Here is a 71,469-nt window from a genome sequence, read left to right on the forward strand (position 1 = left end):
AGACACATGAAAAGATGCTTGACATCACTAATCATCAGGGAAATACAAATCGAAACCACAACGAGAGATCACTTTACATCAGTTAAAATGCTACAATAAAAAGGCAAGAAATAACATGTTGGCAAAGATGTGGAGAAAAAGGAACCCTTGTGAAAAGTTGGTAGGAACATAAATTGGTACGGTCACTGTGGAAAACAGTATGGAGGTTCTTGAAAAAATTAAAAATAGAAATACCATATGATCCAGGAATTCCATTATTGGGTATTTACCCAGGGAAAACAAAAACACTAACTTGAAAAGATAATATGCACCCCTGTGTTTATTGCAGCATCATTTACAATAGCCAAGACGTGGAAGAGTCTATGAACAGATGAATGGACAGGGAAAATGTGATACACACACACACGCACACACACAATGTAATATTACACAGCCATACAGAGGATGAGAGCATCCCATCTGAGACAATATGGAGGGACCTAGTGGGTATTATAGAAAGTAAAATAAGTAAGACGGAGAAAGACAAATATCATATGATTCCACTCATAAGTGGAATGTAAAAAAGAAAGCCTAATGAATAAACAAACAAAAAGCAGGATCATAACAAACTAATGGTTCCTAGAGGGTAGGGTTTGGGGGGGTTGGGCCAAATGGGTAAAGGGGAGAGGGAGATACAGGCCTCCATTTACCGAATGACTAAGTCTTAGGAATAAAAGCACAGCATAAGGAATATGGTCAGTGATCTTGTAATAGTGACGTAATGGGACAGATGGTAGCTATACTTGGGGTGAACATAGCATCATGTATATATTTGTCAAATCACTAAGCTGTACATGTGAAACTAATGTAACATTATGTGTCAATTATTCTCATATTAGAAGAGAGAGAGAGAGAGAGAGATCAGATTTGTGGTCACCAGAGGTGGAAGAAGGAGAGAGACAATAGGATGGTGGTCAGAAGGTCCAAACTCCCAGTAATCGGATAAGCAAGTACGAGAGACGTAACGTACAAAACGATGACTAGAGCTAACAGTGCTGTATGATGTACAGGAAAGTTGTTAAGAGAATAAAGCCTAAGAGTTCTTGTCACAAGGGGGAAATTTTTTCCTTTCGTCTTTTTTTTTTTTTTTTCAACGTTTATTTATTTTTTGGACAGAGAGAGACAGAGCATGAACGGGGGAGGGGCAGAGAGAGAGGGAGACACAGAATCGGAAACAGGCTCCAGGCTCTGAGCCATCAGCCCAGAGCCTGACGCGGGGCTCGAACTCAGGGACCACGAGATCGTGACCTGGCTGAAGTCGGACGCTTAACCGACTGCGCCACCCAGGCGCCCCTCCTTTCGTCTTTTTTTCTTATTGTATTGATATGAGAAGATGGACGCTAGCTGAACCTACTATGGTGATTTCACAATATATGTGAATCAAATCAACATGCTATACACCTTAGACTTACACGGTGACGTATGTCAATTATTTCTCAATAAAAGTGGAAAATAAAAAAATAATAAAATGGCGCACACACACACACACACACACACACACATTCAATGAGTTTACATGATGTCAGCATTTTAAGAGCCTTGAAAGTTTCCTGAGACAGAAATTCTGGTTCTAGAATCATGTTGTGTGCACTTCTGCTCCAAATCCATGCTGATGGCCTTGGTTGGTTGCTCAGCATCCACCAGTGTTTCCCGGTGGTTCAGGGTAGAAGCCCACACACTGTGGGCTTGGAGTCAGAGGAACCAGGTTCCGACCTCATTCGGCTCACCCACAGCCAGCCCCAGAACACTGGCCAGCCAGCTCATCCTTGAACTGTTTCCTCATCTGTAAAACGGGCATAGTTCTGAAGCCTGCACCCTTCCCTTGTTCCTGGCATCACTGTCAAAATCAAATGAAATATTTAAGTGTTCTCTGGGAGCAGGGAAGTGCTAGATGGATGTGAGTTCATTATTGTGAAGCAATTAGACCTCAGGGTCCAAAGTGCACTGGTGTGGTGAGGAAGGGGTAGGATCTTCCTGGGGAAGGAGGGCCTGGCCTGCTCTCTCCTTTGCTCTTTGGCCTTGCCCTTCTGGTCACTGACACCCGGGACAGAGAGACGCATAGACCTATTAAACTGCCCCCCACAGGTCACCTGCCTGTGAAGAGCAGACAAACAGCAGCGGCCTCATAACCAGCGCCTCTCCCCTGGACACTTCAGGCTGAGGTTGTCTGTGCAGAGCCACTGCAGGAGGGGTGAGGAGAGCAGCCTGGCCTCTCCCACAGTCACTCCTGGGCCCGCAAGGGCTGCTGATGCCCCCCTGGTCTGGCCTTTCCCTCTCACCACAGCGCTGAAGCCAGCCTGTCAGTGTTCCGAGCTAATGTCCACCGGCCACCTTTGCTGACTCACAGAAAGAAACCTGCAGTCAAGGACACCTCACTGGGGAGGGCCGAGGAAGGGACAGAACACAGCTGGGTGTGCCAAGAGAGCCTGGGAACACCAAAGACAAAAGAATGGTAGTGGAGGGGTGTGGGGGGAGAAGTCTAGAAAGCACTGTTTTCTTGTCTCCTCCCTTTTCTCAAGTGTAAGAGTGAAAAAGGAGAGGAAGGGCATTCTTCAAAGGGAAAAAGCAACCAGGGTCGGCTTTCAATGCTTGCATGGGTGACAGTACACAGGCACTGCTATCAGGAGACCTACCATCGCTCAGTGAGGCTGCGGGGTGGCCGGTTCAGGCCAGAGGCCCCCCAGCAGCTTCTCGCCTCACAGCCGGTCGGGCTGACCTGCGCAGGCCTCTTGCCAGCAGCCAACCAGTAACGTATCACCCACTCATTCTGGTTTACTTTCTCTTTCCTGACTTGTATCAGCCCTAGCATAGGCTCAATGTAGCAGTTCACTATATGTGTAAGGTACTTCTTTCCAGAAAGCGTCACACCCACCATCTGAAAGCTCGTACACTGGAGGTCACAGGGTTTAAAGCACTTTGATACAGATGGACTGTGAACTGAAAGGTTCTGAGGTTACTCACTGCAGTGATTATCTCTTATCAGCTGGGACCTCCATCTTACCCCTTGGAGATCCGGTTCAACTTGTCCTGAACCCCAGTTCCAAGGCCTGTGACCAGCGTGAGTTTTCGACTATAACAGGCCCCAGGCCCTTTCAATTAATTTTGGAATTCACATTCCACATCATAGCAAACACGCTAGAATATATCCATATTTCACATTAAATACAAAATGTTTGCTAGGCAAAAAAAAAAAAAAAAAATCAAAATGAATTTTGTTTTCGAAATTATTTAGCTACTAGTCATTCATTTACTATATGATTATGATATCTAGGCTGTCATCAGACATGCACAGGAAATTTTACAGGGTGAGACTATCAAACCATAGTATTACTTTCAAATACAAAGGATTTATAAATACGAAATTTAAAACTGCAGTTGACATAATTACATGTTTTATAGATGTTTAAATAAAATGCTTTACTTTCAATTTTATACTTTTCTCCTGTGTTTAGACCCGTTCATTGTTTTTCTCATATGTTTTCACGGGCCTTTGAAAACCGTACATCTGCCAGAGGCCCTGTACCAATGGGGGCTGCAGACCAGGTGGCCTTGCTGGAGGTTGCTAAAAGCCTTCCCAAGATTTTGGCCTGCCCCTCACCTCATTTCTAGCATCCTTCTGATTCCTTTCTCCTGTATCGCTGCTCATGCTTTGGTTTCAGCTGGTACCAAAACTGGTCACAAAGCTCCTTCAGTGTCTCCTATAAAATACCTCTTGGCATTTTTTGGTATTCGGTATTCACCTCTTGGTGGAATCCTGGATCAGGGCTGGTCACCAGCAAGACTGAGGATAATCAGAAGCTTGGATCGTTCAGCCTCAAAGCCCTTTCTCTGAAGAGGGCAGGGGGCTGGAAATGGAGTTAATAATCAACCATGCCTACATGATGAAGCCTCCATAAAAATTCCTATAATACCAGGTTTGGGGTTTGGGGGACTTCTGTGTTGTTGAACACACCTACATGCTGAGATGGTGCCTTACTCCACCTCCTTCCTCCTCAGGAGCCCTCTGGATCTTGTCTTATGCATCTCTTCATCTGCCTCTGCACTCCTTACCTTTACTATGTCGTTTATCATAAACTGGTAAAACCTAACTCCTTCCCTGATTTCTGTGAGCTCTTCATGGGAGCTCTTTCATGGGAGGGTCTTTCATGGGAGCCCTGATTTCTGTGAGCTCTTCGTGGGAGCTCTTTCATGGGAGGGTCTTTCATGGGAGCTCTATTTCTAGCCAGTTGGTCAGAAGTACAGGTAACAGCCTAGGACTTAGGATTGGCACTTTAAGTGGGCTCAGTCTCGCGGGATTGAGCCCTTCACCTATGGGAGCTGATGCCAACTCCAGGTAGATAGTGTCAGAACTGAACTGAAATGTAGGACACCCGGCTAGCGTCGGAGAATTGCCTGAAGTGTGGAAAACCCACACGTCTGGTGTCAGAAGTGTTGCAAGCATGGTAGTGCGTTGATTTGATCATTTTGGGCAGATTCAAAGTTTCTTCACATCAGGAAAAGATTGGGGATTCTTTGTGTAAGGGTATTTCACGACATATAACACATTACACTATGAAAACAGGGAGATGGAAAAGTTTACCGAGGCAGGCAGAATGAAAACAAGCCGTTTCCCATTAAGTCTCTTCAGTTCGCATCCTGAAGGTGGAGCTGACTTTTAAACTTGCCCACCAGCAATGCGGAGTGTGGCTGGAAGGCGCCCATGCTGCTACCGCCCTGTGGGTTCTCATACAGTACTCGGCTGTGACACTCTAAGGTAAGAAGGGAGAATGGAGCTTCAGGGCTCATACTGGTGAGACCAACGAAATCCCTCTGGCAAATCCAGGAAAATCTAGAATTCCAGAGGGCCAGGGGGAAATCACAACTTTCAGACTGGGATCAAACTTCAACTTTCATAACTGGGAGATGATGTCTAACTTGCAAATCCCTGTGCTGCCAAATGAAGCCAAGTTCACTTTCCTTGAGGCTGACCAACTGCAAAATAGAAGTATGGGGAGAGAATACATGTGGGGATGTGGGGGCCAGAATAACAATCCCATCTTTTCTGGTAAGCTTGAAGGGGGGGTGGTTGGGAGACGATGAGAGAAATACCCATTCTAGAATTCCTATTCTTGTTTGTTCTTGTCCTGTCCTCCCCACCTCCCTCTTCCTTCCCAACACACACACACACACACACACACACACACACACACACACACTCCTTGCAGCATGGAAACCATTTAGCCGCAGACAGATGGCTTCCCAGGCATACTGTTGGGAGTACCTGGAGTAAATCACTTCCTTCTCTATCCCCGGGAAAGGTCTCTCTCTTGCTTGAATCATAATTCAAACAGTCCGCCTCCAGTGAGCTGAGACTGAGATAAAGTGCACCAGCACCAACTGCCTGAGCTCCAAGAATTAGGAACAAGACAAGATAAAGAGAAGGTGCCTTTGGGGTAATGCAGTGCCTGCTTCAGACAAACCTGACCATCAAAACTGAGAGAGAGAACGTTTTCACTTCTCTAAACCTAAATAATTATTTTAAGTAGAAATATAAAAAAATATTTTAAAATATGATTTTATGGGGCACCTGGGTGGCTCAGTTGGTTAAGTGTCCGGCTCTGGATTTTGGCTCAGGTCATGATCTCATGATTCGTGGGATCGAGCCCCGGATCGGGCTTTGCATTGAAAGCACAGAGCCTGCTTGCGATTCTCTCTCTCTCTGCCCCTTCCCTGCTTGCTCTCTCTCAAAAAAATATAAACTTTAAAAATATGATTTTATTTATAAGATTTCTATTTACACAAAACTTTCTTTCTTTTTTTTTTTAAATTTTTTTTTCAACGTTTATTTATTTTTTTGGGGACAGAGAGAGACAGAGCATGAACAGGGGAGGGGCAGAGAGAGAGGGAGACACAGAATTGGAAACAGGCTCCAGGCTCTGAGCTGTCAGCACAGAGCCCGACGCGGGGCTCGAACTCACGGACCGTGAGATCGTGACCTGGCTGAAGTTGGACGCTTAACCGACTGCGCCACCCAGGCGCCCCTACACAAAACTTTCTAGGAATCTACGTATCACATGAGTGTCATTTCCTCACTAAAATTAGGTTATATCTAGTGATTTTTATAAAAACTATTGGAACAAGCTGATGGGATAAGGATAAGAGCCTTCCTTTAGAGCAGACAGGCAGCAAACTTGTCCTGTAAAAAGCCAGATAGTAAATATTTTAGACTTTTGGAACATACGTCTCTGTTACAACTACTCAACTCCATAGCTGTAGCACAAAAGCGGCCCTAGACATCACATCAATGAAGGGATGTGAGTGTTCCAGTAAAACTATAAACACCGACATGTGAATCTCATATACTTTTCACATATCATGAACTATCATTCTTCCTGTGAATTTTTTTCAGCCATTAAAAAATTTAAAAATCATTCTCAGTTCTCAGGTTGTACACAAATAGGTGGTGGGTTGAATTTGGCCCATAGGTGATACTATGCCTTGTTTATAAAATTTCCAGGACACAAATATAATGCAGGTAATGTTTTGTTTTTGGTTAATGTAATCCGTTCCCTATGGTTCTGGTATTTTATTTAAAAAAAAAAAATTTTTTTTTTCAACGTTTATTTATTTTTGGGACAGAGAGAGACAGAGCATGAACGGGGGAGGGGCAGAGAGAGAGGGAGACACAGAATCGGAAACAGGCTCCAGGCTCTGAGCCATCAGCCCAGAGCCTGACGCGGGGCTCGAACTCATGGACCGCGAGATCGTGACCTGGCTGAAGTCGGACGCTTAACCGACTGCGCCACCCAGGCGCCCCTGGTTCTGGTATTTTAAAATAAGACAAGTGGTAAGCAAAAAGAAAGTTAAAGGAATAAATTATTAATACAGGAATTTCAAGAAGAAAAGTATTTTCAAGAAGGTTCCTCATTTGACACTTTGTAAAACAAGTATTGACCTTTCCTTCAGACAGGATGGATTTCACCTCTATCAAGTTAAATAGACTTTTATTGACCTCTATTATATTTCAGATAAAGACAATGAAAAAAACAGTTCCTGCCTTTTGACAAGGGGCAGCTGCTAGTAAATAATCAAAGGTCCTTTCTATTTAGTAATAGTATCCGACCATTCATTGAACAAAGCATGTGTTGAACACCTACTTCGTGCTAGGTCTTGGGTTAGGTGCCAGAAATTCCAAGATAAATAAATTCCAAAGATGTTTATTGCAAGTGACTTTCTTCCTCACTTCACTTAGTTCCTATCTTATTTTCTTGAGGAAAACCAGAGGCAGGAGGCATGGAGGGTCTAGCTGGCTGTCCCAGACAGAATATCAAAGTGGGAAACCAGAGGGTGACTAGTACCTGCCTTAGCAGGGCTGGGACTAGCGTGAGGTGAGTGAGACCTCGAGGGTATAAAGGTCAAGGCAGCCTCACACTCAAGTGCTGCATGACCTTGAGAATGAGCACCTCCTTATATCTTGCACCCAGGGCCTCTCAGTTGCCTCACCCTAGTCCCGGCTTGTGCTTTAGCTCCCTCAAAGCCCTGCTGTGGTCCTGGGAGGGCTGGAATATAGGCCTTGGTGGGTTTGGGCTACCTCATGTTCACGTCCCTTTCCTAAGATGTCCCAATCTCCTCATGAGGAAATCCTTCTTTCCTAAGGTAGTCTTGTGGAAGCCTCCCCCCCGCCACCCCGCGCCCCAGCCTCACCTTCGGGGCCTAGGCTGGTGTGAGGGTCTGAGCATGGTGTGGGCATCGCGTCCTCCCTTCCTGGACTGTGACTTCTGAGCTGAATGAGTTGTTTTCTGTTTTCTTCTCACCACCCACATGACATCTACAGCCTTTCTGAGTGATGCCAATGTCACATTCCAAGCCACACCTTGGAGCCCTGCTGTTCCAACTGTGGTCCACAGACCAGCCGTGCTGGCATCACCTGGAGCTGGTGAGAAATACAGATCCTCTAGCCTGCCCCAGACCACAGTCAGAATCAGCACTTTGACAAGATTCCAGGTGATTCCTGTGCTCATTTAAAAGTGGGAAATCTATTGTATAACTTTCCCCCACCTTCCTCCCCTTGGGTTTCACAGCCACAAGGGCCTGGGAAAGGGCCTTCCTGGGAAGTGCACAGCTTGCTGAAACTCAAGAAGGCTCAGCGCTGGCTCTCCCCTTCCTAGATGGGCTTGCTCTCTGAAGAATCCTCAGGCTAGGGCTCCTTAGACCCACTCATCCGGTCTCCACTGGATGGTTGACACTAAAATAAAAATATAGGCATTGACTTCAGAAAATGGTGACAGTACCACCCTTTGAATCAGCCTCTCTCCAGAGATGCTCCTCCCCTTTAAAAGTTTGGGGTGGTGAGGGGCACTTGGGTGGCTCAGTTGGTTAAGCGTCCAACTTCGGCTCAGGTCATGATCTCACGGTTCATGAGTTCGAGACCCGCATTGGGTTCTGTACTGACAGAGTCTGGAGCCTGCTTTGGATTCTGTGTCTCCCTCTCTCTCTGCCCCTACCCGATCCACACTCTGTCTCTCTCTCAAAAATAAATAAACATTAAAAAAAAAAAGGTTTGGGGTGGTGGGTGCAGGAGACTCAGGAAGCTACTTCAAAGGGTGAAGTTTCCCTATAAAGTCCCTGAGAATGACACAGGACGGTGGATGGTGTTGGTTCTCTTAGAGAAGGGGCCTGCTCTGTCTTCCTTTCAGAATGGGCCAGGGGTGAAGAAAGGGCATTAACAACCCTACTATTTCCTGATAGCCTACCATGTACCAGGCCTGGACAAATTTGACCTTTCATTCTTTAACACAACCACAAAGGACAGGCTTCCACAGAAGAGGAAAGTGAAATTCACAGAGCCCAAGTAACTTGCCTCAAATTTCCCAGTTGTTAGCTGGGGAGAACTCCAGGGATAGAACAGGTTTTATCAGTGGTGCAGACTCACAAAAACACATGAAACATAACACATAAGATGTAACTGTGGTTGGCATTTGCCCCATGTGGGTAGTGATGATGGCTCTGGGTATGGGCGTGTGTGAATGTGCATTGGGGGAAGGTGGGATGGGGTCCTCAGGAGAGTCAAAGGCACAGGTGAGAAGCTTGGAGAGGAACCCAGCTCCTTGTGATGGTGGGCCATGGCATTGGTGAGATACGTAGTTGGCTTCAGATACCGTTCACACATTTATAATTCAAAATAAAATATCACGGGGTGCCTGGGTGGCGTAGTCGGTTAAGCGTCCGACTTCAGCCAGGTCACGATCTCGCGGTCTGTGAGTTCGAGCCCCGCGTCAGGCTCTGGGCTGATGGCTCGGAGCCTGGAGTCTGTTTCCGATTCTGTGTCTCCCTCTCTCTCTGCACCTCCCCCGTTCATGCTCTGTCTCTCTCTGTCCCAAAAATAAATAAACGTTGAAAAAAAAAATTAAAATAAAATATCACTATAAAATAAGTGGCAATAGACCAAGGATATTCAAATTTTTCCAATGATGACTGCATCAATGCTTTTTTGGGAGAGATATAAAATATTAAATTCTACCTTTTTTTTTTCCTTTCTTTTGGGTGCTCTTCTTTTGCTGATGCCCTCAGTGCCCATGCTTATAGGACCCATCTTAACACCAGCTCTGAAGCCAAGAGACACTCCCCCAGCTATTTGGAAGTGGTGGTAACACCCTTCACTTGGAAGACCAGTGGTATGCCTCATTGTTAGGGAGGTGGGGAGGCCGAAAACTTTAGTGAGTCACTGCTCTAAGGATTTTGGAGTGCTTGTTCTCCCCATTCCTGGGCTCTGAGTCAAGAATGTAACTGAAGCCCCAGACAATGGAGTGTGAAAGAAAAGATGTTCCCTAGTGTCAGATACCCTAGCCAACCGGACCCAAAAGCACAGAACAGGTGCTTGGCTTTAGTTCCTGGTGCTGGCTGGGTCCCTGCACCCTGCCCCACACCCCACACCTCTCTAGACAAAAGTCACAGTTAAGAAGCATGGGCTCCTGCCTCCTCCAGCATATCTAGGATCTGCTCCAACTGAGAATAGCCTGTTCCTCCTGCCAACCCATTCTTTCAAGGCTAAAGATACAGAAGACAGGAGCCACAACCCAACAGAGGACACCAAGAAGCAGGACCTTACATGTAAGGATTTCACCAGAGGAGGATGAGGGTACTTTATGGTCTGAAGAAAACTTTCGTGTGGCCTAGGTAACCTTCCAGTGTTCGGGGGAATAAGATCAGCAACGAGGCAAGCTGGGTTTTCACAGTGTTATTGGGAAGTCCCCAGGAAACCAAACCCTGCAGGCAAACCCCCATCATGCTCTGGTGAAGACAGAGGAACCGGGTACACAATTTTGGATGCCATGGAAGAGGTGACTCCCTGGAAAGCTGGCGATGGTTGGTGATTCCCTTGGTCACTGAGGGTCTACTCAGGCCCTTCTCCTCCTCACTGGAGAGGGGCTGTTTACACTATTTACCAACCCTGGCTTTGAGTCTTGAAGGGACGTGAATCCTTGCCTCCTTGTGATTTCCGAGGGAAGATCCCACTGAACTATCTGGCCCTGTACCATCCCGATGAACATCAGAGGCGCCTCATAGGTAAGTATGGAAGGGACAAGGGCAGCCTTTTCTTTGAAGCCTGAGGAGGATGGCTATAAGGGCTGACCACAAGGACACAAGACTCAGGTGTATTTAAGAGATAATAATACAACAAAAGAAGTTGTCCATCATGGAGTTTTTTGGTATCAGGCACTGAACTGAAAACTTGACATGCATTATCGTATTTAGTCATGACCTTAATGCAGTTACTGTTAGTGTCACCCCCATTTTGCAGATAGAGACGTTAAGTAGCTTACTCAAAGTCACACAACCCGAGATGGCTTTCAAATTCTGCTCTAACTCCAAAGCCTGAGAGTGTAACTGCTGTCCTCGGCTGGGTTCTCCGTAGTGTAGCTTAAGTTAACTTATTGCTGCTGCTACCCTCTGTCACTGTTCACTACCAGTGATGAAGGGTCTTCCTAAAACTGAGGCAAGAATGGCCCTGGACAGGGCCTCTGGGCCCACACACCCATTATTCACTTTTATCAATTCTGGGTCTAGACCGGGGTGTAGGAGAGAGGGTAAGTGCTGTAAAAGCACTGCTTAAAATCCAAGTTTCTGTGTTTTTGTTGGTCTGTGGAGATTGGGGAGAAACAGAGATAACATGTCGAGCTGGATTTCTTAAAAACCTCTATTTTAACCAGTTTGGGAAGCGTTTGTTTTGTTTCTTTGTTAAGAACCCAAAGGCTGGAACTCAAATGGGCTGTCTAGTCCTGGCTAGAGCAGGAATCACTACACAGTTAAAAAAACAAACAGCTTAACATTATATTTAGGGTATGCCTGCACTTAAAAAGAAATAGCTTTGTTTGTTGTTGTTTTTTTCAAGTGTCTGTTTCCATGTCCTATATATGGGAAATATCCTATCACAATGGGATAATGGGAAATATCCAAATCACAATGAATCTCTACCAGTTCTAGTTATGAAAGCAAAAAAAAAAAAAAAATCAGAAACATTCCAAATGATCAAAAATAGGAGAATAGTACATCATGGCACACTAACCAGATGGAAAATCATATTAGTAATATCATAAAGGCTAGCTAGCTTAGCAACATAGAAAGATACCTATGCAACATTTTTTGAATAAATAATATAAAGTTTTGAAGAAAAAGCCCTAAATATATACACAGGTAAAACATACGAAAATATTATTTTAAAAAATGGAGGTGAGATTATGAGTGACTTTTCCTTTGCTGATTTTTTCTATAGTTTTAATAACATGTAACAAATGAAAAACTCACAGGGTATACAATTATATTGTGGTTTGGACCTTATGTATACATTTTGGCTTATTTACTTCACAACCTGGTCTCCAAATCCGGCAGAGCTTTTCATTTGAACTTGCAAATTGCTGCATGAAATTTACATATTCCTTTAACTACATAATAAGTATCTATCCCTGTTATACAAGTTGGGGCTAATTCTTCAGGTTAGAGTCTTTGTCATCCAAATTTAATTATGCCATATTTATCCATAGTGCTTATCGTTTGGGGGTAGGAACCAAAACTAGAAAAGCTTGAAGAGTTCCTATCAATACACAGTGAAACTCAATTTTCTCACATGCACCACCTCACTTTTCATCTTTGCATGAAAGCTGGAAAATGAATTATCCGGAGACCCCCAGGGCCCCTAACCTGTTAGAAAGGCTGAAGTCTGGCAACCCCAGCAGGTCAGGTTGCTATCTTCTCTAAAGGCCACAAGAAAGAGCACTGGGGAATGGTCCCAGGGGAGAATGGAGTGTTCATGGCATCTCCCATTCATTTGCTTATCCACAAATCAAAGGCTCCCTGCAAATTTCCTTACTGGCATAGAAAGCTGAGTTTATAGTCTCTAAGAGTCTATGCAAAGATTGAGAGATGCTCTAGGATAAAAGCAAAGGTGTGGTAAGACCCCAAAAATGTAATAATTTAAAACAAGTTAAAATAGCCTAAGACAAAGAATAAGAAGGTGGGTAGAAAGGGAGAATTTTTCAGTTAAAATCTGGCAGAACAAAACTACAATGAAAAAAAACTTGGTGGCCTGAGTAAAGAGCAAAACCAAAGCATTTTATAAAGGAGCAGAGGTCTCGTTTCTAAGGTTTGAAAGGTAAGGGTGAATCGTGAACTGCCTGTAACTGGAGTACTTCTGAGAAAACGATGCAGCACGCCCAGGAGGGCCTTTTCCATCGGTTTCAGGTGGTTAGCAATCTTTCAGGAAGGAGGCATGATGCCTGTGTTTTCAATGCACTCCTGTAACATTTACTCTCAATTTTCCATGCAACCAAATCCTACTGTTTTTATTTATTTTTTAATGTTTATTTATTTTTGAGAGAGAGAGAGAGCGAGAGAGCGTGTGGGCATGTGGGGGACGGGCAGAGAAAGAGGGAGGGAGATGAGCAGGTTCTGCACTGACAGGGCTCGAACTCACAAACTGTACAAATCATGACATCATGACCCGAGCTGAAGTTGGATGCTTAATTGAGCCACCCAGGTGCCCATTATTTATTTTTAAATGTTTGTTTGCGTGTGTGTGTGTGTGTGTGTGTGTGTGTGTGTGAGAGAGAGAGAGAGAGAGAGAGAGAGAGAGAGAGAGATCGAATGGGGCTCTATCTCAGGAACTGGGAGACCATGACCTGAGCTGAAATCAAGAGTCGGACACTTAACCAACTGAGCCACCCAGGTGCCCCCATATCCTCTCATTTTTCTTTTTTTTTTTTTTTTTAATTTTTTTTTTTTTTTTCAACGTTTATCCACTTCTGGGACAGAGAGAGACAGAGCATGAACGGGGGAGGGGCAGAGAGAGAGGGAGACACAGAATTGGAAACAGGCTCCAGGCTCTGAGCCATCAGCCCAGAGCCTGACGCGGGGCTCGAACTCACGGGCTGCGAGATCGTGACCTGGCTGAAGTCGGACGCTCAACCGACTGCGCCACCCAGGCGCCCCACCTCTCATTTTTCCAAGTCTGTGTACCTCTTCTGTAGACACTGAGGGCAAGAAGTCTATTTTATGCTTTTTCCTTATCGTCCTATAAACCCCAACCTATATAGTTCCTAAAATAATGTGCATGCTTCTTAGGTGAAAATGGAATTTCTTAGTCCTATAGGCTAAATCATGTATAATCTTAATTTCCATATATTCTCTAGTTACTAGAGGACAATATGGAAGTCCTTTCTGTGTTTAAGGGAAAGTGAACAAAACAAGAGATTGGAGTAGTAAAAAATTGTAACCGGAGAGGGAAGAGAGATCACAAGCCAGAAACAGACAGAAGCTTTCAAGTATAGAATTAGTAACTGAAGAGATGTTTTGCCTGAACAGTTTTGCCAGGATTTGAGTCTAGAAACACTTCACTGAGGCACATTTTCTTTATGTTTCTTATATTTCTATTCCTAGACAAATTGTTCTTTTCCCTTTTTAATTTCTTGGGAAGGTGCTAAGGCAGACAATTCTGGAGTACTCTGGAAAGGAGTACTTGGTGAAAACAGGAAGACGACAAATGATGGGAAAGGCAGTCTTCAAGCTGAATAAACCAGTAATTCATCACTTCTCAGCTGGGTTCTGAGAGGTACGACGTAGGAGTCCCTATGAAACCATCACCCACCTTAATTAAGAACAAAAATGAAAAACCCTACTGCCCAGGTGCTGGCTCACATTTCTAACACACTCTCTGGGCTTTTTAGCACCAGTACTAAACCCTTTTGGGATAGTGACAGGGCTCGCTTCAGATAATGGTGTCCTTGACCACAACATGATTCAAGCAGTTCTTTGGCAAACTGTTTTAGTGTGAAACATGGTTTTCACAGAGAAAGTGGGCATGGGGCAGGGTAGAGTGTGGCGCTGCTGATGCAGAATGTAGTCAGCCGATCAAACCTGGCTCATTGGAAGGCCACAGGGCTATACTATTCTACTGCACGTACCCGAGAGTTTAATATCTGATTTAGGAGTCTAAGAAATAAGAATTCCAGTGGAAAGGCAGCATTGCAAATCCAGAGTATCTCCGGAGTTGAAAACAGATCAGGACTCACCAGGATGAAGTGTGCTTCCTTCTTCCCCCCCAACCCCATGCAACATACACCCAGAGGAACTTTGGCCCAGCCAGACCCAGGAGGCCCCTTGGGAGACAGAACCAACAATCCTGCACTGCACCCCCCCACCCCGCCCACCACACACGACTTGTTTTGCCATCACCAGCTTTCCTCTGGAGATGTGGATTCCCAAGCCGTCCTCAAGAACGGCTCCTCAAGAACGAACCAGGGGCAGTATTCCTACTGTCTGCTTTCCTACTCACTAGCACATCCAAATGCAGTGTGAGAAGCCAGCAACAAAAAACTGACTTTCAAAGGCCAGTGTTTTTGCTTAAAAAATGAAATCTCAATTTACTGCTTTGAAGCATTTTTTTACCGGGGTGCCTGGGTGGCTCAGTTAAGTGTCCAACTTCGGCTCAGGTCATGGTCTCACGGTTCTTGAGTTCGAGCCCTGCGTGAGGCTCTGTGCTGACAACTCAGAGCCTGAAGCCTGCTTCAGATTCTGTGTCTCCCTTTCTGTCTCTCTGCCCCTCCTGTGCTAGCGCTTTGCGTCTCTTTCTCTCAAAAATAAACATCAAAAAAATTAAAAAAAAAAACCACATTCTTAACCTTCTGTGCATAGATGGTTAATGACTCTGTAACTGTTACTTGAGCATTTGTGTCTGGCCATTTGTCCAATCAAGAAATGCATTTTGAATGGCTCTTAGGTGTGAGGTACTGATTCACTGCAACGAGTGGCCTCCAGGGGAATGGTCCTGGAGGTTTTCACTCCAAAAGGAAAGAAGGTATTTTCCGTTTTCCTAAGGACCCCAAGGAAGGAGGAAAGGGGCTCCAGCTGAGGAGCAGAGATGGGACTGGAGGTGGTGGGAGCATCATCACAATCCACCTTGGTTAGTCCCCAGGCTCGTGGGGAAGTGCAGAAGCATGTGAAGGAACAAACCCTCTCCCTTGAGGATGAAGAAACGACTGCTCAAATGGTGAAATTAACCGAGCTCACACAGTGAGCGGTGGGGCGGGTTTCAGAGCTTTGCCCATTTGCTTTCCAGGCCCTGTGGGAGAGCTGAACTCCATGGGATTGAACTCAAGCAGCTGAGTGGCCTTGACCAAGCCAATGAACCCCTCTAGGCCTCCTTCCGGCTCTGAATCAGCATTGCGGTTAAGGCATCAGCCTTGGCAGGCCCTGATAAGGCTGTGACTTGACTCTTTGTTCTCCACGGCCTTGATAACAGATGGAAATAAAACTCTCACAGGTGGCAGACACCGGTCTTATCCTCCAGGTCGATGCCCATTTGTCAAAAATTCTGCAAAAGGTGCATTCCTATTAGCGGGCCCTCAACATAGCTTCATTCATTGTTTGACACACAAAATTTATGACATCTGTTGGAGGAACAGAGCTCTGAAAACCCTCAATGTCAAAAAGTATACATAATGGAAGGTACACTTCTTGCACCGCCTGACATCTCGAGTATTTTCCCAAAACCCCCTGTCTCCAATTCTGGAAATGATGGCTCCCTGAACACCCCGGGACTTTTTGTTTTGATTGGAGAATTCAGACTTTTTTTCTCCCCCTGTATGTACATCTGACTGAAGATTTTAAAACAAAATCACATCTACAAATAGTGTTGACAGGTTGAAAAAATGGCTAACATGCACTCAAATGTTTGTTCAAGTAAAAAGCCTTTTTTTTTCCCCCGCTGGAGGGGGGGAAAAAAATCATGCCCAAAGTATTAAACTCTGGAGGATACATACCAGCATACTCAAAAATTAGATTTTCTTTCTGCTAAGGACATCTCCAGGAGCAGTAGTAAGTAGAGGAATTGTTCTCTTCAATGCCAGCCTCAAAAAGCTCAGACTGTGTCCAGAAAGCAACAGTTTGCACAACTCTCATCGTAACTTTAAACATTTTTGGGAGATGCTTATTTCTTACTTGTAGCTCTTTTTTTGTGGAGAGCCACCTTGCTTTACCTGAACAAGGCACGTTTTCCAACTTCTCGTTCTGAAATCCGGGCCTGTTAATGGAATTTAGGGTATGAATCTTGAACTATTTCTCTGTACTTCACGGTTTTCTAAGCAGTGACCATACTGGCTTCCAGCCTCGGTGTTTCCACACTGAAGAGCCCTCATCTTTCTCCTGACCTCACAGGGGCGGCGTGTTCCGGGATTATCACATTGGAACAGACCCAAGGTGAGTGCCACGTGGAGACAGTGTTCCCCCCTATCAGAAAGATCGGGTGATAATTCTTTGAAATGGTGAATAAGTTGAATAATTAATGCCTCATTAATTATTTCAGCTGATCCCTGAAAGCCAGGGAGGAAGTTAGGCAGTAAACCACTCACTAGGGGTCGGGTTGGCCAGAGAGCTGACCCCGCATACACCTTCCCCATCTCCTCCTTCCCCAACCGTATTTGCGGCTTCGTCTGTTTCTAGCTACGTCTGGCAGTTGATCTTCTTCTGCCCTAAAGCATCTAAAACAAGTGGAAGAATCCAAACAGGGCTCTGGAGTCACACAGGCCCGAATCTGAAGCCAGGACCCCCTCCTTGTGAGCTATGGGACCGTGTGTAGTTTCATGGACTCTCCGAGCCTCGGGTTTTGTGTAAATAAAGCAGGGACCAATGTGAAGCTGAAGTAACACTCGGAAGGCACGTTAGTACAGGTTCTGGCAAGCGGTATCGCAGAAAGGAATTAGTAACCATCACCATCTGGAGCAAAGTTTAGCGTTGCCCCAGCCTTACCAAGTCCGGTATCAAATCTGCTCTGCTGTGGTCCCTGGAGCACATGCGGCACGACGAGGGCGGCAGAGGCTAATGGTTATCAAGCACGTCCTGCGTTCTGTGTTACGTACTTTACTGCAAAGGTGACGCATTCCAGTCCCATGTAATGAGCTAGGGGAGACTCTCGTCTCCACTTGATTGATGAAGAGTTTCAGATTTAGGGACTTAACGAGGCTAGGCAGCTAGGAAAGGTCAAGCCAGACCTGGCTCCCAAAGCGAAAGGGTGCTGGGTTCAGGAAAGGCCGCTGGGACTACAGTGAGGCAGAGAGGCCTTCTTGGTCTTGCTGAGGATGGGCAGGGGTGAGCCTAGGGCCGGTGAAGACCAGGGGAATTTGAGACCCAAAGAGTTTCTTTGCCATACACACGCTTTCTGTGGAGAGAAAATACCTGATCAAAGGACTTGAAAGAAGAGCTACAGATACACTTCATACTTTTCAATGAAAATATAATCTGTCATCCAAATCCGTTTCCGTTTATTTCCATCCTCCCATGTTTGCTTTCCAAGAGAACGTCCTCTTCCGCCCTGCAGCACAAGTTTGGCCAACTAATAGTGCTCGTAATCTTTCGTTTGCTGTCAGTCTTCAGGAGTGACCTGTGATATTTTCAGTTTCCAAGTCCAAAAAGACGAAGATGTATTGGAGTTTAGAACTCAAGACAAGTGAGAAAGCAGAAAATCACAAAGACCCTTTACAGCAATACTTTTTCGAGTCACACTGCTGGGGGACAAGGGCATACTTGGTGCATTCACTCACTATGTGTTGGTATATGTGCCATCGCTAGGGACTTAGCTAAGACTTGAGGAAAACCCCCTGAACCACTACAGTCACTGCAAAAGCCTTTATGTATGTGCAGATATATGACCACATCATGGAGGAAGGCTTTTCTGGATGGGGTCTTTCCTGCTGGGTTCTAACTCTAACAGACCAAAAGGATGCTGCCTCGAGAGCTTCTGGAAGGGTAACACTCAGAATTCGGTTTCCCCCAATCTTTGGGATACTGTTTTAAGAAACCATTCATGGGGCGCCTGGGTGGCGCAGTTGGTTAAGCATCCGACTTCAGCCAGGTCACGATCTCGCGGTCCGTGAGTTCGAGCCCCGCGTCGGGCTCTGGGCTGATGGCTCAGAGCCTGGAGCCTTTTTCTGATTCTGTGTCTCCCTCTCTCTCTGCCCCTCCCCCGGTCATGCTCTGTCTCTCTCTGTCCCAAAAATAAATAAACGTTGGAAAAAAAAAAAAATTAAAAAAAAAAAAAAAAAAAGAAACCATTCATGAGGGAAGGTAGGTCGACCACACCATCTAAAGTTCACCAAGTAAAAACATACAAATGACAGGACCACCAAATTTAGAAAATGTCCTACAATGTGCATTTTATTCCATACCATTATACAATGTTTACATATAGTTATAACTCTTAAGAAAATGATTTTTCTTTACCAATTGTACGTAGTGCCTAAATCTTTCACTTGAACATGGAGAAATGGAGAGTGGAAATCCACATCGAATGCTATCCTACAAGTTGTAATGAGCCGCAGGTGTGCCAATGAGAAGGCCCTAGAAGTCTTAAAAGAGCAGCGTGCCTTACAAACCCTTGGCGTTAGTGAATTCAGGCATACCGGATCCGCAGTCTCATCTCATAATAAAACTCAAGACAAAATAAATTAGTGTCGGACAGGATTCTAAATTGTACAATATTGAACGAAAGACCACAGTGGGACCTTTTGTTTAAAGTAGCACCAATCCACACCTGATTGCGTTTTCAACATTAACCTTCCTGTTGATACATCATTGGCACTTTGAGTGGAAATCTTTCTGCTTTAGTGAGGATTCCTAGACTGGCTGAGTATACTGTGTTGCAAAACTCTCTACTAAGTGTGGCAACGTCAACCCGGGAAATGGCACATTTAAGTCATTACGGCCCTGCCATGGGCTCCCCTTGTCTGTGTGTATGTGTGTGTGTTTTCCCCACCCCCTGACCTAGCTGGTATCTTGTGGATGTTTCTGTGACAGTGTAAAAGTAAATAAAAATGCGTTTAAGGGGTTTCATGGTAAGCGTGGTGTTTCAAAACAAACAAAACAAAACAAAACAAAACAAAACAACAACAAAACGACATGAAAGAGTGTGGTCGCAGCTAAGGAGGGTTCACATGTTGTTTAACTCCAGTAAAGTCTGATCCAGCATCTGGTGCATACTAAGGTTTTCTTCTTTGGCATGAGCCACTTTCTCTGTGATGGGATTAGAAAATTAAGTCATGAATAGCTGCACTTTGGACACAGAGGCGGTTTGTACATTTAGGCAGGCAAACATCAGTCACAAACAAAGATGAGATGATTAGGACAAGGCATGCTTGTAAGATACTGCTCATTTCCAGACAAGGACCTACAAAGGGAGAAGACATCTCTGACCCAAAGGGGCTAGAGGCACAGCAGGTTCTCACAGAGCAGTCAGGGGAACCTCCACCAACAGGCCACTCTGAACAGAGCACGGGTGGGGCTTGGTGAAGGTCCCCCGGCCGTCTGCCACAGGGACAGCGACGGTGCTTGCAGCACTCAAGTTACTTATGGCAGACATTTCTGAGTTACAGGCAGTTAAAGATCTGGGAGCTGTGTTTAACACAGAAGACAGAGATGATATAAGTGGATATTCTGACAACTTTTAAAATGATTTATTTCTGTTGCTCGTTAAAAAAAAATATCCAAGTTTCATGCACACTTCAGTAGGACATTCTCTTACTATTCTTATATTTATTATTAGCATGACATTCTCACCAGATTCCAACAACACCATTAGACGGAATAAAAGCATACCTTTTAGACAATCAGGGACTTCTGACATGAGCTCCTGTTTTCAAAAGCTATTTTGCCCAAGCATAGGTACATTTAATCAAACGCTATACCAGATATTAAGAAGTTAGGAATATGAATATGTAATAGCAATATATATATATATATTATATATTGCATCATATATAATATGTATACGTATATAGTTACACACTCCTTGGCTTTGGCTTTCTAACTTAGGCAGAACTCATTCTCTGTGGGAAACAGAAAACAATTTTTGGTCCCCATTCTGTATCCGTTCAAACAAGAAGAACTGCGATTGCTGAATTGATTGTTATAAATATTTGATCCATATACATACACATAACTTTACCATAAAAGCAGTTTTGGGTCTAAAGAGAACTTAATTATTCCAGATTATAAGAGGAAGAAAGACGCAGATGAAGCCAGCCTTTCTGCTAACTCCCTCCATGTACGATTCTGCAGAGAGCAAGTGCTGTCGGCCCTATTAGTTGAAGGCATGGCAGGCCTGGACTTCCTGCCCATGGGCTCCATTCCTAGAATTCAGCCCAAGTTCTTTCCCACTTAAGTTTAATCCTCATTCAGGGCCAGCTTTAGTTGGTTAGTTAGGCGGCGGTTTTGCTCAAGTTGCTGGTAGAGTTGATCTGTACAGGTCAGCAAGCAGGTTAGCAGAAGAGAAGAGGCAGAAGGAAGACAGGTTAGCCAGACGTGGTGAAGGAGTTAACAGAGATCCCTCAGGTCACCTGCCGAGCAGCTCACCCTTACCCGGTGGTCGTCTGTCCCGTGCTCAGGAAGGATGGGTGGGAAAGGCCTGATAGACTCAGGACGAGCCAGGATTTCTCTCTTGGTGGCCAGGGAGGGAAAGGGAGTGACAGGGGCAAGAAAGAGAGAGGGGGAATGTTCCTCTTGCACCTTACTAAAACCCCTAGGTGAACGGAGCCGAATGCAGTTCCTGGCAACAGCCTGAGGAGCCAAGGCAGGGGGTCATGGTGGAGATCTTACAGTGAAACTTGAACCCGCCCATTTTGCCCACCTCTTCCGGGAACCCCTTTCACTTGCGCTCCAGGGACTGGCTCTCCTTTCAGGCAGAACCAGGAGGCCCCCCCACCACCCCCCCACGGCTGCCTGTGCACTCAGCTCTTAAAATGCAGAACTAAGCTCCCTGTCGGTCCCCCAATCACCACCATACAGGGTGCACTCTGACCTCTCGTCGTTTTGACACAGGGTGCTACACTACTCAAAGAGCACAACAACAAGCCCATGTCTCCACGCACAAGTGACGTAAAATTCATTTGCCGACTTCTTGAAGAGAATGGCGTTCGTGTGTGGCGCGAGATGGAGGCGTACAGCACGGTCAAGACCTCAAACATCCACAAGGCCACCGGCACAGCATCAGTTTTACACACTGGCGTCCAATCTGCTCATGCGCTAGGGAGGCCAACTACAGGTGTTAGTCTGTATCTGATGGCCCGGGGGATGCCCTCAAAATGACAAGAACCTGGCATTTACCATGAAAAGTTGGAGGAGATACGACTGGTTCAAATGACAGTGACAACCTGGACCCAGAAATACTACCGACCGATCTCGAAAAGCTGACAATCCTAACCCCAGGGAGAATGAACCCATCCAGCCTCTGGACCCCAGGGGTGTTGGGAAATTAATCAGTTCTTATGTCAGCTTTCTCTGAGAAGTGACAGAAGATGGGGAAGATGCTAGGTTGCACTATGCTTTCTAGCTTGGAGTGTCTGCTACTTTGTCCTCTTTGCTCATCCTCATTTTCTGGATATTCAAAACCCCGGTCAAATGTCACCTCCTCCAGGTAGCTCCACACATACACCATCTAGGAGTTTGGGCTCTCTTCACTCCTCCACCTTCCAGCAAAATGGCCAGCTCATCGAGGGCAAAGAACATTTTGGGCTCAGCTCTTCACCCCCTCTCTGCTGCCTTCCACAGTGTCCTGTGAAGGACACATGCTTGGGGGTTGCAAATTTAAACCCCACTGGCAATATTACCGCTAATGCAGGGGGGCGATCGCCACGGGCAGGCAGGTTTGGCGAAGCTGGAATAAAAGAACTTTGGAGAAACCCTAGAGAATCCAGAAGGTCAATGTAAATTCAGCTTAAATGACAGCTGTCCCTCCACATCCCCCTCTGGGCCTGCTCCACTCCAGCTGTCATGGAGCTGCCATGCCTGGGTAGACTGGGGGCAGGAACCAGAAGTGGTTTTACATTTGGAAGGATTTTCTGCTCCTGTCTTACCTCCCAGATGTCTGGAGCCTCTAGTGCCCAGACTCAGGAATGCTTTCTGTTTGGTCCAACCAGGTTCTTGAAGCAGCTGCAGCTATGGCCTGACTCTCTGAACGAGAAACCTGGACGCTGGCAATTTCTTGACAGAATCAAGGTGCTATTTATCCTTTCGTGCACCCCTACCTCCTGGGGCTATTCCAGATTTGTCTTCCCAATGCATCATTTTCCCGTTTCTCCTTGTAGAATGTACTTACACAAAGTGTGAAAGTCTCTGCAAAGTTTTCCCCTACCACCCCCCCAAAACAGATGTGCCTCCAGAATTAACTGCACATCTGCTCAGCAGAACTTGGAGACCTGTCATTTTGTCTATAGCAGGGAGTAGGGGCACGCAGAGAAGGGGCCCCTTCTATTACTAGGAAGTTAAAAAAATATAGGCAGGAATCACGGTCAAAAGCAGACCCAAGGAGCTTTAGGGGGGAAAAAATCCACGAAATTATAGAAGGCTTTTTTTTTTTTTTTTTTTTTTTTTAATTTTTTCTTCAACGTTTATTTATTTTGGGGACAGAGAGAAACAGAGCATGAACGGGGGAGGGGCAGAGAGAGAGGGAGACACAGAATCGGAAACAGGCTCCAGGCTCTGAGCCATCAGCCCAGAGCCCGACGCGGGGCTCGAACTCACGGACCGCGAGATCGTGACCTGGCTGAAGTCGGACGCTTAACCGACTGCGCCACCCAGGCGCCCCTATAGAAGGCTTTTTTACACTCTCAAGGGAGAGACACTGACTTCCAGATTCCAAATTTTAAAAAGTCTACTATACCAGTATTAAAATGCTTTAATTTATGGCCCTCTTAAAGAGTATTTTTTCTCAACTCTGAAGTCTTTGTGGAGCAATTGACAATATTTTCAGTTTGTCTACATTTGAGTATAGTGGTATATGTCAACACTCTCAGGCTAACAAAAACAGATCAAGATCACTCACGTTTAAAACACAGGAGAAATAGAGCCAGACTGCTGAGCTGCAGAAATGTTGGGAAGTAAGAAACAAAAATCCACATCATTTTAAAGTTCTAATTTTGCAATTTTTTTTAAAATCACTTAACCATTGGCGTGCCTGGGTGGCTCAGTTGGTTGGGCCACCGACTTCAGCTAAGGTCATGATCTCTCAGTTTTTGAGTTTGAGCCACGTGTTGGCTTTGTGCTGACAGCTCAGGGCCTGGAGCCTACTTCAGATTCTGTCTCTCCCCCTCTCTCTACGCCTCCCCTGCTCACGCTCTCTGTCTCTCAATAATAAATAAACGTTAAAAAAAATTTTTTTTAATCACTTAACCATTGTTCTTAAAGTAAAAATAGCAAAGCCTAAATAAAATATAACTGTATTCTGGGGCACCTGGGTAGCTCAGTCAGTTAAGCGTCTGACTCTTGATTTCAGCGCAGGTTATGATCTCACGGTTCATGAGTCCCAGCCCTGCGCTGGGCTCTGTGCTAACAGCATGGAGCCTGCTTGGGATATTCTCTCTCTCTCTCTCTCTCTCTCTCTTTCTCTCCCCATTCCCCACTCACACTCTCTCAAAATAAATAAACTTAAACAAACAAACAAAAAAAAACAACAACTGTATTCTGAACAATTTCCACTAACTACACTGGCAAAAAAAGAACCAACCCTAATGGTTATACTTTAATAACAACTACAAATGAAAAAAAAAAAAAAACTGCTATTATCACAAAGATTATGTACGCACAACTCCTCCTAAAGAATACATGAGGTCCTGGGGCGCCTGGGTGGCGCAGTCGGTTAAGCGTCCGACTTCAGCCAGGTCACGATCTCGCGGTCCGTGAGTTCGAGCCCCGCGTCGGGCTCTGGGCTGATGGCTCAGGGCCTGGAGCCGGTTTCCGATTCTGTGTCTCCCTCTCTCTCTGACCCTCCCCCGTTCATGCTCTGTTTCTCTCTGTCCCAAAAATAAATAAATGTTGAAAAAAAATTTAAAAAAAAAAAAAAGAATACATGAGGTCCTTACGGGCACAAAAATGAATCTTGACTTAAATGTAACCATATGTAGAAAACTTAAGATGTCATCTCGTGATCTAAATGAAGGTGGCTAAGTAACGAACATACTTTTAAAAATCTTTAACTGTTCTTTGTGCTGTAAAGGAGGATCAACAATAATCTCAGTAACATTGGCTCCAAGTTCCAGTATGTGAAGTCCCAGCAGTGTGGGACCGCTGTGGAGCCTTCGGCAGAACCTTGTGTTAGTTAGCTGCAGCCCCACGAACAGGGCCAACTCAGCATTGACACATCTAACTACACCTCTGGCAGAGGAAGGCACTGCTCAAGGCACACCTGCCACTCCAACAAGCAATGTGCCCTGTGTGGGTTCTCAGTGAGGACTATACACCAGCACCATCACAATCTCAACAAAACAAAACACCCCACTCTTTAATCTTTGGAAACCAAAACTCTGAGAGGGACCCACGCTTGAGCATTTTTTAAAAGTCCAGTGAGGAACTAGTGCTTTACCAACTTTTAACATTCATGTTCAGAATGAAAAAAAAAAAAAAAAAAAAGGGTAGCAGCCAAAACTAAGCCTCCTATGTGTGAAGCAGATTTGTAGTTTTATTTATTATTTAGTTTTGTTGAAACTGAAATGTCAATAAATAAGAAGTAAAAAGAATAGCAAACAGAAATAGCTTACACAGTGTTTATTTTACACTGAAATGAGGAGCTTCTGTACAATGGAAAGCAGTGTGCCTGGCTCTCAGGCAGGATGCTAAAAGAATGAGCCAGGTCAGATGGAGAACAGACAAACCGCAGAGCTCAGAGAGGTGGGACAGCCAGCTTGATGAAGGGGTCTCAGGAGAAGTGAAGCAAAGAAACTTATCTGCATGAGGAGAAAAGGTGGGAGAAAAAGAAAAAAAGTGGCACAATGGAAAAAAGGAAAAGCAAACTAACAGATGAGAGCAGCACTTGAAACCCAGGCAGGAAGCAGACATGCAAAACCCACTGCCAGCCACACTGCAGGAGGATGTCCCTCCTCGCCCACCCGTGTCTAGACCCAAGGCCAGCACAGGCCCCTCTGGGTGACGGTCCATCGTCAAGAAGGCCCATGAGTAGAATTCAAAAACAGGTTTTAAGCTAACTCACCTTTCAGAATATTTGAGCATTCTTGATGCCACAAATTTTCCCTATAGAATCACCACATTTAGCACCAGAAAAGACCCAGAGACAGATGTTCTGATTCACCCCCGCATTTACAAACGAAGGAAGAGAGGATGGAATTCTCTCTACTTTCCATGGTGACAGTCACGTCTCTAATGGTGATGTGGAAATTCTATAGCCTGTAAGGCAGCAGGCACATGCCACACTCTTTATGCTATCATGTTCATACATGGGTGGGTCTGAAATTTCCAGCTTATGTGGAATTCAGTGCTATATTATTAGAATGAAGAGAACGCTCTGTGGAACACTCCAAGTTAGAATCTAGAGAGGCAGAAGAAGTGTAACGCTTAGGGTGGGTTAGCAATACGTGGATTAGTTGTGTATGATCGAAGTTCGCATGTGAACAAGGTATCTACTCTCTCACTGCCTCACACAGTTAAAGGTGAGCCATTAACTGCTTAACTCATACTGTGTAATCGGTGTCTTGTATCCCAATTCTTTGACACCAGCTGTGGTGTTCACTGTGAATATTTCAATGCCTTTTATTTAAACACAGAAAATTAAAGCCTCGGTTATTCAGCAGATGAACCATTTCTCTCCAGAATTCTTACAGGTGAGGAAGAGATCATCTCTCAACCATTCCCTAGGCTGTACTGGATCAATCTCCTCTCAGATCCTCAGTAACCAGACACTTGAGGGTTCCTTAAGTGTACATTTCTTTTACCAAAAATGATCCTATTGTATTTAATCGAATCTCGGGAAACCGATCTTTGATATTTCCGGGGAAGCTCCTGCACCACTGCGTAGCCTTCTAGTTTTACTTGAGCCTAGTTTAATTTCCTAAAAGGGTAGTGCTCAAGCCATTCGTATTTCAGTTCACTGCTTGGTGGGGACAATCTAGCTCAGAGATCATGAAATAAACACATTCTGAAGGGAAAATGATGTGTATAGACTGACTTAATCTACTCGGCTCTTCTATTAGTAGAATGTGAGCAGACAATAACTATCCTAGATTATGCAGAGAGAGCAAACAGAAAGGTGTGAAGATGGAGATTCTGGAGGTACAGAAGGCAGCAGTGGTGAGTTTATCATATTAGCGTGAGGGCACGGATGTGAGCAGGCAGGGTGGATCAACATTTACATGGAAGTCATATCGTTGAGAGCGTGGTCCAGCTCCTCGCTGATGGCTTTGTACTTCAGTTTCTGAGCGTACAGCTCGTCTATGACCAGGAAGTGGAAGGCAGAGGTGCAAGGGCATGGAGAGTGATCAAGAGATGGAGGGTGAGCGAGGGTGGCATGGACACCATCCCCACACAGCAGCAAGAAAAGGGCAATGCATGAAGGAAGTGATGCCGCAGCAGGTGGCCAATGCAGGAGGCGTGCGTTTTGTTTTTAAATGAATTGAAACAAAAACAAAAAGAACAAAACCCATTAGAAAATAAAACAAGAAAGACTCAATACGAAAAATCATAACAAATAGGATTGGTTTCTCAGTAAATCATGTTACACCCTGAATACAACCACAGAAGGCCGTCTCCTGGGTAGGTAATAGAATAGCTTTCCTTTCTATAGCTATATTTTAATTCCACTGAAGTAGTCAGCCATCTGCAATTCTCAACAGTGGAAAAAATTCCCAAGGGCAGTGTTTTGGAAGAACAATTTGTGACTCTGTAATCCTTATCTGGCTCCGCCTTCAAGCCACTGACTTCCTGACCAAACCAGACCACTGGGATGTCGGTTTCTTAGTGTCCTGTGAGCTACTCCTTTGGTCTTCTCACTAAGCTACCCTGTTACTGGCCCACGAGGTTTGAAAAGCGAGGACAGCCACACGTTTATGGTGGGGCTCTTGCCAAGTCTGCAATTTAGTTTTTGTAGTGATGAAGGTTTCACACTTTGCTGCACTTTGGCAGACTGTTTTACAACCACCTGTCATTCTCTCTTCTCCACTAGCTTGGATGCCTTCGCCAGCCCCTTCTGCCTTTCTTGTATATTCTATGCATTCTCCTTTCTTTCCTTTTCATAGCTGACCCTTCACGAGCCTCAGAGTTCAACATTTAGGATTTCCGTGAGACAAAGGCAGGTGTTACTAGAACAAAAACCTAAATATCTTAGGGGAGAAAGGCTTGAACATAATCTCAAAAAACAATGTCCTATTACCCCCACCCCCCTTTCAGAATATAGAGCATTTACCAAGATATTAAGGACTTAAAACCACAAGGACCCAACTGTTACATTGAATTCACACTTGAAGACGAGTTGTGTCTAAAAACGAATCCATGCCACTCTGACAATTAGGAGGCATCAATAAGCAGAGAATACACTAAGTCATTCTCACCTAACGACAACAAATAAACCTGCCCCACTTCTGCACAGTGTGAAGGAAAGCTGGATGGCATCTGCCCTTACAAAGAGACGTGCCTCATCTGGTGGCTAACAGTCATCTGGAGAGCAGAGGACTCAGGTCCAAGAGTTTAAGAGCCACAGAATGGAAACCCCAAAGGACAGGCAGGAAGAATGTGCAAGAGCAAAGAAGTATATCCAGGAGGATGCACTGGGATTGGCGAAGTGTTCCGCCAGGTCAGTTTTCAACCATAAGGACTAAATTAAAAACAAAACTTAAGATCTTACCTTCTAAGTCATCAATGCTTTTCTCCAATTTAGTTACTGACCTCTCCGCAAACTCAGCCCGAGTCTCAGCCTGTAACGATTCCATTTATTTTAGTCAAAATCGGGAGGTTTTACATTTCTAGGAGCTACAAATACAGGGAAAACTAGAGAATCAAAATCAAGCACAGCACCCATAAAACGGGTCTGAACACTTCAGTCAGTCGCTAGCACAGCGCACTAACTCCAACACCACCTTTGAATATTCCTGACTTGGATCACCATACTTTTGAAATGAAGAAGCCCTGACCAGCTTTATACAAATGGACTCATTTAAAATCCAGTTGGCTTCATCTAAAACACTCATAGTATTACCTCCTTCAGCTTGTCAGAAAGGACCTTGATCTCTTCCTCATATTTGTCTTCCTTCTGCGAGTACTGTAATTAGAAAGAGCGTTCCAGATGTCAGGCTACAGCTCACTCTATACTCAGGTCTTCTAATACAAAGAAAGCACCAGCCCAGCCAACAGATGTTGAGGATCCCTTAGGAGGTAACGGAGCCTCTGGTATCAAATGGCACACTACAATACATTCTCTGTTTTCTTGCCTATTGTTTTACATGGGATAAGAACAAGATAACTTAGCCATGTGGCACTTGGTTTAAATTGAATTGTTATAGACGAGTCACATACTCAACATAAAAGATGTTCTCTATTAAAAAAGAGAATCTGTTATCCAATAACCATCAGGAAATCACCTCAAAATCATGCCATTTGCTAAACAATATGATTTCGTCAGCAGGGCCTCAGAAGAGACAAAGGATGGGTCTTTCGAGCAGCTCTTAAAAGATGCTTCTCCCCCACACCATGCTCCTGGCCTACCTTCTCAGCCTGAGCCTCCAGTGACTTCAAGTTGTTCGTCACAGTTTTCAATTCTTCTTCAAGCTCGGCACATTTGCTAATGTTTTCGATCAGAGGCAGAAAGGGTGGGAGACAAGCCCAAGGAAGGAGGAGAGAAAAAGGAGAGGGATGGGAAAAAATGAAAACCGAGTCCCAGAGAACAAAGGGCTGCCTTAAAGTAGCCAAATCATCAGGTATTAAGGAACTCAATTGTGCCGAGGACACTGCCTCCTTAAATTTGCACCAGCAAAAAGGCAGGGTGACAAAAATCCAGTAATTTTGGAGTATGCTAATTTGGCTTCTTTTTGGCTGCACCAAAGAGCATTTTGAAGGAAAATCAAAGGAGTTTAAAGGACCCAAAGAAAGCACTTAAAGCAAGACAGAAGACAGCAGAGGGTGTCGTTATACCGAACGAACCAGTAGACACTGGAAGCTGAAAGGCGTCTGGGTTGCAGTTAAACCTAAAACCACACATGAGCCATCAGTACCTTATCCTCTGCAGCCATTAATGCTTTCAAGGTCTGATCCATTATTCTTAATTGTTCTTCCAGCTGTCGAACTTGGCTGTTAGTGGACACAGGAAATGCACAAGGCCATTCTCAAAATCAGTGTGCAGGTAAGGCATGCAGTGATACACGCATTCATACAGACACCCCACACAAGTCCTCCGTGTTCCGTACTCGCAGCTCATCCATGTCAGATGAGCACAGGAGGAGCCCGGAGCTGAAACAGGTCAATGTGCAGCTGCCAGAAGGTCATGCTGTTTAGTCACTGCTCTGTAGCACCCCACACACAGCAGACCGGCACCAGGCCCGCTTACCTTTCTGAGAGCTCAGCCCGCTCCTCCGCACGTTCCAGGTCACTCTCAATGATGACCAGCTTACGGGCCACCTGTAGCAGGACAAACACAACACACACACACACACACATACCATGGGGCCAGCAAGCTTTGAGTATGGGGGCAGGACACAGAGGTGGGTACTGGCCCCACCGGCCCCTACAAGTTCTTATCGACAAATGAGATGACCCTCTTTCCCGTGGATGGGAGAGAAGCAACTCGCTACCCGGAGGGCCAGGGCAGAGCAGACCAGAGGCTTCTGCTCACAAAGACTCAGAGTCTCTCGTTTGGGGGAGGCAGTCTGATTTTAAGTCTGACTCAGGTGAAGTCCATTTAATTACAGGGCAGCCAGCCCAAGTGTGGAGGAAGGGGGAGAGAGGAAATTCACCATCTTGAAAATAGCAGAATGGTGAGACAAGATGCATCCAGCAAGGTGGGGGCTGCCAAAAACCACTGAAAATAATCCTGAGAACTCTATCAATTTAGAGCTCTGTACCTCAACCTCCTCTTTGTGGAGGAGGTTAAAAATGACAACAGGATACCAAGAGAAGCTAACTTGAGATGAGCTGGTAAGATGACTAATGGAGTCAACTCTGTATTTAGCAGAGGAAAGGACCTGAGAGCTTCAAAGGGATCCTTTGAAGCATTTCAAAAGTAGCAGGCATAGTGTAACCTGGAAGTAATAATAGTAATAACGATGGTGGTAAATAACAATAATAGAAAAAAGGAGTGTCAATGCCATTTCAAGACAGCCGTGACACATTAAGATAAAACTAAAGCAACAGTCATGTTAGCTCTGTTATCACAGGAAGTTGTTCTCATGGAGACATGACCAGAAGCTGATTCACCTGTGAGCCTATCTTGATAACAGGATTCTACCACCTTGACAAGAGAGGACACATTGAAAAGGGCCTCTTGAATCTACGCGGACTTTAGTGCATGGACTGTGTCCCTATGCTGCCTGAACTGGATCATGTTAGGTGAATCACACCAGGAAGAGCCGCCTGCACGGTGACAGTACGAGAGGTTCTTTCCACAAGTGAGGCCCAACTCTCCTCTCTCCTGGCCAAAGGTCTTTTGTCCTTGTCTGGGGGCTGCACAGCTGGGATATCACAGGGGAAGCTTTGGTCTTTCTCAGCGCTACGGCCTGGCTTCATGATAAAGACTGGGATGCCTTAGCAGGATCAAATAAGAACTGTTTTCTGGAGACAAAGGGAATCTGCTTCTCAAAACCACCCATTTCCACCAAGGAAGCAGATCGTTTCACTGAAGAACGCAAGGCTGTAAGCACTGCTTCCTGGCCCCCACCAAGGCCAATGCAGGGGAGTCTGTGAGGCTTTGGGCCCCAAGATCTGACCTCTTCATACTTGCGGTCGGCATCTTCAGCAATGTGCTTGGCCTCTTTCAGTTGGATCTCCTGAATTTCCATTTTCTCCTCATCCTTTTGGGCTCGACTTTCAATGACTTTCATGCCTCTGAAAAGGAAGACAAGCAGAAGACCCAAGGTTTAGAGGAGACCTCCGTGAACCCACACTGCGCTGCACTGGTCCGTGAGGCTTGGTGTAACCGGCAGACCAAAAGAGAGCACAGGGCTGCTTTTATTTTCCAAACCACGAAGCAAGAGTTTCCAGAGCTGAAGGAAGAAAAAGACATACACTTCTCTGTTTATTGTGAACGAAAGCTCACACTTTCGATACTGGTGAAGCTATCCAGGGAGCTAATGTCAAATGAAAGGTACCACGTCAGGATCCTGCTTGAAACTGGGAGGCATGGAAACAGGAAAAGCCAACATGCTTTACTTGCTATATAAATAATGAGATTTCTTCCTAGTTAGAACAAAAACAAATCTGTCTTCGCGTACTTCTTCCTACAAAGAAGGAAGCTGTTCTCACCCCATCAGTCACAAACGTAAACATTAGACCGAACCATGTGACGCTGCGGACACTTGACTATGTCAGACCTACAAAAATGACAACTTCATATGGGTCAACCTAATACTTTAGATGAAAAACTGTGAGTTTTGCCTTTAAGAGAATTCTTACATAATAGAGGTGTTGACAGAGAGATTGATGCCATCGTCTGTGCTGTCTCTGGATCTCATGGTGTTAAGTTTTCGAAAATGTAAATTGTTGTGGGATGTATTACAGTTTTATGGAATAAGTCATTTTAAAATGGGATTCATTAAAAAAATAAAAATAAAATAAAATAAAATAAAATGGGATTCGTTTACCAAAATCTAAGTAGGCAGTTCAGATGATGAAGTACTACAGTATGTATCAGAAGACTAAAATTCTTGGCTTGTCTATAAATTCGCCGGGAGACTTTGGGCAGGCCACATCAACTTCTGAGCCCTCGTCTTCTCATTTGTAAAAAGAGGGGAGTGGGGTAAGTGATCTCTGAATTCCTTTTTTCCCTACAAAGTCTAACATTGCCAGATTGCCTTTTACGTTTACTGGCAAGTATATTTTAGGAAGAATCAGCCACAAAACCACTGGCATGTGTGCACGGTAAAAGATGATGAGTCATCTTAAGGAATTCCAAAACTCTTGGTTAGGGAAGAAACAATAAGCAGCAGTGAATAAGGAGCTGGAAACTTCAACTTAAATGCTTCTTTAATCTTCAAGGCTGAAATCACTCTTTACCCATGGTGGCAGGGTGCTCACTTCTATCGGAATGAGTGGACAGAAACTCACTTCTATCGGAGAAGGAGAAATGGAAAGAATGACGGATTGCCTTCACCTGCCCAGGCCACAGCACCGATGCACACTCCCAGTGTTCTGAGCCACCACATTACTCTGTCATGCTTCCAAGCAGGAGAACTCTCCAGTTCAGTCTTTCCTGGAACGCTTCTATGCAATATGAATACATTAACTTGAGCAGCTGAACAACTTCTAGAATACACGGAGTTGTGCTGGGCTATATGGCCATGGTATTCCTTTACTACCACAAAACTGAATCTTGGAGTAATAATCAGGTGGAGCCAGGTTACAGGGAGTGGGTTCTGAATACACGAGTATCCGACTATATTTACATGTGCACCAGTATCTTACCAACATTACTAAGTCCAAAACAATTTACTTTTGCAGATAATATTTCTGTTTTATCTGTGCTTCCTCTTCCACCAATTTGCTGGGTTACCTGACAACTGATAGTCCATGGTTCATTTATCTGGGCCCAGTCTCCTTGGCGTATTTTAAATAAAGTTTATCTTTTGGAAATGTCTAACTGCTCTGCGGTCAGCAAGAATGAAAGAACCAATAGGCATCCCTAGAATTTCTCATTTAAAGGTCCATCTCCCTCTCTGGACGATGAGCTCTATGAAGGCAGGAATAGGAGCTCTTTCTTCTTTGTAACCTTGGGATTTCAAACGGTGCTTTGTACACAGGGGCTCCACTTACGTTAAAGGAACAAACCTAGTAAAGTTATACCTGGGATCAACTGAGGAGACGATCCCACCAAGGCACTGTAAAATTGTGAAGCCCCAAAGATCAGAGAAGCCCTCCTGTTCCACCTGGAGGAGAAGCCTGTGCAGAAAGGTGGGCTGGGAGAGGCACCCTCACCTCTCACTCTCATCTGCTGCCTTCTCGGCCTCCTCCAGCTTCTGCAAAGCTGTTGCCAGTCGCTCCTGGGCACGATCCAACTCTTCCTCAACCAGCTGGATGCGTCTGTTCAGAGAAGCTACATCGGCTTCAGCCTAGGCAGAGACAGTGAAAGGCATTTCAGACTGGGAGAGAAAGTGAGGGCACTGCCTACAGGAAGTGGCTGAGTCAGAAACACCGATTTCTGACAGGAAGCCTGGCCGTGTGGTGAGCTACCTCTAAGTGCATTACACACCCTGGTCAAGTCCAGAGTTCTCGAAGACACTGCTACATTGATTTATATAGTGAACGTCCACACTCGCGTGTGTTATGTCCACACGCACCATTCTCAGTGGAGAGAGGGACTGTTACCAAGTGCTCTTTCACTTGGTTCCTTTCTTCCACAGAACTCCACAGTGGGTCCCCCTGACTGCTAAAGGGGCGCTTCATTATGGCCACCTCACTCACGGGGGCTCAAGCACTGGGCAGAGACAAGACCTACCCAGGCTCCGCCACATAGGACAAGAGCAGTCCAGCCGGAAACCAGACTCAGGAGTCTGCATTCTCCTTCCTCCTGGCTACTTTCTCAAAGGAGTCTTAAAAGGAACTAAAGTATTTAAAAAGTCAGCCGTTCTAAAATATATGCCATACAGACACAACCGCCCCTCCCCCACTCCCATTTCAGTAACCCCTTTAGGAGAACTCGGTCATATGCTGGAACAGGGCCAAGACAAATTTCCCAAGTGTTCTTGAGATAAGCTTACTGGCATTTCTTGCAAGGTTGTTACAAGAAAAGTTTCAAACTCCTTAGGAGAAAGCGGTACAGATACTATTTTTATTTAGTATCTGTATCTAAATTAAGATGTTACTTTTCGGGGGATGCAATGATTAGCTGCTATCATAAGCACTTTTTACTGTGAGCCTCAGAACACTTGCAAGTCTATGATGATCCATTACATACACTTGCACTGGTGTTTGTTTCAATATTACGCCTGGAAGTCAAAGAGAGAACTTACTAATCAGGTACCATTTCCTCATCTGCAGCCACTGTGAATGTGTGCTTATCATGGGGTGAGAAGGTTTTCAGGACACCACTTTAGAGTTTTCTAAAAATTACCATACATACTTAAGGCATGCCAGTTCTATCCATATTTCTGTGTGCTTTACTCAGTTGGAAGCTTCCTACATGTAAGGAATCATAGTTCTCTGCACAGAAAGAATATGGGCTCAGTAAATGTCTACTGAATAAAATAAATAAGACTGACGTAATTTAAACAAAAGCAACTTTCTTAGCTCATGGACTCCTGATGTACACAGTCTAAAAGGCACATGTAGTGAGAGACTGTGATTATGGCCTTGAATGAAATGAATACGAGAATGTTCAGCTCTTTGCTCCTCTGGATTTGTAAAATTTTAAATGCCAAGTTTTGTCTGGGAAAGAGAAGTTATTAGGGCATCTCCAACCACGGTGAAGGACTCTTTATAAAAAATTCAAATACACTTTTATCTCGACAAAAATTAACTATGTAGTAGTAACAGGCTAACGGAGACAGGGAATAGGAGAAATGGGAAATGGCTCTGAGGAGGACAATTTGCATCCATATAGGCCCACAAAGTAAATCCTTAGGGGTGCACAGCTAGTAATGGGTTCTGCTAAGTCTGACCGGCCAATGAGTATGTTTTTTTTCTAGAGGAGGAGTGAGAGTAATAGGGACAATGCATTTCTTACATAAAAGGAACTGTCGTTCTAGCCCTATTTCTTAAAAATTGGAAGGAACTATATATTAAGGTCAGGTCAGCTTTGTTCGTTTTGTATTTTCCATTTCTAACACAATTCTATTCCTTTTATGAATGGGGCATGGTGGTGGGGGGGTTGTCAGGAAACAAGCAACTCCGAAAGCTGAAAACAAAAACGAAGAGCAAAAACAAAAATACCTTAGTAGAATGTCTAGGTCATACACTTGAAAGTATTCCTCACCTTTCGTTATTATTTTGAACATGAAGGCAAGTATCTTCGTTACAGGTGCTATGGCCAGAGAAATGTCAACACGATTTTCAAAATGTTTTCTTGTAGCCACCACACTATAAGGTTCTGCTCTGTGTTTCACCTGGGCCCCAACCCTGAGGACTTTGTACTCACAGAAAGAACAGGGTTTATGCTCTGGGGAAAGGACCTGCCGGGTGGCAGGGCAGTCTAGGTCCCCAGCTTGTCATGTGGCCAGGGCATGGAGAGTAAGGAGACCATGCCCCCATGCTCATTCCTGCCTCTGTACACAAGATCTCCCTGCCTAAGCGGCCCCCGTCAATCTGTAGCTTCCTTCTTATTGCCCCTCACTCTAACCACTCATTCCTTTAGCTCTGGACCCTGATACGTAAATGTCACTAACTCTTTCCTAGGAGCGTGTCGTAGAACCTTCGACTTCTTGGCACTATATAGGGCCTCATACAGGGCCCCCAAGCAACAACTGGGAACGGAGGTCTATTCTAGGAGCCAGGACCGTGCACACAGCAGACCTGTGGCTGGTTCACAAAATGGGGTCTCAACTGTTTATCTGGAAGAGTCTCTAGGCATCATCCAGCAGTTCCCACAACTGGCTGTCAGAATCCCCTAGAAGAGGCGTATTAATAATGCAAACTTCCAGGCCCCATCTCCAGAAATTCTGATTCAGGAGGTCAGAGGGGAGGGCAGACATCTGCAACATAAATACGCAACCTGTTCCATCCCTCCACCTTCCCGGCCCCACCATCCAAAGAAGCTGGCAAATGCTGTGGGAACCACTCTTCCAGCTCTCCTTTCAAAAGAAAGGAGAGAGGGAGCTTTGACCCACAGTGCTGATCCTGCTCGGGCCATACAGACATCAGTGGGAGACAAGACTAAAACCCCAGGTGCCTGGGTCCTCGTGTGTGGGCTCGGCCACTTCTCATGGCCTCCAGGGATCTCACAGCAGCCCTGGAATTGGTGGTTCTTACCTCTTACCTTCTCTCTTCCTATGTTAGAGTGGCAAGTCCCCTATAGCCTCTCTCAACACAACTCCCCATGTGACAGAGAGGCTTTGATGACAGGCCTAGGAGAACAGTTACTGTACTGCATAGCATCCACTAAACAAGCCCTCTCCGTCCCTTCAGAGATAAGGTATGGTATTCCACTGAAAACTTCACCAAGTAGCACTCATGGGTGACACCTCACAGGTAGACACAGAGCATCTGCCCTCAAGCTGGGAAGCCAACACCCGCTGCCCCTGAGCTTTCACAGCAGCACGGGCAAAGGTGCTTGTAGGCTACAGCTGGGACCTGGGAGCAGTGTCTGGGGTACGTCTGCACGTAAGCTTTCCCTGGGAAAAACCTGGACTCCCACTGGCTTCTCAGGCCGTTCCACACTGGGATGGCCGCAATTTTGTTTCGGTCCCTGCAACTCAAGTTTAAGTCCATAAATTAATTAAGGAAACTTCTTACTCTTATTTTTACTTGTGGGTGTGTGTGTGTGTGTGTGTGTGTGTGTGTGTGTGTGTATGAGAGAGAGAGACAGAGAGAGAGAGAGAGAATATGAATGATTGAATGAATATATGTGTGTGCTTTGGATTACGCTCTGTTCAAAAGGCCTCTAGCTCTTACCTTCACTAGCCTTTTATTTCTGGTATGTGTTTTCTAAGTTCTGAAGTTTATTTAGGTATTCTCTAAGGTTCCTTCATCACAGAACCTGGGTAGTCTACTTAAGATTTAACCTTCGGTTACCTCTGCCAGTACAAGTCCCCAGCCACATGAGTATGTGTTATTTAAAAAGCACATATAAACAACAAGGAGTGTGGGAAGGGTCAAGACTCCAGACGCAAATCATTTCCAGGCATGGAAATCACCCTTAGTGCGCTGGGTTGGCTTCTTCTAAAAATGTGTTGATAACTGCTGGTGGAGTCTTTCAGTTTGGGATGCTAGTTTCTTTTACTTGAAAAGTGCTATTGTGTCCCAACATGTAATGAGCTACTCAGAAAAGAGACTGCTATATTAGTAAAGGCTACCAATTATCTTCCTGCAGATCTGTTGTTAAACAGCCAGCAGGCACTTTGCAGTTGGGCCTGGCCTGTCCCTGCACCCAACCCAAAGGTACCAGCTACCTACACGGAAAACAAGGGTAGGCACACCGCTCTCCCAACCTCAACAAGGTACTATACAGAATCAAGGGTAGCAGGGCCACTTCAACACAGCAAACTATTACTCCAAATCAGATTTGACAGCAAACTTTTATGATGCCTACATTTTCATGAAATCCAGATGCTTTGGCCAATATAACTCTCTCTCTCTCTATATATATATAGCAATGGTTTTTACTTTGAAAAAGTATTCTAGTTAAAACAGTCAAGAAAATAGCAACTAGGAGAGTAACATTATACCCCAAAAAATGATCCTCTGGAATATGTTTTCAAAGTCCTGCCTGAACCAGAGGGGAACATGGGATGACCAAAGGTCAGGCATTTTTATTTCATGCAAACTGTAGTTATACGGCGAAGGTTTCACCCAACTTGCTGTGTTAAGACCAAGTGACTACAGCCAAGTTAAACTTCTGCCCTTATATGGTAAGGAAAGGGGAAAAAACCACTGATGACATTAAGGGGCACTCCCATGGATAATAGATAAACACAACCTCCTCTATCTGTGCCAAGGCCTATAATTTATGAGGCATATTTGTATAATGAGGGAGAACGGACATGAACAGGGCATTGTAGTGCCCTTGCCTTGCCTACATATGAAGACAGAAATCATGAGCGTATATTCCAGTCATTGCCAGCCTGGGGTTGCCAATGTGAACACAAAGCGCACTCTTTTGAGTTTCCTGGTCTCAGAGCTATTTACCAACTTGAAAGTGGGAGAGGGCAGGGGATTTCTGTTAATTGGTTATTTCCCATGATTTAATAAAATTACTAGCTGAGAACCTATAGGATACATCTTTAAGTCTCGTTGTTTGCTGGATACCACCCAGAAAGGAGGAAAGACTGGCTCCTTCTTGCTACTCTTTCCTTTGGTAATAACAAAAAACACACAAAACCCTAGTGTGTCACAAGACCTAGAGTCAATCATTATATCAAGCAAAGTATCCTCATTCCAACATTTTGAAGGGCCCACACACCTTGGAAAAACAAACCAGTAGGAAATAAGGGATAACCAAGTTTTCCAAGGTAGTGCTAGCCTAAGAGGGGCAATTAACTACAGTACGTCTGAACTTTTCAGAATCAGAATTTAGGGCCAACTCTCCAGTCAAGTATTTCTTGCAGCGGCTCATGATTTTGTCACTAAACCTGTATCCTTGTGGCTAAGAGAAACTGACTGCTAGCTTAACTCACAGCTATGTCTGACAACTACCAAGAGACCACCTTAAATTAACTCCCTCTAAATTACAGTTGCAGAAGTTAGGAACAACTCTCAATCTGCAATGGTCTCTTCTGACTCAGTCCTCAAACTGCTATCTTAAAAGGTTCTGGGGTGCCTGGGTGGCTCAGTCAATTAGGCACCCGACTCTTAATTTCAGCTCAGGTCATGATCTCATGGTTGTGAGATCGAGTTCTTGTGTCACCAGACTCTGCCCTGGGAGTGGAGTCTGCTTAAGATTCTTTCTCTTTCTCTCCCTCCCTCCCTCTCAAAAAAAAAAAAAAAAAAAAAAGTTCTGTGTCCAATCAACCTGGATAGAGTGTTTTCAAAATTACTTCCAAAAAATTCAAACTATTTAAACCACTTTAAACACAAAGCTTTGAAAAGAGTGAAAGCATCATCTTTAGCCAGCAGGCCCAGGAAGACTACCGTTAGAAAAATGATGTACAAAAGAGAAGACATGTATAAAAGTAACAATATGCCCTTCATAAAATTAATCTTCTGTGTCTAACATCAAACACTAGGACAGGAGTCTATAGAAGGCTCTCCTGCAGAGGACTACATGTTCCCTTTCTGAGGAGGGTGAGGGGGGTTCTATCTACTCACTTCCACCACTAATGCCACCTCAACCAAACATTTCCTCCAGTCTGCCCACATCCTCTCTCCATCAAGTTCCCAAAAGAAAAAAAAAAATATCGGTTAAAAGCATTTATATGCAGTGCTTTGACATGTAGTGAAAAGAGTAGGCCATTTTCAAGACCCTTTGAATAGGTGGTGAACTGAAGGCAAAGGAGCGAAGAACAAAGCCAAGTGCTGTGCAGTTTTAATACCAGCTGACATTTAGCACTTACTCTGTTGTGTCAAACACTGCTGTAATTTCTTTACACATACTAACTCCTTTGGCCACTTCAACAGGTAGGTATTATTATTATCCACATTTTAGAGTTAGGGATCTGAAAGAACGAGAAGTTATTCTGCATCTCACAGGGAGTAAGGAGCAGAAGCCAGAATTCAGATCCTGGCAGTCTGGGTCCAGAGTTCTCATTCTTATCCATCATGTTCTATTAGTTCTAATGGTTCAAGGACAGCTGTTAGCCAGGCAGAGAGAGAACTGGAATCATTTTATTGCCCTGTCAAATTCAGACACATCAATGGGATCTTTGCTGACTTGTTCTCAAGAAAGCTGTCTTTCTTATTAATTTCCTGATTCCTCTCTGTATTTTCCGCCAAATTTCCTCTAGTTAGGCCTTCCTCCTAAGAGGACCCATTTGTTTCTATGTATTTTATGCAAAACAGGCATTGAAGTTTCTGCAGCCAGCCATATTGCCATTACAAACACCTAACCGGTAGGATTTACTCAACTCAGAAGAATGGGTCCGTATTAAGCACAGCTGGACACCATATTATGCTTGTCATAAAACTCCCAAGGTGTTTGAGTATCCTGATTTAAAACACACACTCAAAAATCAACAAATAGCAAATGCCTGAGCTACCTCTGAAAGCCTGTTCCTGTATGTTGGATACATTTGCCTTAGGAGAAAGGAAGGAAGCCAGGTATTACATTCAACATGGGGGAGGGGGAAGCCGGCAAGAGAATACACCCAATGATCGTTGACATGTAGCCAACTCTTCTCAATACTCGGTAACAAAGGAATATCTGTATAAGACCACTAGGGAGGAGAGATGGTTAATACAAAGGGAAAGGTAAGCGGGTCTCATACTATGCATGTCATACATACATGTATGTCAGAGCCCGGCGCTGTCAATGTCTCAACCACCACAAAGAAAACCAATGGTCAACGGGGATGGTGGAGTTTAGCATCCCCCGGCCCTAAAGTCTGGCAGTGCCCCAGACTTTCCCTGTCAGCGCCCCTTTCCAAAGGAACGGATTTCCAAAAGGATTTCCCTCTTCCCTCCCCACCCTTCGAGAAAATAATGCCAGCAGCGCAAAGTGCACATCCCGAGGGACCCGAGACACCCGGGCCGAACGCAAATAACCCCAAAATAGAGCCCTTTTTGGGAAAGCGCTGCTTCCAGAACCTTCTCAACACCACTCCTGCTTCCCCTCGGGGTTTTTACTTTAAACCAACGAAGATGGAAAGGAAGGGCTGAAAGGAACAGGCAGGGCCCCTCCCTAGAGTCCGACGCCAGCTGCCCCAGGTGCGCCAGGTGCGCCCCTGGAGGCGTGGGGGCAGGGGTAGGTGGGCTCTGGAGGGCCCTGCACCGCTCTGTGGGCCCAACTGGGGCGGAGGCGCCTCTGGGTGGGGGTGGGTGGGCAATGGGTGGGTCCCTTACGGTCTCCCTCAGCTTCCTCTCGTAGTCCAGCTCGCGCTGCAGGCTGCCCGCGCGCTCCTCCGCGGCGTCCGCCTGCTCCTGCAGGCTTCGGATTTTCCTCCGCACCGCCTCCAGCGAGCTGCTCCCGGCCATCGCGCGGGGCGGCGGCGGGCTGGCCGGCGAACTGCGGTGGGAGAGACCGGCTGCTGCGCTCCGGCCGCCGCTGCCGCAGCCGCACTCCTGAGCGCCCGGCCGCCCCGCCCAGGCCGCGCCGCGCAACGGCGGCGCCCCCAGTGGCCCAGGACGAGCCCGGAAGTGGCGGTCTCCCGGGCGGCGCAGGCGAACCGCAGGCGGGTGCGCGAGCGCCGGGGGCGGGCACAGAAGGCGGGGCGCGCGCCGCGGACCCCGGGAATATGCAACCCGCGTGAGACACTGCGCATGCTCGCGGCACCGGGGCTGTCGGAGGTGGTGGACTCGCTTTGGGACACCTGGAGAGCTGGGCCCGGCCGGGAGGGAGGCCAGCGCGCCAGGAATTTTACTGCGATTCCTAGCGCCCCTCCTTGGCTCCGTGGTGACCCCGGGTAACGGACCTGGTTGCTAAGGGCGGTGGTGCCGCCTACAGGCGGCGGGAGTTCGCACTCGGGAGTTCAGAATTCCCAAGCCCAAGAGAGAAGCTGAGTGGAGGAATTTGGGGCCTGAATGTGTCCCCAGGACCTTTCCTCGTTATATATAAAGAACTACAGCACACAAGATCCTAATCACAACAACCTTCCTCTTTCACTAAACTCACGAAGTGAAAACCACTAACATATTGCATTGTGATTAAACCTTTCTAAATGCAGCGTTCCCAGGTAGGTTAGAATTCGGCTCCTAGAATCTCTCCTGGCTGTTGACTTTGGCCAAGTAACTTGACTCTTCTGGGCTTCATCTATAAAAGTGGAATTAATAGCAGTACTTCCCTCATGGGGCTGTGGTGAGGATTATGAAATAAAACAAAGTGCCTAGCACAATACATTGTACACAGTTAACTCAAATGATAGCTTTAGTGAATAAATATGCAGGCACTGCCTTAAGAGTCAGGTGGGGGTCCATCACCGGCTGTGTTCTCAGGGCCACGAACCTCTTTGGGGCTCACTTCCCTTTCCATAAAAACAATCATCTCACGGGTCCCTTATAACTTATAAGCTTCTCTGGTTTTAGATCAGCCTCAGAGATCTTCTGGAATCTGACCAATTCTGGGCTGGACTGAGATGCCTTTAAAAGGCACAGCCATGAAGGCTACAGAACACTATGGGAGCCTTTGGCTACAGCTGGATGAAAACCCAATCTCTGGGAACCGTCCTCTGCCAATTCTCCCATTTGGGCTGCGTTTTTAAATGCCTTCCAAATCTCATGGCTTTCTTCCTCACCTTTCTCACAGGAGGCCCTTCAAGTCAATTCCTGATGTATTTAAGTGTGGGAATAATGAAGAACAAAAACATACTTGACAACCCCGTCCTCCTTCTCCAAAGCCCTAACAAGGAACCTCCTTTGCTTTCCTGATTCATTTTCTATGGACTTTGTCACAGTCTCCGCTGAGACTCTCACAAACCTCAGCATGTGCCCTCACGCCCTGTAGGTGGAGCCTCTGGCTTTGTTTCCACACAGTTCATCTGGTCAGGCGGGAGGTTACAACTCCTCCCCCAGAGGAGTCCAGACAGTGGGCTCCAACTTTGAAGGTGGAGGAAGGGGGCGCCAGGGAAACTACTGGACACTTGCAAGTGCTCTAAAAGCAGCCAACTAATGACTTAATGTCCTGCTTTTCAAATACCTGGGAAAGACAGTTTTAGGGGAGTTCATTTTAATGCTGATGTCATTATACAAGAGTTTAGGACAGTTCTCAACCTTGGGTGCACATTTAAAAAATACTAATGCGTGGGTTCCACTCCCAGAGATTCTGATTTAATTGGCCTGGGGTGCAGTCTGGATTTGGGCTTTTAAAACCTCCCTAGGAGATTCTGTTTACATAAGGTTGAGAATCACTGATTTAGGAAGCAAAGACCTGCAAGGAATAAAGACTCACATACTGCAAATATCAGATACATCACAATATTGGCGAAGGGGTTGGGGGCCAGAGAAAAAATGGAGCCCTTGATCCCATTCAGCCTCATTTAGGTGGAACACCAAAAGTTTCAAAAGAAAAGCATCAGGATGCTTGCTACCTTGTGAATTACAATCTTTTAAGCTAGGAAGACCCTTCTTTTGGAATAAAATTTGTAAAGTATTGGTAAATATGTAGAAAAAGGTTTTAAGTAGTAGGAAAATGCAAAAATGTTTTTAAATTGGTGAGTAATGACAGTGAAATGTCCTAATTCCAAATGTAATATGATTCTACCTCAGGAAGCTGACCTCCTATCTCCCGCTTTCTTTAGTGATATCGGTCTCTTCCTCCTTAACTCTTGATTATTTTTGTTAGGAAATCACTTTAAATATAGCATTTCTTTGCAAATGTTCTTCTTCAACATCCCTACACATTCCAAACAACCTACAATATCTTAAAAGTTCAATGATCAATCTACTATAAAAAAAAAAAAGTACCATATTAGGGACAGTTTTCCAGTAGGAAACCAAAACACAGTTTCAAAAAGCTCCCTCCCTTGCTAACCCCGCCTCCACCAAGGTGGCTTTAAATATCCTCATCCACTTCTGCCCCACTTCATTCCAAAGCTCCCTTAAACAAGACTTTTCAATAAAGACATGATAGCACTACATAGTTACAATAATTATGATCTTTTTTTTTCCCTTTAAGAATTGTAGTCGCTTTTTTCTCCTTCAGTCTTACTAGGCTATTTTCAAATTCTCTGCATTCTTTTCCTTATAAGGAATATCTCTCCTTGATCTATCAGCGGCTCTTTTGAAAAAGCTAAATAAACGTCCTGCTGGAGAATTTGGGGGAGACAGACATCCTCCATTTAGCCTTACACGAAGCAGACATATGATCTACATTATACAAAGCAGACACAGAGTTATATGTGTTTTTTGGCTCTTTTTCTAAAGCCAGGTAGTTTGTAGCTTTAATGTTTTAGCTAAGTCAGTGCTTCTGTGAACCCCGTTTCCAGTAATCTTGATGTTCATTGAAAAAAGAATTTTTTTTTTTGGTCGATTCTAAATGTCCTATGTCTGGATTTCCCATTTGCAAAGCATGCTTGGAGATTACATTTTAAGCCTTTCACGCCACAAAAAGCCATTACTGGTTTCAAGGCCCAAGACCCTCCAGCAATTTGCATTTTACTCTCATACAAAAAATTCTGCCATTGTACTTGGTAGTTCAACTTCTGGGCACAGCTTTCCCCCCGTGCTCATACATTCTTGGAATTGTTACTAACTTCGCAAGGAATTCTTTCCTAATTGGGCCTCTAGCCTTAATGAGCTTCTACAATGGAATCCAACAGTGTGAAAAGAAGTCGTTCCTTTGGAAATCTAATGCTTGGCTTGACTTATGGAGCAGAAGAGACAAGCTCTTCAGCTAAAAAGATTCCAAAGGGCAATGGACAAAGTGCTGGTAGAGTTTTTGCAGTGTGTGCATCACCCCTGAAACTATGTGGTGGTTGTCAGAAGGCTGACAGGTGGGGGTGGGGCAAGCAGGAGGGGCAGGGGGCAGTTAGCTCACTATACCATATAAAGCACTGAGCTATATATAACTCCCAGGGTACTTTCAGGATCTAGTGCTGTCAGACTGCAGACCCAAGCAAGTATCATCTTCCCAGGCGGATCTTAAGGGCTGGATTAAGGCTTCCCTAGTGAGCAAGGAGGCCTCAAGTGTCTCTGCACCCCAACATCAAGCTCAGCCTTCTAAGTAAAAGTAGCACCATGTCATTCCTTCAATTTAGAGACCAGGCCCTCTGTACCCTGACTAGACTCACCATTGAAAACCAGGCATTCCCACCCACCAGAGGCTGCAAAGGAAAGAAAGTAAACTAGGCATTCTGTTTGCACAAACCTTGGTGATGACACCGCAGAGGTTTTCTGCCACCAGGGAGGCAAGGTTCACCTCCAGCATCCAATTTCAGCCACTCCACTCCCAGCTTCTCACCCACCCACCTCCACCCCCAGGAGTGGGGAAAAGAAGGAGAAAAAGAGAGAGGAGTGGATGAAGTATAAATGAACGTGTGCAATAGAAGTCTGAGGCAGCATCCAGTGCTCTGGGCCATGTCAGGGCTGTGTGCGGGTGTCCAGCAGGAAGAGGTGACCCTCCTCCATTGCCCCTTGGCCATTGTGGTGACCTCAGAGTGGCCACTGGGCAGGAGTTGAGGGAGATACTGTGTGCGTGCACTTACGTCAGTGGCCTTTTTCTCCGCCAGCTCCAACTTCTCCTGGGCATCTTTGAGAGCCTCGGAGTATTTGTCCAGTTCATCTTCGGTGCCCTTGAGTTTCTTTTGCAGCGACACCAGCTCATCTTCCAGCTGGGAGTTGGCCGTGAGGGACGGGGAGGGGTGGGGGTGGGGTGCAGCAGGCAGCGTGATCCCGCGGGGGAGGGGTGTGGGTGCACAGAACCAGAAGGACAGGGACAGCAGAGAGAGAGAGGGAAAGACAGGGAGGGAGAGAGAAAGAGAGAGACAGAGTTAGCCATTCGTGCGCCGTGCTGCGCCGCGCGCCCCGGGTACCTTGGCGGCGGCCTCATCCGCGGCCAGGAGGCTGTCCTCCGCCTTGTGCAGCTCCTCCAGCACCCGGTCCCGCTCGTCCTCCGACGCCCGCAGCAGCTTCTCCTTCGCCGCGATGTCGTCCTCCAGCTGGGGGGCAGCGGCGGGCGGGCGCGGGCGGCCGGCACGGACCGGGTGTTAGACACACACAACACACGAGCGCCTGGTTGGCTGCGGCCCCTCGGCTTGGGGCGCTGCCGACTCGGGGTTCAAGGGTCTCTAAGTAACCTCTTCTCTCCTGAATATGGAACCGCACTGTGGCCCACCCTGCACCCCCACCTCCCGCGGGACGAGAATCCTGCCAAGGTCCCAGCGCGTTCAAGTCCACCACTGGGGGTGCAGAAAAACGCCCCAGTCTCCCTGGCTTTCGGGCCGTACTCTCCATTCTGTTCCATCTTTGTTCTTAGGAAAAAACTTCATGACTCGACCCCCCCCCCCCCGCCCCCACCTCCACCTCCCTGCCCCTTCCCCCTGCTCAGGCTCTACCCCAGTTGAAGGTTTTATTCTTTCCAGTCAAAAGTGCAGAAGAACTTCTAACACTTTCTGGACTCGATTTACCCTAACCTGCTCCCCCCGCCCCCCCACTCCGGTCCAACACTGATCCCCGATCGTGAGAGTCAAGTGTCTCTAGGAGTTGAGAAGACCTCGCGGGCTCTGGGAAGCCGAGGAGGGAAATAAACGTCCCCGGACGAGACCAAAAAGTTAGCGTAAGCCTGAGTCTTGCTCTTCCCCTCCCCCTTCTCAGCTGCGCGTCCCCGGCCTCCCAGGAGTGGCGGGGTGGGGAGTGGCTCCCCTTGTCCTCGGGGTGAGCGGCCGGGAAGGGGTGCCAGGCGCTCAGGGCCCGGGGGCGCCGTGAAGGGCGGGGGGAGCGCAGGGCCGGGGAGGCGCAGACCTGCTTGCTCCTGTCCTCCGCCGCCTTCTTATCGGCCTCCGCCTGCTCGGCTCGATCCAAGGCGTTCTCCTTGTCGAGCTTCAGCATCTGCATCTTCTTCTTGATGGCGTCCATGGTGGCGGCGGCGAGGGGCCCTGCGGCTGCGGCGGGAGCGGAGAGGCGAGTGCGCGGTGGGGCGGCCGAGCCGAAGTGCGAGCGCGGAGCCGCCTGCTGCTCCCAGATATGTACTTTCCCAAGGGGGCGACCGCATTCCTCGAGACAGCCAATACTTTTTTGGAAAAGCTTTTTTCTCCTGCCCCCTTTCCCCCTCTCCTCCCTCCGCCCCCTGCCCCCGCCCCGCTCCTTCCCGCGGGGGCCGCGCGCCCATTCGCTGCTGCCTGCCGGCCTCCCAGTTGACGGTGGATATGACTATATATGGGGACCGGAGCCGCCGAGGCGGCGGCCGGGCGAGGCCGCCCTGTTCCCAAACCTGCGCGCCAGGGAGAGGGCGTCCAGGCCTCGCTGGGGCCGAGCCGGGCCGGGGCCCTGACCTGTGCCCTGTGCCCTCCGCGCCCCCTCCTCCCGGAGCCCGTGCCCTGCCGTCGGGGTCCCGAGCCGGGCCCGCCAGAGCCCCAGGAGGCCGGGGGAGCGTGGGTCAGGTAGTGGGCGCGCGTGGCCCCGGGGAGACGCCAGACCCCGGCGCTCTCGGCATCCCGCCCCGGGGGCCCCCGGAGCAGCGGCCGCGCGGGGCCCGGCCTGCGAGTTCCCCGCACCCGCTCCGGCCCCGTGCTTCCCTGGCGGCTCTCAGCTCGCCAGGTGTTATCTGGACGCTCCCTTTCTCGGAAACTCAACTGGTGCACAGAAAAGGAGAGCGGAGAGGAAGGCCCGGGGGCTGCTCCCGAGACTTGGCTGCTGGTGCGGGTCAGGGTGTCTGCGAATCTGTCTTCTCTGTGTCCTTCTTCCCAGGGGAGGGGCAGTCAAAGACTTCAGGGACACAGGACTCAGTTGGCTTAGTTGTGCGTGCACCTGTGTGCGGTGCTATGGCCAAGGGTAGGAAGGCGTGAGTCGGTGTGTAGGTGGGTGGTTGGGAGTTTAAGCGGAAAGAACATTGAGTTTTGACTCGGGCACCTTGGTCTTGGTTCTCCATCACCAGCAGCTGTGTGACCTTGACAAGTAGCTTCAGTGCTGCAGTTTCCTCATCTTTTCATATCCAGGGTGGGGGAGATGATCCCTGAGATGCCTCCAGATCTAGCTTTTTGTCATTCTTCTTGCACTGATTTTAGGGTGTCAGCCTCTTTCCATGTTTAGGTGCTCAGACACCAGGTTGCCGACACGTGGGCTGAGTGTCATAGTGAAGTCCTTGTACCCACAGCCATATCCCTGAGGAGGGACCAGATCCAGCTCTGTAGAGTGATCTCTGCTTGGAGGCAGGAGGATTTCCTCTCCATCTCCTACACCTCCCAGCTCCCAAGGGGGAAAAGCCTGTTCTTTTCAGAGCTTTGGTGGGAGAGGAGGAAAGGGGGCTGCCCCAGGGCCCTGTCTGAGACTGGCTGTGATGGAGTTGGTGAGGGTCTTGTTAACAGTCCCCACGGAGCAATTCACAACCTGTACTACATGGATACCGAATATTCCCCAGACGGTGCCTGAGCAGATTAGGCAGGCCAAACAACTTGTAAGTCCTTCAGAGAATGATCAAGTTCCTCTCCAGGATTTTATCAGGTTTCTTCCACTAGCCCAACTGCCCAGGCAGGAAAAAATACCCTGACCTAATGGTCAGAATGTTAGACCTGTGTACATAGGAGCTGTGTGGCACAAAAACGCACCAGAACCCTTAAATCACCATGTGTCAACCCAGCCACTGGAACACAGAAAAGTTCAAGGCCTCTGGGCAATATACAGATGCATGGACCATAAGGAGCTGACTCCCTACCCTGGAGCTCCGCATAGGGGGCAAGAGTCTCGGGAGTCAGACTCTAGGATCCAAACCCGGCCTGGCTACCTTCTTGCAATGTGGCCTTAGCCAGGTTACAATCTCTTTGAGCCTCAGTTTTCTCTTTTGGAAAGTAGGTATAAAAAGTCTTCCTAGGGTTGTTCCAAGGGTGAAAATGAGATAAAGAGTGAAAAGCATTTTTTTTTTTTTTTTTTTTTTCTAGCACATAGCAAAGAGCTCAGTAGATAGTGACTGCTTGGGTGGCAAAGGGCAAATCATTTCTCCTCTCTTGGCCTCAATGTTCTCATCTGTGAAACTAGGCAACTGAACTAGAGAAACTCCTGGAGAGATCATATATTACTAACTTTTCTCCACTGTGCCTAATATAGCAGAGGAACTTGTTAAAGTTTCCTTAAATGTCCAATGCTACAGACCGTCATTAAACACCCCATCGGTGAGCAACTGCTACATACTAGGCAGGCACCAAGCTCTGGGATTCCAAAGTGAATCGGCCTGTCCGTGTCCTCTGGGTGTTCAGCATGAGCAGAGGTTTTAGAATTCAGAGGAGGAAGACCTAGAAGTGACCAGGTCATGGCAGACAGAAAAAAACACTTTTCTGGAAAGTGGTGATTTTTAGACTGATTTTAGAGGAAGGGTAGCAGTCAGAGAGGAGGGTATTGGAGGAGCCAAGGGAAGAAAAAGGAATGTTTGATGGTGGTTGGATAGTAGGCTTATTTGGGGGTGAACATGAGACTGGGACATGAGACTGGAAAGATAGATGGGGGAGTATGGGACTTGAATTTCAGGTTCACACATTCAGGTCTTCTCATGTGGGTTGAAGTCATCCAGTTCTGTTACCCTCTCTGCTCCTCCCACCTAGGTCCATATTCAGAGGAGGAAGATTGTGGTGTCCAAGGGTGGAAAAAGAGCTGCATAGCGCCAATTTTTTAAATTCTTTAGTGCGCCATCATTGATCCTACGCTGATGGGTTAACGTAGCAGATCCCTGGGTTCCCTCATTTCCATCTCACCATTGTTGAGAGTTTGCCCCATAAATAGCCTCATGGCCAGACCCCACCTAGCTTGATGGACCGCACCATCTATGACCTGCCACCAAGGGCTAGGACAAGAAAACATCATGACTTAACTCAAACAACAATTTCTTCCACACTGGACAGATCTTCTGGAGGCTGGAGAGGATTAAGAGGCATGGGCTGGACAGCCATGGGCGTGGGCTGGACAGACAGTGCATACGCCTGTCCCCAGATGATTGGCCATAACTTAAGGACAGATCCATGGGCTAACCAGGGACATAGGTTGCAGCCTGTCAGGCCAAGACAGACTGGGCCACTCAGCTTTTCTCTCACTGCAGTTTGAATGAAGGAACATGGAAAATATGAATCATTAGCTGTGGCTGCTGAAACAAAAGGGGTTTGCAGTCTTGGGCTGAAGACACCTTGTATGAGGGTGATTAAGGGTATTTATACATATTTTGGCTTTCTCTCCAATCAGGGCCTTGGTAGGATTGCACATCCCCACTCAATTAAGTTAGTTGTGGTCATTGACTTGCTTTGGCCAAGGAAATGTGAGTGGAAGTGACGTATGGTGGACACTTTAAGAGCACATGCCTCCTCATGTTCCCTTTTCAAGATTATTGCTGCTCTGTCATTCTAGGTTCCCAAGTGGCTGTGATAAGAGGAGCTCCCCCCTCTCCCAACTAACCCTTGGTGAGCAAGTGCTCGAGTGAGACATAAACCTTTGCTATTTTAGGTCACTGAGACGGGGGCTGTTTTCACTGAAGCATAACTAGCTTCTCTTGACTAATATACTACAATAGGTCATGCATCATCTAAATTTTGAGGAAGCAGAGAAGTCTGGTTATGGAGAAGGAATGGAGTAGACATATCAAGATAAACAGAAGCACCATTGAGAGAGAGAGACTGGGAGAATATGATCATATTTCAGTTCCAAGTGTCCTTATAATAACTCCCTTTCTTTCCTGGGGTAACATGAGAGAGTCTGTGTTCTTTGAAAGTAAAAAGCTGACCAAATCATGGCGTTGCAGAAGCCTGCACAACACCTTGGCCCTGAGGTTCTCTGTGAACACTAAGAATGTCTGTGGAATTTCCAGATTTCTCCAGTGCTTAGTATTCAGTCATTTATCAACCAATGTTTGTTGAATGACTATTCAATGGCTACAGGTAAGCAGGAGAAACAGGACTGGGAAGGGAAGATATCAAAATTAGTCTCCAAAGATTTATTTCTATTGAAAACATGGGCTCGATGGTTTATTTTCTGAAGAATAAATGTAAGTATTGTGACAGGGTAGGACAGACGTCCTTCAAATATACATTGAATGCTTGTGGTATGCAAGGCATTTAACTAGAGTTTATGGGATCACGGATGGTGAATAGGAGAAGTGGATCTTTTCCTCCAGGAAAATCTGTATGTTGAGGATAAAACCCTCTCTCTAGGGGTCACTTAATGTGTATTTCCAACAGTGTTACTATCATTGTCCCAGATGCTGTCTGTGCCTCCTATAGCTATGAGGATCACATATCTCAGGTTTTCTAGGAGAGCTCTAGTATTAAAAATACTGTCCCTTTACTCCCACAAGAGCACCCATACCGGCCACACTACATTTCCCAATATTTGGTTAGAAAAGAGAGTTAACATAAGCAAAGCTTATGTTACATCAGCGACACCTTTAACAGGAGCACTTACCTGAATATGTATGTGAGGGTTTGTTTGTTTAAAAAACCAAACCAACCGAAAACCTCATTACCTGATAGTCGCACCTTGTTCGACAGCAATAGCTCTACCTGTGTATGGTGACTGCCCCGGAGTCAACAGTGCTGACTCAAGCAATTAAGGGAAAGTGAAGAATCTATAATTAAACCCAGAGACAATTGCTTCTTCCACTGGGTTTTGGAATGCAGCGTGTTATTATGCTCATGGCTCACTGTCTCACGGAACAAGATACAGCATGTTCTCCTCGTACACAAGGGAGTTTTCTTTCTCAAGGGCTTGTGATGCTACCACCAAGGACCCAACGAAAATAGGCTCTGTTTCCAGGAAGGGTTCAGAGCCTTGAGAAAAGTCTTGGGGCTATGTGGATGCCTTCCTCCATTGTTCAGCGACACACGGCCGGTCCCATATCCCACTGCGAGTCACCCGAGTGTGCTTGCGACCTGGAGGGTTGGCACGGGCAAAATGGTTCTCCCAGTATGAAAAGAGGCATATGGCTTTTCCTGCCTGACAAATCTCTTCTTACGACAGCAGCAGCTACATATAGGTTTAATCAAGCCTGACTTGTGGAATTTAGCAGCCTCAAGAGTGGCCATAGTCCCTATGGACGTACGGTTTAAAAAGCACTTTCAAGTTTATTACCTCCTCCTTACAACTTGTGACAGCGTCAGGATGAGGACTGTTATTCCCCCTCTAGAGATTGGAATGCCAAGGGCAGGGGCTGGCTCCAGATCACCTAGCTGGGAGGTGGGAGTACAAGGATAGAAACAGGGATGTCCCAGCTCCCAGCAACGGTGTTCTTTCCATTAACCCTTCTGCAGTCGTGTTTATATTAATATTTGATTTCATATTGAAAAGTAACACATTATAAGGTGAGGAGGAGAGAACTCAGGGCCACCAGAAGTCATTTATCCATACGAAAATGGTGAAAAAGTGACAGTAATGAGGCTGGGACTGAAAGGGTGTCTTACCTTGTACAGGCCATCTCTGGACTACCACCCCGGTTCCTAAACCCCCCCGCCCGCGGCTATTGGGATAACCTGGTGAGAAAGCGTGTTTGGGCCAATGAGACCTTTCTCTATGTTTATGGCTCAAGATGGGAAAAGAAGGACATCTTCATGAAGAGAGAAAGGCAGGTACATTAATTTTGTTCCTAGTAGCTTCAAGGGAGAGTTTGAGGCAATTGTTAGAAATCTACACCTGCTAAAAAAAAAAAAAAAAAATCTACACCTGCTAAAACCGTCGGGTTGGCGAAAGAATGAGCCACCAATCAATCCAGGTAGTATGTTTGGGGGAAAACGAAGACAAGATATGAGGCCAGCATAGCAGCTTCCTCAAGACCCAGACTGTGCAGAAATGAAAGCATCCACAGACTTTGCAGTCCAGAGACTTGAGCCAGCCTCAGGGGCCACATTTAAGCTTTGGAATGGTTTTAATCATTACTTCCCGGCAAACCCCGCATTCTTTTCGCATTGGATGCCACCTGTTCATTTTTATATTTTTATACTTGGTTCTCAAGTTTCCACTGATGTCCTTAACAGGAACATATGTGAAAGTGACCTTTGAAGCCTCCTGAGTGGCAGGCAGAACCCCAGTCTTGCTCTGCAGATGTGAAACCTGACACAGAAATGCCCGTGGACGTGGGCTAGCCTGAGCCTCACGCTTGAGCTGACATCTAGCTACCACCCATCCAGGCTCTCGGAGGGCTGCTGTGTTCGGCATGCACAAACCTGGGATTTCTAGAACTTTGTTCCTGCGACTTTGCCAGGCCACTGCCAACAGCTCAATTTTCAGTGGCGATTATTTGGGTTGGAGGCCTATGGGTGGGCCCAGGTTACTGAAAATAAGCAGTGGACTTCCTTGTTTTCCTAAAGACCCTTTCTTGGCGGTCTAGCCAAACCCTTCTCCGTCAGCACTTTCTACTGGGACCGTGGCTTCTCCTTAAGAGAGCCCGTTTTCTTGCTTTAATCGAAATTGCTATTTCTCAGTAGAAATGCTTCTTTGAGGGTATTTTCTCCAGAGGACCATTTCCACATCAATGACTGCAGAGGAGGAAAGAGCCAGGCCTTTCCTACTGCTTGAGGTGGAGGAAACTCTGCTCTTTTTCTGAGGTGCTGCCGCTTGAGGAGGGAGCTCCCAGCAGCAGGCAGAGTTCCAGAAGAGGCTGGTTATTTTTAGCATGGCCTTCTTTCCTTCCCAGCACCTGCCATGATCTGTGACCCAAGGGGCTGCTTAAATGCTAGCAAGATGACTGAGGACAAGGCAGCCTGAGCTCATGTCCTAAAATACCACCCAAGGGAGGCTTTTCTTACAGGAGCCATTTCATTTCCAGCTCTGTTCCTTGTTCCTCCCCAAACTGTGGGGCTGCTACAGATGCTAGCTGAGACGTGTGACATCTGCTTTGGGAAGAGGTTGGAGAAAAACCACTGGATCTGTCTATCTAGATGCCAGCCAGTTGAGTTATAATGACTCTATTCCTGGCTCCCAGCTTCCATTTCACCCTCTACTGTTTGTGCTAGATAGAGGGAATACGAGAATCTCAGTCCACATTTCCCTGAAGCAAAATCCTCTTTTGCTATCCACGAAAATATGTGAAGAGACAAAGTCCAGCTGTTTTAGTTCAGATGATAATGGTAGGGATGCAAACCTCTTTCTCAATGCAGATATAATTTATTGAATTCATTAGCCCCTAAAGGTGGTACAAGCTGGAAATAGAAATATGTTCTCAAGGAGCCAGATACCTTTGTGGAGGACAGATGCATCATGGGTCATGAAGGATAAAGGGAGTCTCTTAGGAGATGTCTAATCCTGGAGTTTGACATCAGTTCATGTTATCCACCACATTCCTCAGTGCCACTGTCACATGTGAGGTGCTGCGCTGATAAATTCGAGGGCTAGCCTGCGGGGAAGTTCTTCTGTGCATCTGCTGACTTCTCTGGCTCCTCTAAATTCTCCCAAATGCCATGGAAGGGCTATGGGAGTCCTATGACATCAAGAGCTTATTTTCAAAGGAAGTGAACCAGCACTTAAATATGTAAATGGATCTTGTCCCCCTTAAAGAAGTCAGTTTTAATTTACTTGACTGAAAAAATGTAAGCAGTGAATCATACATATAGTGATACAATTTAGTAAAAAATGATACGTATGCTTTATATATGTCATATATATATACACACATACACAAACATACAATAATTGGCTAGTGCATATCAATATGATAATGGAATTCATTTCCTCTAAGGAGTTGGGGGGGGGGTGGTGGATAGGATTGAATATGGTGGTCAAAAGGGAGTATAGCCATATATTTAAGGTTTAATTTTATAACTGGAACATTTTTATGAATTGAATAATTAAAGCGTTAACAATATCTTATTTCCCCTTTGCTCTTCTTTCAAAATATATTCTTGAGTATATTATGGAAAATTCTGGAGGGTTTATAATCTCTTGAGTCTCCTAGAGGAAGGAATGCTAGCCAAAGCCACACAGCAATTAACAATCAATTAAAACATAAAGTGGTTGATCTCCTTCATGGTACCCAACTGTTTTTAAGTGCCTATTACTTGTCAGGAATAACATTTTTAACTTCAGGTGCCCAGAAGTTAAAAATGAACAACTCAGCATTCTGGCCCTGAAATCTTTTTATTTATTTATTTATTTTATTTATTTATTAAAAAAAATTTTTTTTAACGTTTATTTATTTTTGAGACAGAGAGAGACAGAGCATGAATGGTGGAGGGTCAGAGAGAGAGAGGGAGACACAGAATCCGAAACAGGCTCCAGGCTCCGAGCTGTCAGCCCAGAGCCCTACGCGGGGCTCGAACTCACGGACCGCGAGATCATGACCTGAGCCGAAGTCGGACGCTTAACCGACTGAGCCACCCAGGCGCCCCTTTTTATTTTTTATTTAAACAATTTTTTTAAATGTTTACTTTTAAGAGAGAGACAGAGCATGAGTGGGGGAGGGGAAGAGAGAGCGAGAGGGAGTCACAGTATCTGAAACAGTTCCAGGCTCTGAGCTGTCAGCACAGAGCCCAACGCAGGGCTCAAACCCACGAACCACGATATCATGACCTGAGTTGAAGTTGGATGCTTAACTGACTGAAACACCCAGGTGCCCTGGAGACCTTTTATTTCTAAGTCGCTGCTTATGCAAAGTGAAATTTCAAGCAACTCACTGGAACTGTCATTAGAGCTATTTGACAAGCCACCCAATAAAATTAGTTTCATTCCTCTATCATCTTGTGTTTGGAACCAAAGCAACGTGCCCTTGGCTTGATCACATCAAATTTGCCACACCTGGTTCCTGACGACCTGTGACTGTTTCTAACATACAACCTACCTTCAAAGGATAAAGATCTGTCTCACTAGGCAAAGTCAAAAGAATGTGCTACAGAGTCTAAGGGAATAGAGGTTCCAAATGTGGAGCTCAAAAATACTTCTGGAAAAAACTCAAAAGAACATATGCACAATATTGACTATAGTTGCTTCGATGATGGAATTTTGAGACATTTCTGAAATGCTTTCTGTACTTTCCGCAGTTAAAAAATGAATACGAGGGTGCCTGGCTGGCTTAGTAGAGCATGTGACTCTTGATCTTGGGGTTGTGAATTAGAGCTCCACTTTGAGGGTAGACATGACTTTAAAAAAGAGTAAAACATGTTTTACTTGTATTATAATGATAAATTAATAAATGTTAAGAAGCTCCTTTAACTCTCAGCAACAATGCTTTATATGTAAATATGAGGCCTCCCCAAGGAACAATTTTGAAAGAGACACTGCTTACAATTCTCAGTTGCCTATTAGGTTACTTGTCATATTCTGCATGTTTCCTATTTCACAATTGTGGGCTATTTGTGTACTTGTCTTAATGCCTCTCCTAGCAGGAACACTCCTTGAGTACTCTCCCTCTCCTGACAAGCACCCAGCTTCCACTGAGTAATCACACGAGTAATAACAGCAGCAGACTCTCACTGGACCGGGCCTGAACAAGGTTAGGACTTGAACCCACTTCAGACCGCCACAGAATTCCCTTTCTTGACTGCCAGACTGCATCACGCCTCCTAATGTTTGATGGAAATAGGCCCACATCATACGTTTATTGAGTGAACGAATGTCCCATGTGTGAATTAAAAGAGTAGCAGTCACAATATCTTGCAGTTACATAGCATTAACAGCAACAGGAAAGCCCACAGCCAGAATCTTCTCCTCAGCTAAGGAAAGAGAGAAAGCAAAGCTCACCATAGCTTGTTTTCACCTCCACTCACACTCTGTCAGCCTTGAAGTCTGAGCAAGGATGGTGAGCTCATAGCTGGAAATGGTGTACTTTTCCCAGGTGTGCTGTTAGCGGGGAAGCTGTTACTTAACGTCCTTCTCTTCTCTGGGGAAGCTGGCATGGCTTGTGACTTTTTAGTCATCAGCCAAATTCCTCCAAGGCATGAGTGTTGGTGGTGCTCTCTGGGTTCCTCTTTTCCAGGGAACCCATTGTGGGTGTGCTCCTTGGCATGATCACTTTTTCTTGGTGCTTGCTGAGCTATTGGGCCAGTCACTGAGCACACCTGATCTAGCACAAGGCCAGGCCACACATGAGTCCTCCTGTCCAATCCAACAGTCTAGAGGGTCCAGTTAAGAGGCCAACACAAGGATGTAGGCTGCCATATTTGGGAGTAAAAATGCCTTCTTGGGCTTTGGAGTAATCCAGGCAAGAGTCTGAACGGGGATGAAGGTCCTTCATCTCTTCCCGCCTCACTTTCTTCTGCACACTAGAGATAAAAATACCCACCTCATAAAATCGTTGGGAGAAGTATGATTACAGAACTGCTGCATCTATTGCTTCCCTTCCAACTTTCACATATGGAAAAATGACCAGCAAATTAATGATTTCCTATTTATCCCTTGAAACAAACAAGCTCACTTGTCTTGCTACCAGATGTGCCTTCAGTGTAAACCACTGATGAATGAAACTGAGTATTTACATTTTACATGGAGAAGCCAAGTGTACAAACCTCTGTTTATAACTTTTTTGGGGGCTGGGAAGTATTCTTTTAAAAATATAGGTTTTGAGGGCGACTGGGTGGCCCAGTTTGTTGAGCGTCCAATTCTATCTTGGTTCAGGTGATGATCTCATGGTTCGAGAGGTTGAGCCCCGCGTTGGGCTCTGTGCTGACCGCATGGAGCCCGTTTGGGATTCTCTCGCTCTCTGCCCCTCCCCCATGTGCTTATGCACTCTCTCTCTCTCTCAAAATAAACATTTAAAAAATATATAAGTTTTGGAATCAGACCAACCTGATTTTGTCATTTATTTGCTTTCTGACATTAGTCACGTCACTAAAACTTCTCTGTGCCTCAGTTCCCTCATCTGAAAAATGAGGATAAATAGTAATGCTCACTTCATTGGGTTGTTGTGATCAATGAACTATTTAAGGAATGTAAACCACAAGTCCCTGCCACGTAGAAAGTTTCAGTAAGATTGACTTATATAATTGTCCTGAATTTATCAAAAGGTCCAAGGCATGTGAACATATGCTCACACCCATACGTCTGTTTGTTGGTCTGTGTATAAAACGTTAGCCCAAACACAATGTTATTACACCATTCGGGGTTGGTCTCCTAGCAATGAGCCCTTCTCCACACCGAACTCTTTTCAGAACAAGGCTGCTCTTCTGGGACTTGGCCCTCAGATTCCTAAGCTTTTCCAGGCTGCTTCGGTTAGTTATTTTAACCAGATATCACGTGTATGGAAATACTAGGGAGCTGGATCCTTGAACTCCTACCGGCACTGCATCAGGTAGGCTCTGGGGATGAGTTAAGACCTGACCCTCATTTGTTTTATTCAAAAATTTTTATCGACATGTACCACACATACAGAGCTGTACATACGTCGCAAACATACAGCTCACTGAAGTCTCCCAAACTCAACAGACCTGTGTAGCCAGCACCCAGAATGAGAATCAGAACATTCCTGAAGCCCCTTGTGCCCCTTCTACATACTCTCTAAGGGTAACCACTATTCTGATGAGTCGTTTCCTGTTTTTGAACTGCAGATAAATCTGGCTCCTGATTTTGAGCAGCTCAGGGCCTCTTTGTTTCTCCCCCAGATCGACTCTGTGACTAGGTTTTCACCTGTTTTTGATTATTAATTCAAGTGTCAACAAGCTTTTATTCAGCAGCAACTGCATGCAAGACACTGTGTTAATTAACTAAAGCAATGAGGCAAAAGAAGTTGAAAGTGTCTGGTGAGTGACTTTTGCGATCCTCGTTGCATAGGGCTGCCTCCCTGGAAACAGGTCCAAGTTCCCAATACTCTTCTCTCTTGTCTGCCTTCCGCTCTCTCTTCTATCCATAGAAGTGACCTTGGCAAAGGTCCCCAAAGAAACCCACCAGCGTGTCTGATTTCCAACTCCAGAATTCCAAGAAGAGTATCTGATTGACCTGGCCTGGCCCACTCTTGGTCATATCAACAGTGGCTAGAGGGTTAGGGACACAGGGTGCTGAAGGGCTGTGGACCCCTCCCCCTGAAAAGTGGGGAGGCTGTTGAGGAAGGCAGAGGGGCTTGGCTTGGAGGTTCTCAGCAAGGACCGTGGTCCAAACTGGCCCCTTCTAGCTCAATAGTCTATGATTTCTTTTCCATCTCACATACAGATCCTCGACCCAAAGTCTAAACTGATTTATTCACTCTGTGCCAAACTGAAGCACTTCGGAGATAACAGTGCTTGTGGAGAACCAAGGCCAATGCTCTACGAACTGCCATTTGAGGGGCATTTCTGGCTCTGATGCAGCGGCCAGACATGCAGGATGGCGGCTCTTTTCATCTCACACCGAGGATCAGCTGTGGTTTTATAGGCACACGTGCTCTGCAGTCCCTCCTCTGAGGGTGAGGGCACGTTCCGTCACAGCCAGACCTGTCCCCTAAAAACTAATTTCCTAGACTCAGGGACCACCAACTGTTTATGATGATGATGATTATTACAGAGCATTGGAATTCCTGCCCAGATTCCAAAAGTCAGCCTTGTGGACGAGTGTTTGCAAAGGCGTCCTGAATCCTGCACAACCTCGTGGTCTGAGTAAAGAGCATATTGCTGGGTTTGTGGTCCCAGCCCTGCTGATATCATGTGTGGGTCAGAGATGGAGGCAGGGAACTGTGCTCAGTTTGCTTTACGTACGTGAGCCCACTTAATCCTTGCTGCGAATCCCAAAGGGACACACTGTTACTACTACTCATTTTTATGAATTTGCAAATTGGGGCAGAGAGTGGTTAAGCAGGGCACAAGCGAAGCCTCTTATCATTCACAAAATGCTTTTCTCCTTATTATCTCATTTCATCGTCAAGAAAACCCATTTTATGGGTGAATTTCTTTTGGCTCAGTTTCCCAATTTTGCACAGGTCATAGGTGGCAGAGGTTGGACACAGATTCAGAGCTCTGACTTCAATCCCCGATAGCAAATCCAGAAATGACTATAATAAGAAGCAGATGGTGAAGCGTGCCTTCAAACGATGCTGGTGTTTCCGAGACTGGCATGCTAGCATACGGAGGGACGAAACTGAGGAAGGATTGACGGAGAGGTAATATCTCGACTAAGTTCTTGTCAGTGGGGTGCAGTGGACAAGCATAATTTGAAGGAAGGGTTCTCCAGGAGGGATGGACGTGAGCTAGAGCCTGAGGAGGAGAAATAGTGGGAATATTCTCTTTGACAGGTGGGAACACACGGGACAACCTACAGGTGGAGGTCTGTGATCGCTGATTCCCCTGACCATTTTCCTCATCCTCACTGGGTGCCTGTGGTTAGGGACGGGGTGGGGGCAGGGGTGGCAGTGCCCTATTATTTACAAATGCTGGGGAGATCCAGCAACTTTCTAAAAGAAGGAACAATAAAACTTTTATAGACTATTGCAGAGTCAGTTGCACCATAAGGTAGAGCCAGGTTGTGTGTATATGTGTTGGGAAGTTTGCGGGCCAGGGAAGGTGGGGAGCAAGCTAGCGATGAGTGGGGGTGGCGGAGGGGGGGTGTAACAGCTCCTCTGGTCCCATGTTAGCTTACACCACCAGAAGCACGGTTTATGGGAGGACAGGATCCCTTTTCTGAACCTCAGTTTCCTCATCTACAAACCAGGAGGTCATAATACCACTCCGGATCACTGCAAGAAATCAATGAGATGGGCTAAATTGTCTTGTGACATTACTTTCATTGCTATTTTATACTATTATTAAGCTGAAACTTTCTCACGGGTGCATACCTTCCCAATGAGAAGATCAAAGTCATGGGAGTAGGGGCCATGTCATCTTTTTCTTATAATCTTCAACAGGACCTAACACACAACAAATCGTTTCAACAAATAAAATAGACAAATCCTTAGTGAGGCATGTTGACCCATGGGACGAACCAGTCCTGAGTGTAGTCTTTTTGGAGCCTTACCTTAGTTCCCGAGATTGTAACAAGCCAGATGGCAGCTGAAAAAAGCAAGGTGGAGGGGCGCCTGGGTGGCTCAGTTGTTTTAAGCATCCGACGCTTGAATTCTGCTCAGGTGCTGATCGTGAAGCCTACTTAAGATTCTCTCTCCCTCTGCCCTTTTTACGCACACGTTCTCTCTCCCCCTCCCCCTCCCCTCACCCTTCCCCTCCCTCCCTCTCACTCTCTTAAGGAAATGCAAAGTGGATTTCACACAATCTTTCAGTACTCATAGGCAAAGCTGTCTGGAGCCCCTGTTGGGTGCCTGGACATGAATGAGTACTATTACATTGGATTTCTCCAAAAAAACTAGATTATTTTTTCAAAGCCTTTTCTTCTTCTTCTTTTTTAAAGTTTATTTATTTACTGAAAGCTAGAGAGAGAGGGATGGAGGGAGGGAGAGAGAGAGAACGAGCAGGGAAGGGGCAGAGAGAGAGGGAGAGAAAGAGAATCCCAAGCAGGCTCTGCACTGTCAGAGCAGAACCCGACCCGGGGGCTCGAACTCACAGACCATGAGATCCTGACCTGAGCCAAAACCAGGGATTGGATGCTTAACTGACTGAGCCACTTAGGCATCCCAAAAGTAGATTATTTTAGAATCAAGAACATGAAATGTGTTTAGGTGAAGATAAATTAATAATCAAGTTATTGAAAAATGAGGGTTTTCTCCTTCTTGCTGCTGCAGGCTCATCAGCAGAAGAACAGAGGCAATCCTCCCTGAGCCTCACGTGCAGGGCACCAGCCCTCCTGGTTTTGAGTCCTGCACAACTTGCCCTGCGGAATGGGGTGGAGGGCTGGTAATGGACAGCTTTTTCTGCGTGTGATTGCAGGAAGGAGAGGAAAAGCATCAGAGCTTTTTTTTCTGTAAAGTCTAGGCCCAGCTAGGAGAAAGGCTTGATTGTCTTAGAGGAGAAGGGATCAGGCTTGGGGCTTGGGTGGGAAAGAGGACAGGAGACCTTCATTCCTGAGGGTGGCAGGAACCCAGGGTGGGCTGGTGGATGCTTAAGGACCATACCTATGGAGCTTTGGTTTCCGTTCCGTGGCTGAGCTTGGTATGGTTGTCATGGGTATGTTTGTGGCGCAGTCCCCACAGGCTTGGACCAGGGATTCTAACTGACCACAACCAGAGAACTTGCTCCTACTTTCTCATGGATCATGAAAACCTCAGGGAAGGGACAAGGGAGCTCCCCCCCCCCCCCGCCCCCAATGACCAACATGGGCTTTCACACTGACGTTAGTTTAATCAGGCATTGGAGCCCGATTTGATTGAGTTCAGAAACATTTCAGTAGTAACAATTCTTACAGTTCAAGCAAGGAATAAAAAGTTAAGCCAGTTAAGTGAGCAATGGTGAACATTGTGTTGAGAAATTGCTATAGAAAGACCCTCCTGGGACCTGAACGTTGTGTGTAGAGGGTGGGATTGGGCAGAGATTGATATGGAAGAGCACAGCATCAATCCACCTACTTTTTGGGTGATAAACTTTTTTTTGGAGAGTTTACTTTTGGGATGAATGCCTGGAAAATGTGTGTCTTTGACATATTTGAAAAACGAGGAGATGCTTCAAAACCACAGGTAGTTTCTACAGTGTTAGGAGGGAGTTTGCATTTAAGCTTGACATTTCACATTGTGTTATATGTTTGTGGTTTGAGTATCCAGCTTCAGGAGAAAGCAAGGATATTTGGAGAAGTGAGAGCCTTACTTTGCTTGCTCTGTATTTTGTTTCTGTTCATTTATCCCCAGAGCTCCTACGCGAGGTCCTTCTTTGTCAGTGAAGTTTCCTGCTTTGTTCCCCCACCAGACTCTCACAATCTGGTGTCACCACTCGATTTTCACTGCCACCTATTTTGGGGACATGGTCTATTGCCCCAGAAGCCCAGGGACTACAAAAGGAAAACTGTGAAGGTATGGTTATGGAGAGACAGCTTCTCCTGATTTTGATATGGAAGGACTATATTTGAGTCCCCTATCCCAAATCAAGATGAATTCAGACTTAGGAGCCAGATATCTTTGAGGTGGGTATGGTGGGAGCTCTACCAGCAGGAAGGCAAGATGGTCTGGCTAAGAAGGTCCAATGCAGGTGAGCAGAGGGACGGGTGTTCCTTAGGGCAGCAGCTCAAGGATGTTTTGTCAGGTTGAGGATGAAGAATCTTAGTGGGAGGTGGTCAAAGCCAAAACCAAGGGCACCCTAACAAGTGTCAAATCCCAAAGGTGGCTGAGGTGGAAGAGGAGGAGGAGCAGAAGGGTGAGGGGCAGTTAGAGGAAGAAGCTGGGCTGAACAGTCAGGACCAGATCTGTGAAGGCAGATGGTGTGCTAGCATACCCATGACCCTCAGAGGCTGGCTCATTCCCCAGAGGGGAGTGCTGATCGTCAGGGGTCAGAAGCTGAACATTCACCCTAGTTCCTTGAGCATCTATGGAGCTCCCCTTCATGCCTATGTGCTTTTCTTAGCCAGTTTGCTGCCTACACTCTGCTCTCTGAATGTTTGGATCCATCTATCTACCTGACCGTCCATCCCAAAGTGACCAGGGAGAAGGGAGCACAGAGAAAGCACAAGAGTCCACTTGGCCACCAACCAGTAAAATAACAAAAGAACAGCTTTGATGAAAGATCAGAGGTTGAAACAAGCAAGCATTTCAACTTGTGGTTTGCTTTATGTCTCCTTGGCTGTCTCTACTCTGAGGAAAGGGATCTAGAAGTACACACCATCCGGACCCCTCTCCCAAACTGCAGATGAATCTGATGTCTGCCCACTCTTCTCTCTCCACTTCACCTGACAGGAGCCTCTTTAACTGTCTCCTCTGCACACTGTCCTATGTTCTGGGCTTCAGGGCCAAGCTAGATCTTAGACAGGGAGAATGGCAGGGGCCTGGAGCTGCCCTTCTGTGGATACCTACTGAGTCAGCTTGGCAGCTGGTCCTTCGGTAACCTTGCTGCACCCCTCAGCTCTCCCTGGGCCTGAGCTCCAGGTTTGGGCTCCTGACTTGCTTACCCTTTCTACCTTGATTCCCTAAGTCTCTGACATTGGGATCCTCATCTAGACCCCCATACCTTACTTCAAAGCCTTGGTCTGAAGTTTTGGCCTGGAGTCTCCATACCCATCCTTTGCTTTTCCTTCAAATTATACTTACCTGATATTTTCCTCCCTCCAATCCAGATGTTCCAGCCTGGATCCACCTGAATGTTGTGTTCTGACAGGCCACAAGATGTCCACTGGTTACCCCCAAGCTTTCCTTAGGCCAGCCCACCTCTGTGGACTTCCAGGATTACCTGTCACTGAGACCATCCTCAAATACCTGCCATGCCTTGGTGGGTCTGCCTTTGTCCTGGCCAACCATCTCTCTTCTGTGACCTATTCCCTGCCCTGTAGGCCATAGTTGTGCTCAGAGGTTCTAAAATCAATAATTCAGCAGCCAACAAATAATTCTTTATGGTACAGGCTACATGGTTGGTGCTATGGGAGTAAGGTTCCTCCAACAAGTAATGATTGAGAGGCAACAAATAGCAATTTATAGTGCTATGAGATCATTTAACCTTTCAGGAGAATTATTTGATGAAGTATTAATTAGATATTGCTGCATAACAAATTATTGAAAAATATAATAAAACAAGAAGAAATACTTACCTGCCACAGTTTTTACGGGTCAGGTATTAAGAAGTGGTCTAGCTGGGCAACTGTGGCTTGGGGCTTCTCATCTGCTTGTCGTTAAGATGTCAGCTGGACAGCAGCTATGTGAAGGCTTGTCTGGTCCTGAAGCGTTCACTCCCAAAGTAAGGCATGCCTGGTCATTTGGTACTGGATTCTGAGAGAGCACCACTTTTATTCCCACAAGCCTCTCCATAGCTTCATAAATGCCCCCATGACATGGTGGCTGGCTTGCTCTGGGGCAACTCATCTAGAAGACCAAGGATGAAGCAGTAATGTAATTTATGACCTAACCTTGGAAGTCACAGAGTATCACTTCTCCTATACTCCATTGGTCACTTAGGTCAGGGTCAATGTGGTCGGGACGTATTCCATAACAAAGGCGAGGATCCCTGGGAGCATCTTGAAGACTGGCCACATCAAAGAACCATTCAACTTAAAGTCAGAAAGAAAATCAATTTTACATATAGAAAGATAATAATATTTGTTTAATGCTTTACTTTCAATGCGGGAATAGTGCCTAGCATATGGTAGGTGCTCAGTAAACATTCGCTGGACGTGTGACTGTTTGAACAATATTCATTGCTTTCAGGAAGTGCTTTGTAGTTTATAAAGTACTATTCCATATCTTATACAATTTGATCCTCACCACTGTGAGGTAGATAGGGCTAGTATTATCAATGCTATTTTACAGAAGTATTAATGGTATTATTAATACAATTTTATTTCAGATATATAAAGTATCATCCAATCAGATGGGACACAGTCCCAAATCTGATGCTCTTTCCCCCATGCTCCTCATATACACAATCAGGATGTGACCCCTGTTCACCAGGCTGTGTTCAAGTGCATGGGCTGTGAGGTAGGTATCTTGAATTAGAGGTGAAATGACCCTTGAGAGGCTGGGCCAAACCCACTTTCTGGTTGACAGGGCGATTTACTATGCAGCTAGTGACACTTAGGCTGGTCACTTGCATGGGCCCTTCCAAGGCAATTCCAAACATTCTGGCAAGTGAAAGCCATCGGTCTGTGACACGAATTCTAGAAGATGGTTGCCCACTCTTAACAACATTCACGGTCACCCTGACAACACAGCTCCAAGCATGCTGGAAAAGCATCATGGGCTCTCAGAATAGGTGACATGTCCAGCTGATTTCCTCTGTCTCACAGGAGAAATCTCTCTTCCATGGTACCTGAAGCTGTTGATATTTTCAGTGTTTTCCATCAGTTGCCTCTTTTCTTTTGCAGTTTTGTCTCATAGATGGGATACATAAAATATAAAACTAGTTTTCCTTTAGCTAAGTGAGAGAAAATCAGATTAAAAAAATGGATTATGAAATTGATGAAATGGACATAAATCATTCTGATATGAAGAAACAAATTGTAACAACTGAAATTTCATGTCAAAGGCACTTATTAAGAAGAAGTACATTTTGAAGATGAATAACAAATAGAGTCTTAGACTTGTGACAATCCCATCTTTAGGGAGGGGCTCATCTGGGTAAAGGGAGGTGACCCCTGAAGATATGTCTTCTTCTCAACCAAGGTCTATGTGGTGCAGCTCCTGACGGTCTTGGCCAAACAGGGGACCCCTGCAAGCCTGGGCTCCTGCAGGCTTATGACCACCCAGCTCCTCCTATGACCTAGGTGACCCAGCCTCTCTTTAATGAGCTAGTTAGGCGTTCTTGGGCATGAGCAAATAAGAAGAAACCCAGAAGAAACGTTCTGTATGTAGTTAAAGTAAATATTTGCTCCCCCTGACTCCCCTATCCTTCTCCAGTTTCAGAAGAATCTTTGTCTCTGGATTAGTCCAGCTGAAGTTATTTTTCTTACCATCTGTAAGGAGGATTTTCCATTTTTTTCCAGCAAGAAAATAACCCATGGGCCAAAGGAACTGTGAAATGTTTAGTCTTCAGACAGGCACGCAGACTCTCGGGGTGGCGGAATCCCTGCAACTCAACTCTGGAGAGTGCCATTATGTCATTTAGGAAATGAGCTCTCTTGCTTTTGCTTTGTGCCACCCAGGTGCCCTGAGGGCTTACCTTTAAATTTCGGGGCACCTAGGTGGCTCAGTCATTTGAGTCCGACTTTGGCTCAGGTCATGATCTCGTAGTTCCTGAGTTTGAGCCCTGCATTGGGCTCTGTGCTGACAGCTCAGAGCCTCGAGCCTGTTTCAGATTCTGTGTCCCCCTCCCTCTCTGCCCCTCCCCCACTCGTACTCTTGTCTCTCTCTCTCAAAAACAAATACACATTAAAAAAAAAAATAAAGCATGAATTTGCATTAGGGAACTGCATCAGGCCATGCCAATGGGTGTTGGGGGGGTACTTGTTGGGGAGGAAGCTGGGATTGTGACCACCAAAGCAGATTGATGAGGACCAGGCTCAGGAGGACAGTGCCTGAAGCTATCTGTTGAGGTAGACCAGGAAGCCAGGTGAATAATTAGGTACCACGAGACAGTCAGAAGGCCAAGGTCAAAGCCAGACAAGAAACTGAGAAGTATATATAGCAGCAACTAAACTGGCTTGCAACTGAGGCCCTTCCTGCCTTAGCCAGAGAGCCTTTTATATTCTTCCTGCTGAACCAGGGCTGATGATGAGACCACACTGGCCAAGCCCCTGTTTGCTGGTCCAGGAAGGGTCCCATGGGAGATAAGGGAGTGTGGCTGGAGTGGGGAGTGAACCCATCTAATGTTTGCAAGTGACTAAATATTTATGCAAATAAATAAGCAGAGCAATCTACTGAAATTAAAAGAGAAAGTATCAATGATAATAAATTTGTATCAGCTTAAAAAAATCAACATTTAGATAAAAGTTGTTATTTAATCTTTTGAAAATATAATTAAATCTTTAAAAACACTCTTATAAAAATAAAACTGTTTACAATTCTCGCTTTCAGTGTCTGCCTGGGGTCACCACAAAGAATTAGTATCATGCTTCCTGTGTGTTACAGATAGGCCGGCAAATAAACAAACTAAAAGTATCGTGATTTGGTCTCCAGTAGAAAATATTCTCTAGCCATCATGCATGACTGTTGTGAACACTGCATTAATTTTTGAGTGCCTTTAGAACGCACGTTAGAACACAGAAGAAATGGACACTCACACTACTAGGAAAACATACTTCACTGGGCATAAATCTGTTGTGTTCAAATCAGAGAGGGAGAATACAATAAGTTAATTAATTTGTCTTTACCCGTATGTGTGTCCACTGCTCAAAGCTTGCTCACCCTCTGAAGGGAAGGGTCCATCTCCAAAGCTTCAGCAGCACAACCCACAGGTCATGGCTTTTGGGCACAATTTCCTTTTGATGCACAGACCCAAAGCCAAGAGAGGTGGAGAAGTTTCCCTGGGGCCTGAATGGTGTTACTTATGAGAGTGGATGGTTAGGGTTATCGGTTGTGCTGTGCCAGTGCCAAGTTCAGGATCCTGAATGACAGAGGCACTCTTGCGTCCTTTCATACATTAACTTATGCGGTGTTGGTGATGTAGGAGACCCGGTGAAGCAAGGGCTCAGAGACGTGGCCCCTTTTGCCTGGGTCTTGCCCAGATGATTGGATGATTCAGTTAACAGATGCCAGGGTGGGTGAATGATGGCTAAAGATCACACATTCAAAGTAGGAAAGAAACGGAACCGTAGGCAAAGAAAGTTTCGGCTTTTCGAGTGTCCTTTTGCGAAGCTTTCCCTAATCCGTCTTCTTCCCTTATAGATGGAATTAATTACCATCCTTTGAACCACTCCTGTACCTATTTTTTAATGCTTACAAATGTCACATTGTAATAAGTAATTAAAAAAATATGTTAATATTGGTTTCCTTGGCGAGGCTGAACACGTGGGAATCAAGTTGGTATCTTCATTGTCCCCGTGTTTCCTGTGTGGAGCATGACGACTGATGTATCATAGGCGTGTGGGCAGTAGACTGTGAGTGTGAAGAACTTGTGCTTTAGAGCTAGGCACTCTTGAATCTGAATCCTGGTCTCGCCACTTCAGAAGTTTCTTAACGCCCCTGAGCTTCAGTTTACTCCTCTGAAAATGGGGCAGTGGCATTCCCACCTCATATGGTTATCCTGAGGCTTACTTATCATGATTATTTATAAAATATTTCGTACAACGTTAGCTGTGGTAGTCATGCCCACTATCGATCCAGGCCGAAGCATCTCCTTGTCCAGCCTCGCAATGCTGACATGCAAATACACCAGGCAGTGCATACTGGGGCACGCACTTGGAAGGATATTGCAAGGAGGCGTTATCGTTAGGTCCATTTCTAATCTTAAAAGGGACACTGAGTGTGTGGAAAGTCTCCAGGTCTTTGAGCCTACTGGGAAGGAGGGAGGACTAAGGAATCTATCTAAGCTAAAATAGTCCTGGAACAAATGAAATGTAGATCTTCAGTTGTCATTCTCCTCCTGGACGGTGACGCTCTCTGGCAAATATTTCTTGCACTGATGGGGTGGTGGTGATGGCCCTGTCCTAAGGCAGCTCCCATCAAAGGCTGGGGAGCTGGAGAGCGGGGTGTAACCTGAGACCCCACTACTGCAGGCCTGAAATCTCAGCTGGGATAGCACCAGCTTTCCCAGCAGCAGCAGACTTGCTGGGGCTCAGCTCTGTTTCAGGGATGGTCGTGTCCTGCTGGTCAGGCACAGGACCCGTCCTGCCTCTGCAACGTGGAAAAACACACAGGCCATCGAGGGCTGGTGTTCCCATCTGTCAGCTGACTTGCCCTGAGAGATGCCTCGGCCTCCCATTGCTCCACTGACCACAGTATTTACTCTTTGGGGCTCTGGGGGTAGGAGGGTGATATGTGCAGGGCCCGCAGTCTGTGCTCTATTCCCTCAATGGAGTAGCCGCTGAAACATTTCTAAGCCCTGATTCATCTCCAGGCACAATGCCAGGGGACAGGAAGAACGTAAGAAGGCTCCCCGTTCCCAGTAGCTTATACTCTAGTTGGAGAAAGATAATGGGGGGCTGGTCAGCTACAACTGAGGTTTCTTGCCACATCAGGCTGATTCCCTGACCTTGCAGTTGCCCATTTATCTTCAGTGCCCACATAACCAGTATAGGTGGCATCACCCAGTTGCCAGGATTTGGGGTGCGGGGCAGAAGAGAGGGATCGGACTCTTGCTCGGACTGGGTATAAGATTAGAATCAGAGCAGCCTGGGATGAGACTTGCAAATCACTTCTCATGAACACCCTAGGCTCGGGATAATCCTTAGGAAAGGCGGACACACTGCGTTACAGCTCCCCTCAGCTCAAAGAAGGGATGGAAGAGGAAAGAGCCGCTGCTGAAATAGAGTATCTCGGAGTGTGACTTTCCATCCAGGATATGTCTCTAGCAGCCACGGGGTTACATCAGGCAGGGGGCCTGGGCCAAAGTTCTGGTTGACCTGGTACCAGACTGCAAGGACCACCATGGGACATGAAGTAACATGCCCATCTTGGATGCTCTAGGACCTCAGCACAAGCCACAAAGAGTCCCGTTTGCAAAGCATTGCAGATGGGAGTGGGGATGGAGGAGGGTTGTCTCTTGATCATGGTCTGGATCAGTCTCCGGGGGACTTTAGCAAGTTCCTTGTTAGAAGGGTCTGTTCAACTTACAAGTGGGGCCAGCTTTGAAAGTTCTAAAGGGCAGTTATTATTGAGAGACCAGGCCATTCAAGGTAGTTTGAAAGACCTGTCATCAGATGGGAGCAACTATGCCTCTTTGTGAACCCCTGAAAGGTGTTCATGTAAGGAGGAGCCATAGCCCATGTCCACCATCGTCATCATCATCACCATTGTCATTTGTTATGTAAGAGCAGTCATTGAGCACCAATGATGTGTCAGGCACAGTGCTAGGTGCTGATCTTCATAGCAATCTTGCGAGCTAACGGTTACTTTCTGCAATTTACGGGGGAAGTAACTCAAGTTCAGAGATGTTAAGTAATTTGTTGGAAATTAACTTGTTGCATTAAAGTGGCAGAGATGTAGTGGCTTTGGCACCAGGTGAACTGCCTCTAAGTATAGCTCATTTAAACAGCAAATGGGTTTATTGGAGAACTAGAGGGTAAATCAAATACTGACAGAAAGACTGAAGAACCAGGCATGAACCTGCCCCTACTAAGACTCACACGTGGGAAATTCCTCTGGGAAAGTATTTGGACGCTGGGAAGCCAAAAAAGAACGATAAGCGTTTACTACGGACTTCTAGAAATGACAGAGCATCAAGGATGGTGGTTTTGGAACCCCACTGAAAATTTGTGGTCAAATGTAGCTAAAACTCATAACCATTGGTACCTGAGCCTTGGTGCCTCAAGACTGAGGGCCTAAGGTCACTTATATAGATTTGAACAGGTGATAGTGTCCCGTCTATTTGCTCCTCCTCACCAAACTTAAGTGGGTAAGCTTTCGTTGTAGTGATCACTCTAGTGTGGCGCTAACCTCAAGACCCACTCGCTCCACCCAGCCTTCAAGATGGCCCCCAATGATTCTTGCCTCCTGATATTATTGTCCCTCCCGCATTGAATCAGGGCTGACCTATGTGAACAATAGAATACAGTATATATGACCACGTGTGACTTCCAGAGCTAGGTCATAGAGGCACTATAGTTTCTCCCCCCGACCCCGGTCTCCTGGATAGGTGGCTGTGGGGTCAACCAGTTGCCATGTTGTGAGGACACTCAAGGAGCCTCATGCCAGCCACGTGAGTTAGCCAATAAGTTTTGAAATAATTTTCTATACAACAAAAATTAGAGGTGAGAAAGAAAGTATGTAATCTGTGTGAAAGCAATAACCAATTAAGGTACATAGTCTTTCCTGGGGCTAAAAGGGACCTTCCAGCAGGTATGGACATCTCCTCAATAATAGCTGTGACAGGTACTCAGATTCTCAGCAAACCTTGAGCTCCCTTATCTGTTTTTCATATGTAGTTGTGGTTGTAATGGATGTCAAATATTTTGGCCTCCTGGTACAAGGTTAAGGCAATCACTGGGGCCCAGGGATGGGCAGTTCAGGAATGGCCTTCCCTCTCTGAGTAATGTCCTTCCATCTCTGCAAGCCTGTCAGAGCAAAGA

The 71,469-nt window shown here is 46.1% G+C and overlaps 1 protein-coding gene across 26 annotated transcripts; it reads right to left on the reverse strand.

Moving 5' to 3' along the window:
- Positions 1–18,693: 18,693 nt before the first annotated feature.
- TPM1 (tropomyosin 1) lies at positions 18,694–47,063 on the reverse strand. 26 transcript variants are annotated; one of them, XM_045449521.1, is made up of 10 exons: positions 46,678–46,894; positions 45,750–45,875; positions 45,423–45,548; positions 33,457–33,590; positions 31,254–31,371; positions 29,879–29,949; positions 29,041–29,116; positions 28,535–28,597; positions 28,184–28,253; positions 18,694–19,575 (listed from the first exon to the last, which is right to left on the reverse strand). In XM_045449521.1, exons 1-10 carry the CDS (start codon positions 46,789–46,791, stop codon positions 19,493–19,495), a joined length of 981 nt encoding a protein of 326 aa, XP_045305477.1. In that variant the 5' UTR covers positions 46,792–46,894; the 3' UTR covers positions 18,694–19,492. The 26 variants fall into 26 exon arrangements, with proteins under 26 accessions (XP_045305477.1, XP_045305461.1, XP_045305458.1 ...); XM_045449501.1 differs by lacking the exons at positions 18,694–19,575; positions 45,750–45,875 and adding exons at positions 25,086–25,277; positions 26,697–26,775 and having other exon boundaries at positions 46,678–46,953; XM_045449504.1 differs by lacking the exons at positions 18,694–19,575; positions 29,041–29,116; positions 45,750–45,875 and adding exons at positions 25,086–25,277; positions 26,697–26,775; positions 29,547–29,622 and having other exon boundaries at positions 46,678–46,908.
- Between the last annotated feature and the right edge of the window lie 24,406 nt (positions 47,064–71,469).

Source organism: Leopardus geoffroyi, chromosome B3, assembly GCF_018350155.1.
Source record: "Leopardus geoffroyi isolate Oge1 chromosome B3, O.geoffroyi_Oge1_pat1.0, whole genome shotgun sequence".
NCBI lineage: Eukaryota > Metazoa > Chordata > Mammalia > Carnivora > Felidae > Leopardus > Leopardus geoffroyi.

Excerpts from the sequence above, each read along its gene's own strand:
- TPM1 (XM_045449521.1), bottom strand. The coding sequence starts at position 46,791 with ATGGACGCCATCAAGAAGAAGATGCAGATGCTGAAGCTCGACAAGGAG. Across the intron at positions 28,254-28,534 it reads TTTCTGACAAGCTGAAGGAG|GCTGAGACTCGGGCTGAGTT; the intron begins GTAATACTATGA and ends GAATCGTTACAG. Across the intron at positions 19,576-28,183 it reads AAGCATTGATGACTTAGAAG|AGAAAGTGGCTCATGCCAAA; the intron begins GTAAGATCTTAA and ends ATCCCATCACAG.